The 72,089-nt window shown below is 43.5% G+C and overlaps 1 protein-coding gene across 2 annotated transcripts; it reads left to right on the top strand.

The window, feature by feature from the left end:
• The first annotated feature begins 15,180 nt into the window (after window positions 1-15,180).
• On the top strand, window positions 15,181-64,881 carry DIPK2B (divergent protein kinase domain 2B). 2 transcript variants are annotated; one of them, XM_002831562.3, is made up of 5 exons: window positions 15,231-15,463; window positions 24,084-24,348; window positions 58,754-58,927; window positions 62,337-62,625; window positions 64,541-64,881. In XM_002831562.3, the coding sequence occupies exons 1-5, from the start codon at window positions 15,231-15,233 to the stop codon at window positions 64,879-64,881; spliced, it is 1,302 nt and encodes a 433-aa protein (XP_002831608.1). The 2 variants fall into 2 exon arrangements, with proteins under 2 accessions (XP_009233028.1, XP_002831608.1); XM_009234753.2 differs by lacking the exons at window positions 58,754-58,927; window positions 62,337-62,625; window positions 64,541-64,881 and adding an exon at window positions 52,458-54,384 and having other exon boundaries at window positions 15,181-15,463.
• Window positions 64,882-72,089: the final 7,208 nt, after the last annotated feature.

The raw sequence follows: 72,089 nt of genomic DNA, 5'->3' as shown, positions 1-72,089 counted from the left end.
TTTCTCTCTAGCCACCCTTAAAATTTTTTCTTTCATTTCAACCTTGGTGAAACTGATGATTATGTGTCTTGGGAATGATATTCTCATGGAGTATCTTACTGAGGTTCTCTGCATTTCCTGAATTTGAATGTTGGCCTGTCTAGCTATGTTGGGGAAGTTCTCATGGATGATATCCTGAAATATGTTTTTAAAATTTGTTCCATTCTCCCCATCTCTTTCAGGTACACCAATCAGTCATAGACAGTCTCTTTACATAATCCCACATTTCTCAGAGGTTTTGTTCATTCCTTTTCAATATTACTTCTCTATTCATGTCTGCTTGTCTTCAAGATCTCAGATTCTTTCCTCCACTTGGTCTATTCTGCTATTAATACTTGTGATTGCATTATGCAATACTTGTGGTGTGTTTTTCAGCTCTATCAGGTTGGTTACATTCTTCTCTATACTGGCTATTTTGTCTGTCAGCTCTTTTAATGTTTTATCAAGATTTTTAGCTTACTTGCATTGGGTTATAATGTACTCCTTTAGCTCAGTGAAGTTTGTTTTTATCTATATGCTAAATTTTACTTCTGTCATTTCAGCCATCTCAGCTTCAGCCCAGTTCCAAATCCTTGCTGGAGAGGAGATGTGGTCATTTGGAGGAAAGAGTGCACTCTAGCTTTTTGAGTTTTCAGTGTTCTTATGCTGATTCTTTCTCATCTTTGTGGGCTTATCTACCTTCAATCTTTGAGGTTGCTTTGGATGGATTTTTTTTTTTTAAGTCTAATCACTTTTCCACAGGGCTGCTGTAGTTTGCTGGGGGTCCACTCCAGTCCCTAGTCACCTCAGATTTTCCATGACCTGGAGGTACCACCAGTAAAGACTTCAAAACAGCAAAGATGGTAGCCTGCCCTTTCCTCTGGGAGCTCTGTCCCAGGAAGGTAAGGACCTGTTGCTGGCCTGAATGCACCTGTAGGAGGTGGCTGGAGACCCCAATTGAGAGTTCTCATCCAGCAGGAGGAACAGGATCAGGCATCTGCCTAAAGAACCAACCTGGGCTGGGTGCGGTGGCTCATGCCCACACTTTGGGAGGCCAAGGCAGGTGGATCACCTGAGATCAGGAGTTTGAGACCAGCCTGGCCAACATGGTGCAACCCCATCTCTACTAACACAAAAATTAGCCAAGCATGGTGGGACATGCCTCTAATCCCAGCTACCAGGGAGGCTGAGGCAGGAGAATCACTTGAACCTGGGAGGTGGAGTTTGCAGTAAGCCAAGATCACACCATTGCACTCCAGCCTGGGTGACAAGAGTGAAACTCTGCCTCCAAAATAAATAAATAAATAAGTAATCTGGCCACACTTTTGTTGAGTAGCTGTGCTGTGCTGGGGCACCACTTCCATCCCAAGTTGGCTTGGGCTTTCTAAAGCCTGGAGGTTGAAACAGCTAAGTCACTCAAATAGCAAAGATGGTGGGCTGCCCCTCCCTCTGGGAGCTCTGTCCCAGGAAGTTTTCAAATCTCTGTCAGCCAAAAAACACCTGTGGGGGTGACTGGAGGCCCCAGATGGGAGGAACAGATTGGGCACACACTTACCAAAGCAGTCTGGCCATATTTTGGTGGAGCAACTGTGCTATGCTGGGAGACCCCTTCTGCCTTCAGTCTGTTTGGACTCTCCAAAGCCCACAGGCTGGAATGGCTGAGTCATCCAAGCAGCAAAGATGGTGGCCTGCCCCTCCCCTCTGGAAACTCCATCCCAGGTAGGCACAACACTGTTGCTGGTGGCTGGAATTGCAAGCCAGTGAGTCTTATCCTGTGAGGTGCCATGGAAGTGAGGCCCATAGACCATCGCTGCTCAGCCCTTTGGATTCACCTTATTTCCTAGGGGTATGTGTGGAGGTCTAACCTTCTGCTCCATTGGAGTTGCAGTTACTTTTGCTGGGAAGCCCAGAGCTGGAGTATGAAAAGCTCCTGGGTTTCTGTGTGTGCCTGAGTGGCTGCTCTGCCAAGACTCTATGTAGCTCTGTGTGTCAGACTGACAGCCCTGGTGGAGTGGGTTTACAAGGGGATCTCTTGACCTAAGGATTACAAAGATCCATGGGAAAAGTGTGGTTTCCCAAGGTTACACATTCACTCACTGCTTCCCTGGGTGGGAAAGGTTCCCTTGGCTCCATGTTGCTCCTGAGTGGGTTGTTGTATTGCCTTACTTTTCTCCATTCTCTATGGGTCAAGTTTTCCTTTATTAGTCCCAGTGTGAGTACCTGGATGTTTCAGTCAAAGGTGTTGTATTTACTCACCCCTTTCACTCCTCTCCATGACAGCCAGGCACCCTAGCTATTTCTAGTCAGCCATCTTGGCCAGTCCCACCAAATAATTTTTTTTCAGTACAATTATTTATAGGATTTGGATGCTGAAAGCTACAAATAACTGATGGAAAAAAATAAAAGAAGATATAAGATGAGAGACAAAAGGTGTTCATGGATTTGAAGACTCAACATAATAAAGATGTCAATTCTTCCCAAACTGATACACAGATTTATCTAAATTCCTGTAAAAATTCCAGAAGATTTTCTACAGATATATACAAGATTATTCTAAAATGTATACATGGAAAGTCAAATAAACTAGAAGAGCTAATATAATCTTGAAAAAGAAGAATAAAGTGAAATAAATCACTCTACCCAATTTTAAGATTTCATATAGCTACTGTAATCAAGATTGTGTGGTATTGACAGAGGAGTAGACACATAGATCAATGGAATAGAGTAGAGAACCTAGAGAACCCAGACATAGCAACATACAAGTACAGATAGGTAATTTTTGACAAAGATGCAAAAGCATTTCAATGGATGAATACCCTTTTCAAAAAATGGTGCTGGAGCAATTAGACATCTATCAGCAAACATATAAACCTTGACTTAACCTTATACCTGATACAAAAATTGACTCAAAATGGATCATAGATTTAAATGTGAAACTTTAAACTATAAAAATTTCATGAGAAATCATAGGAGAAAATCTTTGGGACCTAGGGTTAGGTGAAGAGTTCTTACACTTGTTAAATATTTCTAATTGGGAGACCATTAGACTGGGTCTAATTAGGAGACCATTAGACTATGGCTTTGGCACTTTAAATTTTTACATGAACAAACCAAGGTCCAAGGTACAGAGTAAATTAAAACTAGAAATTGTACCAATCAGAAATCACCAACTAACCTCTAACTAGGGATTTTCACTCTAACCAATCAAAATTGTTTATTTGTCTTGCTTCTGCAAATAAGCAGGTGAAAAAGTCAGAGATTCAGAGTATACAGAGGGGAATAGACAGAAAGATCTATCTTTCTGTTCTCAAACTGTACAACCTATGTGCCAATAGAGGCTTCTAAGGTATCTATCTTCCTCTCTATTCTCAAACTTTATAGAAGTTTCCCCTCTTGCCCCTCCTGGCAGAGTGCTAGCTGTTTGCAGTCTGATGCTGCTCCAATTCATGAATCACTGAATGCTCACATAAACTTTTTAAAATGGAAATGTACCAAAGTTTTCCTTTTATTAGATCTGGTGTCAGAAGTTGGATCCCAGGGAGACTGCCTGATGATGATCTCTAGGAGGAACAAGCAAACAGATATAGGTACCCCACTGAACTCCTGGGGCTCATTGCCTCTTGCTTTGTAGTTGGAGGTCATCACCAGTAAGACCTCTCAGATGCACTAGCTCTACAACTTGTGTCAAGTTCACAGAGTTTATTTGAGCATTTTTTTATCCAGATTGGTTTCAGAAGTCATGATAGAAACTAGACTGTGTCCTGTAGAGAGGCTTCAGGTGTCTGATTGGGTCAAACAGAAACTGAGTTGGGTTTAGTAAAGGACGCTGGTAGGAAAGGTTCCAAGAAGACAGAAAATAATGAATTTATTTAAATACAGAGAGTCTGAGACTTCATCTCAGAACTTGTGCCTTTCTAGAGAAATGGGTGAATATTATCAAAAATAATTTAGAATTTTGATGGCTGCAGTGTGGAAGTTTTAACCTAAACAAAATTGCTTATCTACTGGGCACAAAAAAAGGGGGAGAGATCCTGAATACCTCAGAAACAACTGAATGTATTTTGAATTGGCACATAGAGGCTTCTAAGGTGTCTTTCTCTCTGTTCTCCTCTGTGTACTCTGAATCCCCCGACTTTTTTACTTGGTTACCTACACACCCTTCATTAAAAAAAAAAAAAAAAAACCTAGATAAGCACTTACAAAAGTTAGAACAACCAGATACGCTTTTTAACCACTCTTATTCCTTGGACAGAATCTTAAGCTCAGAACAATAATGAAACGTATCCCTGTTCAACATAGAAAATGCTTTGCCTAGAAAAACAACGACGACAAATAATAGAGAAGGAAGCTACAGGTTTAGCTAAATTAGCTGAACATTTCAAAGGAAAAGATATGAAACAAAAGGCTTTCAAATTAATTGCCTTGCAATAACAATAACAACTCCAGGTCAACCAGCAGCCTAGAATGAGCTTTGGACTTCTCCTAATAAGCGACTTTTAAATTGGCTGCTTATCTGCTTCTGTTCATATGTTTATATATGTCTTTGTATGAATGTATGTATGTCTGAACACTACATATATGTGCTATTTTATGTTATTACTAAACTATTTTGTAAAATCTTTTAAGGGAGTTCCATTCAAATTGGCTGGGGCATAAATGAGGGCTCATGTAAGTTAACTGTTTCAAAAATCTCAGAAATATAAAACTAACCCAAATGTATTTTTTTCTAAGTTCACATGATTTAGGTAGATCAATGGTAAATAAAGCTTGTTTTAAAATTGTTGATAAAGTAAAAATAGGAAGGTTTTCAAAATTGTTTGTTTTTCCTGGGTTGCTGGTCAGACAGGTTTGTGTCTGCTAGATGTTTAAGGCCACAAAACCATAAATCCACACTAAGAGCAAAACATGCAGTAAAAATGAATGCACATCAATCACAAACATAAAAAATTTTAAAAAGAGGGAACAGTGATGTTTAACTTTTTAAGTTTCTTCGCTTCTGTGATATTTTTCATACTTGCCTGATTTGTCAACAAAAAATATAATAAATAAGATGATAGTGTAGAGGAGAGAAGACTTTTTCCTCTGAGGCTTTGATAACTGACAGCAGGCAAATTAACAGAAGAAAAGGTATACAGATTTATTGGGATGGGGGTGGCAGTTATCACAGGAAAGAAAACAAATCCACCCACCCCGCACCAAAAAGCAGTGAGATTTAGGAGCTTGTATGTCCTCTTCATAGGGAGGAGAGGAGGGAGAATATAGACAATTTAGGGGAGATTAAATGATTTGAGGGAAAGATAAATAGGCCCAAAGAGGAATAGATGATGGTTTGCGATAGTTTGTCTGGATATAGTAGTGTCAACTTCTAGTTTTCTCTCCTTTGATAGGAGTTGGTCTTCTCTGGTTGGTGGATCTCTATTTAGGCAGATAAGGGGAATCCAGAGAAAGGCTCTCCCTGCATTTGCTATTTTTTAAGTACCTTCAGCCTGAAGTGATTATATACCAAAGTGGCATATTTCGCGGTGGCCTTCGTTGAAGTCCTTCAGTGGCTAGCTTTGTTTAATGTCTCATGAAATCTTTCATGAGCAATTCAAGCATAATTGTTAAGAACAATTGATAAGGAGGAGGTGGAGCAAGGTGACCAAATGGAAGCCTCCATCAATCATCCTCCCCACAGTAACACCAAATCTGACAACTATGTACACAAAAAAGTACCTTCATAAGAGCAAAAAATCAGGTGTATGATCAAAGTACCTGGTTTTAACTTCATATTGCTGAAAGAGGCACTGAAGGGGGTAGGAAAACCTGTCTTGAATTGCTGACACCACCACCCCTATCCCCGTGGCAGCAGCCACATGGTGTGGAGAGAGAATCTGTGTGCTTAGGGGAGGGAAAATCAGTGACTGTGGGACTTTGCATTGGAACTCAGTCCTGCCAACATCAGGCAGAACTCAGCCAATGCCCACAGAGGAAACATTTAGATCAGCTGCATGCAGAGGGGAACCACCCATCCTAGTGTTCAAAATACGAATTTTGGCAAGCCTCACCACCGTGGGCTAAAGTGCTACGGGATCCTAAATAAACTTGAAATGCTATCCAGGCCACAAGAACTGTAACTCTTAGGCAAATCCTAGTGCTGTGCTGGGCTCGAAGCCAGTGAATGTGGGGGGCATGCAACCTGATGAGACACAGGTTGAGGTGGCTAAGGGAGTGCTTTCATCACCCCTCCTCCACCTCAAGGCAGTGCAGCTTGTAGTTCCAAAAGAGACCTCTTCCTTCCACTTGAGGAGAGGATAGGGAAAAGTAAATGAGACTTTGCTTTGCAACTTGGATACCACCTCAGCCACAGTAGAATAGAGCACCAAGCAGAGTTGTGAGACTCATTCCAGACCCTAGCTCCCAGATATTTCTGTACACACCCCGGGCCAGAAAGGAACCCACTGCCTTGAAAGGAAGAACCCAGTCCAGGCAAGATTCATCACCATATGACTAGAGAGCCCTTGGTCTCGGAATAATCAGTAGTGGTAACCAGGTAGTATATGCCGTGGCCCTTGGGTGAGACTCTCAGACGTGCTGGCTTCAGGTGAGACTTAGCACATTCTCAGCTGAGTTGGTTAAGGGGCAAAACTCCTTCTGTTTGAGAAAAGTGGAGAGAAAAGTAAGGAGACTTTGTCTTGCATCTTAGGAACCAGCTCAGCCACAGAGAAGTAGAGCACCAAGCAGGCTTCTTAGGGTCCCTAATCCAGGTCTTGGCTCTTAGATGGTACGTCTGGACTGACCCTGGACAAGAGAGAAGCCCACTGCCATGAAGGGTGAGTCCCAGGCCAGGCAGCATTCAGCACAAGCTGACTGAAGAGCCCTTGGCCTTAACTGAACATCAGTGGTACCCTGGCAGTACTTTCTGTGGGCCTGTGATAGCGGTGGACATAGGGATAGACTCATCTGCCTTAGGAAAGGGGAAGAAAGAGTGGGAAGGACTTCATCTTGTGGTTTTTGGTGCCAGTTTAGCTGCAGTATAGTAGAGCACCAGGTAGATTTTTAAGGTTTCTGACTCTGACTCCAGCATCTCTGTATCTTCCTAGGGCCCTGGGAAACTTGCCACCGTGAAGGAAAGGACACAAGACTGAATGGCTTCATGAACTGCTCATTGTAGAGGCCTAGGACCTTGAGCAAATATAGATGGTAACCAGGTAGTGGTTATAGCAGGCCTTGGGCAAGACCCAGTGCTGAGCTGGCTTCAGGTCTGACCCAGCACAGTCCCAGTTGTATAGTCACAAGAGTGCTTTTGTTACACATCCCTCAGCTCCAGGCAGCTCAGCACGGAGAGAGAAACTCTGTTTGGGAGAAAGTAAGGAAAAAGGACAAGAGTCTCTGGTAATCTAGAGAATTCATCCAGATCTTATCCAAGACCACCAAGGCAGTAACTCTATGAGTCCACAAGAACTACAGCATTACTGGGCTTGGGGTGCCCCCTAATGCAGATATGGCTGCAGTGACCAAAAACTTAGATCACAACACCCAAGTCCCTTCAAAAACCTGGAAAACCTTCCCAAGAACTTCAGGTAAAAATAAGCCCAGACTGTGAAGACTACAATAAATACCTAACTCTTCAATTCCCAGATACCAAAGAACATCTATAAGCACCAGTACCATTCAGGAAAACATTACCTCATCAAGTGAACTAAATTAGGCGCCAGGGGCCAATTTGGGAGAGACAGAGATATGTGACCTTTTAGACAAAGAATTCAAAATAGCTGTGTTGAGGAAACTCAAAGAAATTCAAGATAACATTCTTGAACATTTCTTTTCAAAGTACCTGGTTTTAACTTCATTTGCTGAAAGAGGCACTGAAGGGGGTAGGAAAACCAGCCTTGAATCGCTTACACCACCACCCCTATCCCCATGGCAGCAGCCACATCGTGTGGAGAGAGAATCTGTGTCCTTGGGGGAGGGAACATTTCTTTTTAGGGAAGGAAATCAGAATCCTATCAGATAAACTCAACAAACAAACTGAAATAATTAAAAAAGAATCACGCAGGTATTCTAGAGTTGAAAAGTGAAATTGACATGCTGAAGAATGCATCAGAGTCTCTCAACAGCAGACTTGATCAAGCAGAACAAAGAATTAGTGAGCCTGAAGTCAGGCTATTTGAAGATACACAGTCAGAGGAGACAACAGAAAAAAAGAATTTAAAAAAAGCATGACTACAGATATAGAAATTAGCCTCAAAAGAGCACATCTAAGAGATATTGCCCTTAAAGGGGAAGTAGAAAGAAAGATGGAAATAGAAAGTTTATTCAAACAGATAATAACAGAGAACTTCCCAAACCTAGAGAAATACATCAATATTCAAATACAAGAAGCTTATAGAACACCAAGAAATTTTAATACAAAGAAGACTACCTCAAGGCATTCAATAATTAAACTCTCAAAGGTCAAGGATAAAGAAAGGATCCTAAAAGCAGCAAAGGAAAAGCAACAAATGACATACAATGGAACTCTAATACATCTGGAAGCAGACTTTTCAGTGGAAACCTTGCAGGCCAGAAGGGAGTGGCATGACATATTTAAAGTGCTGAAGGAAAAAACTTTTATCCTAGAATAGTAACATCCGGTGAAAACGTCCTTCAAACATAAAGGAGAAATAAAGATTTTCCCAGACAAACAAAAGCTAAAAGATTTCATCAACACCAAGCCTGTCCTACAAGAAATGCTAAAGGGAGTTCTTCAAGCAAAAGAAAAGAACATTAATGAGCAATAAGAAATCATCTGAAGGTATGAAACTCACTGGTAATAATAAGTACATAGAAAAACACAGAATATTATAACACTGTAATTGTGGTGTGTAAACTACTCATATTTTAAGTAGAAAGGCAAAAACATAAACTGATCAAAAATAATAACTACAACAATTTTTCAAGTTGTAGTACAATAAGATATAAATTGAAACAACAAAAAGTTAAACAGGGAGACAGAGTTATATAGAGTTTATTAGTTTTGTTTTTGTTTGTTTATGCTATCAGTGTTAAGTTGTCATTGGTTTAAAATAATGGGTTATAAGATACTCTTTGCAACCCTCATGGTAACCCCAAACCAAAAAACATACAACAAATACACAAAAAATAAAAAGCAAGAAATTAAAACATACCACCAGAGAAAATCACCTTCACTAAAAGGAAGACAGGGAGGAAAGAAAGAAGGAAGAGAAGACCACAAAACAATCAGAAAAAAATTAATAAAATGACAGGAGTAAGTCCTTACTTATCAATAATAACACTGAATGTAAATAGTGTAAACTCTCCAATCAAAAGTTATAGAGCAGGTGAATGAATAGAAAAACAAGGCCCAATGATCTATTGCCCACAAGAAACACACTTCACCTATAAAGACACACATAGACTGAAAATAAAGGGATGGAAACAGATATTCCATTCAAATGGAAAACAAACAAGAGCAAGAGTACCTATACTTATATCAAAGTAGATTTCAGGACAAACACAATGAGAAAAGACAAAGAAGGTCATTATATAATGATAAAGGGGTCAATTTAGCAATTTTAAATATATGTGCACCCAACACTAGAGCACCTAGATATAGAAAGCAAATAATAGCCAGAGCTATCCTAGGCAAAAAGAATAAAACCGGAGGAATCATATTACCTGACTTCAAATTATACTACAGAGCTATGGTAACCAGAACAGAATGGTACCGGCATAAAAACAGACACATAGAACAATGGAACACAATAGACAATGCAGAAACAAATCCATACATCTACAGTAAGCTCACTTTAGACAAAGGTGCCAAAAACATACATTGGAGAAAGGACAGTCTCTTCAATAAATGGTGCTGTGAAAATTGGATATCCATATGCAGAAGAATGAAACTAGACCCCTATCTCTCACTGTATGTCAAAATCAAATCAAAATGGATTAAAGACTTAAATCTAAGACCTCAAACCATGAAGCTACTACAAGAAAACATTGGGGAAAATCTCCAGGACACTGGACTGGGCAAAGATTTCTTGTATAATACAAGCACAGGCAACCAAAGCAAAAAATGGGCAAATGGGATCACATCAAGTTAAAAAGCTTTTGCACAGCAAAGGAAACTATTAACAAAGTGAAGAGACAACCCACAGAATGGGAGAAAATATTTGCAAACTATCTATCTGACAAAGAATTAATAATCAGAATATATAAGGAGTTCAAACAACTCTATAGGAAAAAATTCTAATAATCTGATTGCTTAAACGGGCAAAAGATTTGAGCAGACATTTCTCCAAAAAAAATGTAGAGATGGAAAACAGGTTTTTGAAAAGGTGCTCAACTACAGTGAGATATTATCTCACCCCAGTAAAATGGCTTTTATCCAAAAGTCAGGCAATAACAAATGCTAGAGAAAATGTGGAGAAAAGGCAACCCACATACACCGTTGGTGTGAAGGTAAATTAGTACAACCACTATGGAGAACAGTTTGGAGGTTCCTCAAAAAACTAAAAATTGAGTTACCATGTGGTTCAGCAATTGCACTATATACCCTAACAGGGTATATACTCAAAAGAAAGGAAATCAGTATATCAGAGAGGTATCTGTACTCTCAAGTCTACTGTAGCACTATTCACAATAGCCAAGATTTGGAAGCAATCTAAGTGTCCATCAACAGACAAATGGATAAAGAAAATGTGGTACATGCACACAGTGGAGTACTATTTAGCCATTAAAAATAATGAGATCCTGTCATTTGCATCAACACAGATGGAACTGGAGATCATTATGTTAAGTGAAATAAGCCAGGCATAGAAAGACAAAATTCATTTGTTCTCACTTATTTGTGGGAATCTAAAAATAAAATCAGTTGAATTCATGGAGATAGAGAGTAGAAGGATGGTTATCAGAGGATGGAAAGGGTAGTGAGGGTGTCGGGGGAGGGGAAGTGGGGATGGTTAATGGGTACAAAAAATAGTTACAAAGAATGAATAAGATCTAGTATTTGGTAGCACAACAGGGTGACTACAGTCAATAATAATGTAATTGTACATTTTTAAATAATTGAAAAAGTATAATTAGATTGTAACACAAAGAATACATGCTTGAAGGGATGGATACCCCATTTACCCTTATATGATTATTACACATTATATGCCTATATCAAAATATCCCATATACCCCATAAATATATATACCTACTATGTGCCCACAAAAATTAAAAATTAAAAAAAGAACAATGAATTGGGTAAATGTAAATGAAATAAAAGTCTATAAACTTCAAAAATAATTATGTTTTGTGAAATATGTCTACTAAAAATTGTTTCAAAAATCTTTTTTTGTAACTTGAAATCTTTTTATTTTATTTTATTTTTTTATTTTGAGATGGAGTCTTGCTCTGCCTCCCAGGCTGGAGTGCAGTGGCGTGACCTCAGCTCACTGCAACCTCCACTGCCTCTGGGGTTCAAGCAATTCTCCCGTCTCAGCCTCCTAAGTAGATGAGACTACAGGCGCATGCCACCATGCCTGGCTAATTTTTGCATTTTTAGTAGAGACAGGGTTTCACCGTAATGGGCTGGTCTCAAACTCCTGACCTCAGGTGATCCACCTGCCTCAGTTTCCCAAAGTGCTGAGATTACAGGCATGAGCCACCACACCCAGCCGGTAACTTGAAATCTTAAAGTTATGTTATGTTCAATTAAGTAATAAATATTCAATAAATATTGAAGCCATTTCTGAGTAAGTTAAAACATTAATTGCTGAACATAAGATTAAAGTATATATACTTTCATGTCTTGTTTTTATATAGAGTATATAGTATACAGTATAGAGAAGCTAAATATATTTGGGTATGCTAATAAACATGAAATATTATATATGACATGATGTTTATTTACAAAATGCTGATATGAAACTGTTTATAACGCTTACTAGTTTTCACTAGAAATTAAGGTTACTAAGAATTTAAAATTCTAATTAATATATGTAATTAAAACTTCTAGAAATAATAAGGGCAACAACTTACATGTGAAGGAAGTAAGGCATGTTTTATCATGGAAGTTTAAGTATAAGGGTGTATTTTTGTTAAGAGAAAAAAAAAGAATAATTTTTGTCCTAAATTAGAGTGATTAATTGTTCCACAGTGGGAGACAGGAAGAGTATAGGACAAACTAAATTGACATAAGAAAGGTATAGACAGTTTAAAATTTGAAAAAGGAATTTCATGTGTTGTCAAGCTCGCTAAAATTGAATAAATTTATTAGAAGGGTTTTTAAAAATTAGCTTTAATATCAAAAGTACATTGATACAAAGCTAGACACTGGCTTGTTTTCTGTTGAAAGAACAAAGTTTCCTTGGTGAAAGGTTTTTCTTATCTTTTAAATGATCTACCTTACAAAGATTTGTGTTTTATCAGGATAATTTCTTGTGCTTCGTGTTGTCTTTTACTAGGTCTTTGTTTATATTATATATATATATATATAAAATGAGTCTTTTCAATATTAAAAGAGCTAAGTTTTTTTTACAGCTATATAACCTTTCTGTATTTGCCTCTCATTGTTTCATAATGACCAATGATCCTATTTAATCAAGTGTTTTAGAACTTTTGATATTTTTTACAAACTTCCCAAAATAAGCTTCTAAATTAAGTCTTTTTGACCTAGAACTAACTTTGGGACATCCCAGAGGACCCCTGTAATGTCTGAAAAGATCTGTGCATAATTTTTGATAGTAGATTGTAGCCATATTTGTTGTTTTTGAGTTTTATTGTCTATTTGTAGACTGGACTGAATTCTGAATTCATCTTTATTCCTCCAATCCAATTTTTTCCCATTTTTCAGACTTGAAATCACTCAGAACAAGACGTGCTCTGTTCCCGAAACCCTCCCAGGCAGTTATAGACAACTTGATGTGACTTCTGAGGACAACCCTTATGCCTGATATGTGGACCACTCAGGGAGATCATTGAAACCCTCAGTACCATAACCAGAGACATTCAAACTGCAAACCAGAAAAATATGTTTCAAGCTCAAATCTAGCAATCTTGTTAACTAAATTTCCTCTGGACTCAGACTGAATTTATAGTTTGCTCTAGTCATTGACCTTTGGTTTTCTTTTGTTTCTCTAGAAATGTTAGTTGGGTTGGTTTGTGAGGACCTTGGCTAAGGAACATACTGCAGTCTTTCAGTATTATCCTCCTGGTAGTCATCATAGTCTCCCGGTGAACTATATTCACTTGAGGGTCTTAAATGTGTGTTCACAGTCATCAACGGTATGCCAGATGGTCTCACTGTAATTAGAGCAGCAAAAATGAGATGAACAACAAAAGGAATCTTTCCTCAATGAGCTTGATGTTGTGACTTATGAGTTTCACACTGAGACAAGGACAACTTAGCCATGATGGTCACAGCGAGTGGAGCTTATGCCCAAGTTTTAGTCACTATCTCTTAAATGAGAGGCTGATCAAAAAGGATGAATTATGTTTTAAAATTCTAATTGGAAGGCCATTAGACTGAGGTGGCTCTGGCACTTTAAATTCCTGTGTGAACAAACCAAAGCCCAATGTAAATAGTAAATTTAAACTAGAAAATGTACCAATCAAAAAAATCACCAATTAGTCTCTAACTAGGGACTTTCCACTTTAACCAATAAAAATTGTTTTCCTTGTCCTGCTTCTGCAAACACTATAAAAGTTTCCTTTCTTGCCCCTCCCAGCAGAATGTTTGCAGTCTGATACTGCCCTGATTCATGAATCACTGAATATTCAAATAAACTCTTTAAAATTTAAATGTGCTTAAGTTTTTCTTTTATCACACCTGACACCGAAAGCATGATTGAAAAAGAAAAAATTAACAAATTGGACTTCAAAATCAAAACTTTCACTCTGCAAAAGACTCTGTTAAAAGAATAAAAGACAAGTTAGCCCCGGGGAGAAAATATTTGCAAGCCACATATCCAACAGAGGACTCGGATCTAGAATATATAAACAAGTGTCAAAACTCACCAATAAAAAGCAAACATGACCAGACATTTTACTGAGGAGGCTATACAACTGCTAATAAGCACGTGCTTCATCATCAGAAAATTGCCTTTACCTGCTCTTCCCACCAATCTTTAGCAAAACTTGTCAATTGTCCAGAGGCAATCCCCACTCCCTCTTACCTCCCTTTTCCTCACCCCCAGCCCCATCTTCCTATGCACTTTCTCATATTTTCAAACTGTGCCCCGCTCCCCACCTCCACCCTCTCACAGAATGTGAGGCAACCTGACTTCCCTGATTTGGTTCTCAGAGGTTTTCTGTATTCCCAAATAAGCACTCCCATCTACTCCATGCTGTGGATACCAAGATAAGGTACCCTGGGGCCGTGAAATCCTACCAAATCCGGCCAAGCCACCGAAAAGTGAAGCAAGTTGGTAAAGGAAGAGAAGCTTTCAGGTCTGTGGGAGAGGGATAGACACAGCTGTGTGCAGTCAGAGGGCTCTTTCTGGTGCTCCCCTCATCATGCCACAAAGGCCACCGGGTTCTTTCCCGTCTCTTGCTCTCAGACCAGCAAGAGAAGATGGACTAACCTGAGGTTTTCTCTTCCCTAAGCAGCAAAAAGCTTTCGAATCAGTGCTAAATGTGCCAGTTAACGGCAAGCAAGCTAACCTCTAGTTATTTCACAGGCAAATATGGTAAAAGTGGGGGAAGGAGGGCTGATTAAGGGGCAGGACAAATGACCTAGCACAGAGGGGTCAAAAATTGGGGTGCACGTGTAATCCATAGGGACAGATAAACCTGGAATTAAAACAGTGGAGGGTGGAGGCTTTCAGGATCCTTTGAAACTCCCAGGTGGAACGCAGGTTGGACACACATCCTGCATGGACCTTTCCTGCCCTGCCGGGATATCCTGTGTTTGTCAAAAGGACCACACAGGGAAGCCCTGACAATTGTCCTTCCCGAAATCTGCCAGTGAGCCCCTCCCCAGCCTGAAGCAGCCGCCCCCGGCAAAGGAAGAGTAACTCTGGAAACAGCGTTATCAGCATCCTCCACTGACTTCCTCACCTCCTCCCCAGCCTCATTAGCCCCAAGCTCCTCAGCATCCTCAAAGAGAAACCTGGGAGGCTGGGATGGGGTCAGCACCCAAAAGCCAGCCCCCTCTGACAGCTTCCTCTTCGGCCAAGCCCTGCCTCTGTACAGCCTCGAGTGGGCAGCCAGAGGCTGCAGCTGGAGCCCAGAGCCCAAGATGGAGCCCCAGCTGGGGCCTGAGGCTGCCGCCCTCCGCCCTGGCTGGCTGGCCCTGCTGCTGTGGGTCTCAGCCCTGAGCTGTTCTTTCTCCTTGCCAGCTTCTTCCCTTTCTTCTCTGGTGCCCCAAGTCAGAACCAGCTACAATTTTGGAAGGACTTTCCTCGGTCTTGATAAATGCAATGCCTGCATCGGGACATCTATTTGCAAGAAGTTCTTTAAAGAAGAAATAAGGTCAGAATACCAATCAGATAACTCTGAATCACAGAATTCTGTTCCCTTCTTGTGAAGATGTCCAGGAATTTGTTGAAAAGGAATCAGGATGTAATATGGGTGGGAGCTGAAACAAATCCATTTAATCAGAGTGGTAATGGTCTGAAGTTGGGGTGGGTAGGAGGGCAAGATGTGAAGCCAAATTCCAGCCCTAAATGCTAAATCCAACATTTCCTTTTGAAGTGAAAGCTTGAAGTTTTCTTTCCTACGAATGGAGTAGCCTGGGACTGTTGAGTTTATCAAGTTCATTTCTCACAGTGGGCGGGAAATAAAATTTATAGAAAGCCTACAATGTGACACCTATTTTAAACCATTGTGAGAGTTAATGGTGTTCCCCCATTATTGAGGTGGTAAGCTGAGATATAGCCAGATAAAGTGACTTCAGTGGGGGGAAACGGGTAACTCTGTGAGATGATGGGACCCATTTCACTATATATATGCATCTTACAACATCGTGTTGTATGCTTTAAATATACACAATAAAATTTATTTTTTAAAAAAGATTAAGTAACTTGCACAAGGTCACCACCTAGTAAGTGGCAGATATGGAATTCAAACCAGGACAGTTTGCTCCAAAGTTTCTGAGCCAGCTTTCTGTTGTGAGAGATTGCCTTGATCAGAGGAAAACTGGAGTTTAGTAAATTGCAATGCACATGGCTCTCAGCAAAGAATGGCATCACACTTGGAATTTAAGCCTATCAACACACAGTCCATGAGCCTTTACCACAGCCAAACTCTAGCAGGTACTGGGGTGACAGCAACTATAACTCTGGTCATTGCCTTCCTGGGGGTCAGGACAAGGGAGTCATGTTATAAATAATAATAATAAGGCTTGGTCTGATGCAGGGCAGTGTAAAGGACCTCCAGGAGCTCCATTAATTCCAAGTGGGAACTGGAGAAGGGCTTCCCCAGGAGAAGGTATTCTGAGCAAAGCCTTTTAAAGGATGAGCTGAAAAGTAATGGGAAGTGAAGGGCTTAAGGTGGAAGTAACATCTTATGCAAAGGTGCGGGAAGAAGTGAGAGGTGCTTAGCTAGAGCATGGGGTGTATGTGGAGGCATGACAGAGGAGGAGATTGAAGGGATATATGGGGCAGGGGGTCTTTAATTGCCATGCCAAGGAATTGGGGCCTTAATCCTGTGGACCAGTGGTTTCCAGTCTTTTTAGTACCAAAGACCCTTTGTCATATATATGCCCTTTCTCCTCCATCTTCCTCAAAGGACCTAACTTATGCTTTTAAGATTTGGTGACCAAACAAAAGGCATTAATTAACAATGATTTTATTTGCAATCTGTATTAATCAAAGACATCTTTGCTTACTCAACCAAATTACTAAATAGAAATAATAGACAGAAAATACCAATCAAAAATGTTAAACTTCTTTTGTGAGGTATTTTATGGAGTTGGTGTGGACTTTTCCTATTAAGCCTTTTTAAAGGCATATTAAGCGTTTTTAAAGGCATTTTTGAAAGACCACTGATTGAGGAATCTCTATTGCAGGCCATGGTGAGAGTGTTAGGCTGGGGAGGGGCAACGTGAGACCTGTGATTTGGGAAGAGCTCATGCAAAGTGGACAGGACAGACTAGTGGTGTTGGCAGGGGCTGTGAGACCAGTTGCCATAGTCCAGGACACAAGTCACTGGGAACAAAGTAGAACAGGAAGGATACAGGTCAGTTCAGCTATAGAGTCATTCTGTTGACCAACACCATGCGAGAGGAAATAAATATGCAGATGTTGGATGTGAACTCAAGGTTTTCCGCCTAGGAAATGAGATAAAGAGGACCAAGAACACAGGTGAAGCGGTGCTGATTCCTTGGAGACAGGCAATAAGAAGACAGACATATTTTTTAAAAGGAGGGAGAGAAATTTAAGGATTCAACTGAGGAAGAGCTCTAGGATGACTGCATATTCACCAAAGGGCAATAAATGAAGTTTTTCTTACTAGCATTTGGCAGATGCTGGCCAAAATCAGAAAGCATTTCCCTAAATAGATTTGCATTCCGTTAGAGTCCAGGATATTACTTCATCTCCCTTAGAATTCATTTTCCATGTGCCCGTGAAAGGGAAGTGTGCAGATACAAGCAGGAAAACACCAGGCAGGGCAGATTGGGGTTTATAGCTCTGCACGTTGAGAATGGTCATCCTCAGCACAAAGAGGCAGAGAGAGGCAGTCAGTGGGTCTGGGGAGGTGGTCCTGTTTAGAGTCCTTTTCTCTACAATATAAATACCTTTTTTCTTATTATCAAAGTTGTGCCTGTTTATTTTAGTATTTTCAGGAAAGGTTGATTAAAGAAAGCACAAAATAAAATCACATCTAATTCTTCCACCAAGAGATCACCCCTTAGTCAACATTTTGTTGCATTTCCTTGCCACCCTTTTTCTAAGTGTGAATTAAGAATTTTTTTGACAAAAATGTGAACATGCTATGTATACTTTTTGGAAACTACTATTTAACAATATATCAGGAACATCTTTCCACATTATTAAATGATCTTCCACACACTTTGATTTTTAACAGCTTCATGGTATTCAATTGCATCAATCAACCATAATTTATTTAACTATTTAAGCATAACTTATTTAATTATTTAACTATAATTTATTAAAACTACCATTGTGAAACTAGAGTTTATTATTTCATTTTTTGGTATTATAAACAGTTCTATGTCAAACATCCCTGTAGCTATATTTTGTGCACATGAGTGATGAATTCCTTATGACAAACTCCTAAAAGTGAAATTTCTGGGTCAAAAAGACAAAATGGAAGGAGATATATATATATATATCTAAATGGAGGCTTCTACTTATAAAGCTCACTTCTTGCACACTTACAAATATTTAATACTTTTTTTTAGTTTGAATTTCTTCTGAGTTGAACCCTTTTTCACATTTATTGACCATTTGTATTTCTTCTTTGCTAAATTGTCTACAGGTTCACATCCTTTGCCTCTCTTTCTAATGGTGTATTTGTTCATTGTCTTCTTTTTGATCTCCAAACATTTTCCCACTTTAAAAAAGTGATTACCGGCCGGGCAAGGTAGCTCACACCTGTAATCTCAGCACTTTGGGAGGCCGAGGCGGGCAAATCACGAGGTCGGGAGATTAAGACCATCCTGGCCAACAATGTGAAACCCCGTCTCTACTAAAAATACAAAAATTAGCCGGGCATGGCAGCACACGCCTATAGTCCCAGCTACTCGGGAAGCTGAGGCAGGAGAATTGCTTGAACCCGGGAGGCAGAGGCTGCAGTGAGTCGAGATCACGCCACTGTACTCCAGCCTGGGTGAAAGAGCAAGATTCTGTCTCAAAAAAAAAAAAAAAGTGATTACCATGACATCTTAGGGGAAAGCCCATCCAAAACTCTCAGCTGTTTGGTTGAAATGCTACAGCTAGGTCCTAGTCCTCACTAAGGATTGGACAATGCTTGCATCTGTTCAGCAACAAATCGTAGATGGGTTTCCCAGGCTGGCTGGATATGCTGAACACACATGATTAGCAGATGGACATCACCTGTCCTCTTTTCCTTTATCTTTCCTTTGGCAAGAATGCTAAGGATGAATCACATACTTCCCATACTCAACCACTGACCTTTAAAATTATGAATGTTTTCAGTACTAATTTTCCCATGTATTCCATGTTGACTTTTAAATCCTGAATGAAAAAGTTAAGGGAAGCTAAGAAAATGAGTAAGTCTGATTGCCATACTCTTCCTACTGACAATATACATATATACGAAACCCTGAGAAGTCACATCAATTGGTAAGATTCTCCCATGATCTGATTGGTCAGTATTGTGCGTGCAGGGTGTGGGGGTGGGGAGTAAATAGTGGCAATACCTCTAATCACAATAATTCCTAGGAGTTCCTAGGCTCTTACCAGGGCTAATGCTTTAATCTCACCTTCCTTACTATACACACTTGGTCTTATGTACCACCTCCACTATCAAAGTCTAAAAAAAAATGTTTAAACACTTCCAACTGAGCAGTGGAGGGCTCTCAATAGAATAACTAAATTGTCAGGCCTGATTTTGCCTTCCCTTCTCCCTTGTCTCTTGTCCGTCTCCTTGCCCTCAGAAGTTGACAATAATTACTGTCTTAACTCACTTCTTCACATCAGCTCAGGGGCCTTGGGAAATACAGGGCTCAAGAGCTTATGGCAAAAGCATCCATCTACACGTTCAGTCAGCCTTATGTGAATCCATGCACCCATCCATCCACCATCCATCCACCCATTCATCCAGGTGGCCCTCCATGCATTCTTCCACCCAACCATCACACTGTGCATCCCACCATCCGGCCCTCCATGCATCTCTCTACTCACTTAACTATCTATACATCTAAATACCCATCCATCCATCCACCTGTAAAGTATCGAGCACTAACTTGGTACTCTGCTGAACACTGAGTTACAAAGTTAAAAGAGGTCAAATCTTTGCTCTGAAGGAGTTTGCTTTCTATTAGGAAGACAAAGAAGTAAATCAGTGGTTAAAACAGAGTATAGGAAATATTTTTAAATGTCTTACACAGGGTATCATGGGAGTGTGTGGGAAGGTCCCAACTGGGGGATGAGGCAGTGAGTTCCAAAGAGGTGATATTCATCTGGATTTTAAAGGGCTACATTGGGATTTTCCAGACAAGAAAGAGGAAGAAACTGTCTCAGACAAAGGTGTCAGCATATGACAGGTGATTGGAACCTCAGAGGCCTGAAAGAATGTGGCTTATCCAAGGATAGTCAGTGGTTTGGTGAGACCAAAGCAAACTTGTAAGAAGAGCAGCAGGCACTGCAGCAGGCAGAGCATTGTGAACCAAGCTCTAAGCTTAACTAAGGAGCTCTAAGCTTAACTAAGGAGCTCTAAGCTTAACAACTAAGGAGCTCTAAGCTTAGCTAAGTTTAAGGTCTAAGTTAAACTAAGGAGCTCTAAGCTTAACTAAGTTTAAGCTCTAAGTTAAACTAAGGAGCATGAACTGTAGCCTGAGAGCTTTGGAAAGGTACTAAATGGGTTAAGGGTTCAGTGCAGAGCTATGGGACGAAGAAGAGGGAAGGGAGGAAAAACTATTTAGAAAGGCATATCTACAGACTTTATGTTTGACCGGATGCAAGCATGAGAAGAATGCACGAGAAGAGGGCATTTTATTCTAATTCCAAAGCTGTCGCTCTCCCCTACACCCCCACCCCATGTTGAGGGACTTGGGGGGACTGGACCACATGGCCTTGTTGCTTTTTTCCAGCTCTGAGAAACTGTAATTCTGCTTGTCCATCTTTCAACACAATCAGGAACTTGGCCAGCCTCACTTCAGTCAGGCCCATGATCTCAATTTAGAAGGAAGATGAGAATGCTGTCTCTGCTTTGTGGTTGTCCAAATTCCAGGATAGTAACATTTTAGTGAATAAAAAGCACTGACATTTTCTCACTGACATTCTTCTATTCAATAAAGTAGGTAGTCAACGCTGTAAGAATATACATTTTTCCCATTCAATGCAATAAATTGGTTACCGTTTTGAATAACGGGAGAAGTGCAGCCTGCAATCTTGTTTGTCTCAATTAGTCCTTATGGAATGCCTCAAGCCATCAGTGAACCTGCCCAGGCACTCATTACAAGTCATCTGCCAAGGCAGTGCTGTCATCTCAGCGGAGCCTCCTTAGGAGGTGGGGACAGAAAGAAAGGACAATGAACTTGTCTCACAGGGCAAGAAATCTCTTCCCACACCACCCCCACCAACTGGGAGAACAGGAGCCCTGAGACCTGCCCTCCTCTACCACTAATTGTCTGTGAGTCTTCAGAAAGGTCACATATATATATTCTGCTTTCAATTTTCTCTTTTCAATTTTCTCATCCTTTTCAATTCTCTTTTCAATTTTCTCATCCTCAAAACAAGATGGGGAAGGGACAAGATGGGGGAGGGACAAAATAATCTTCAAGGATCCTGCCACCTATAACCCCTAATAATGTTACCAATCTGTTTCTATGAGCTAATTCATAAAATGGGTGATAAAGGAATAAGCAACCACAAAGTGGTGAGGGAAACAAAATTAAAATTAGTGGGGCCAAGTGCGGTGGCTCACGCCTGTAATCCCAGCACTTTGGGAGGCTGAGGTGGGTGGATCACTTGAAGACAGCAGTTTGAGTTCAGCCTGGCCAACATGGTGAAACCCCGTCTCTACTAAAAATACAAAAATTAGCCATCCATGGTGGCATGTGCCTGTAATCCCAGCTACTCAGGAGGCTGAGGCAGAAGAATCGCTTAAACCCAGGAGGTGGAGGTTGCAGTGAACCAAGATTGCGCCACTGCACTTTAGTCTGAGTGACAGAGCAAGACTCTGTCTCAAAAAAAAAAAAAAATTAATGGGGTTCCTTGGGGTTGGGTATTGAGGTCCAGTGGTGTCCCCACTGCAAGCCCTGGAGCCTTGAATGCCACTTCCTCCAATTATTGGTCATGTGACCTTGGGCAAATGACATAATCACTCTGTGCCTCAGTTTCCTCATCTGTATGTTAACAATAGTATCAGCCTCATAGCTTTATTGAAACGATTAAATGAATGTGTACATATAAAGTGTTTAGTAAAGTGACTGGCACACTTAAGTGTTTCACAAATGCGTGTTACTCTTATCATTATCTAAAAGAGCCACCTAGTGATAACTTTCCAGCTCCGGTCCCTTTAGTGGCCGGGAGGTGGGGGTGGGGAGTAGGGGTGGGTTTGAAACTCCATGAGCAGGAGCAGCTGCAGGATACAGGCAGACAGGCCTGTCTCTGGGTCCTGGGCCCTTCCTTATCCACCTAGAGGGGAGGATCTTTTCCCATAGTTGTCCTGAAACTTCCAGTAAAATGGACTCATTACAAGGTTACACTGTTTCATCTTTTTAAATACATTGATGCCAGTGTTCTTGTACAGAATCCTTTGTGCCTACTTCCATTGCAATTTGCATTGTCCTGGATTGCAGAAGTTGCTCACTGACAGTTTCCACTGGAGCACCTTCCCAGATGTGAGGGGCTGGAGCTCTAGTGCATAACTCAGGGATTCAGAGGCCTGGGCTGTCCAGCTTCCTGGACAGGTCCCTTGACCTCTTTGCCCTTGTAATTTTTTTGTGTGACTTTCTTTGCCATCAAAACAGTAGGAAAAGCTTGCAGTGTCTTAGGGTAAAGTTATGTCAGGTAAGAGAAAAAAACAACACAATCTACGGTTTGGGTCTAATCAAAATGCTAATTCTTCCAAAACGCATTATCCAAAACTCATTATCATGGGGTGGCCCAATAATGCCCAATAATAAGAATTTAAATATTCTTATTTAAATTAAATATATAACATGTCGTATGCTGCCTGATTTTCATTTGCAGTATGACCTTCAATTGTTAATAATAATGAAGGTAAACTTTTTCTGAGTAATTTTTCATACATAAATCAAAAAGAGATTTAGCATTCTTCCCTAACAGAAATATCAGCACACAGCTGGATAAATGACTATGGAGAAAACATAATTGTGGGGCCTAGGAAAGTGGCAGGTGATAATAGGCCAATGCCTGCCAGGCATAGTGGCTCACGCCTGTAATCCCAACACTTTGGGAGGCAGAGGTGGGCAGATCACCTGAGGCCGGGAGTTCAAGACCAGCCTGGCCAACATGGTAAAACGTTGTCTGTACTAAAAATACAAAAATTAGCTGGGCGTGGTGGCACACTCCTCTAATCCCAGCTACTGGGGAGGCTGAGGCAGGAGAATTGCTTGAATCCAGGAGACAGAGGTTCCACTGAGCTGAGATCGAGCCATAGCACTCCAGCCTGGGCAACAGAGTGAGTCTCCATCTCAAAAATAAATAAATAAATAAATAAGCCAATGCCTCTCCCCCAGGAGGATTAAGGACTGGCCAGGCCATCATGTAGAATCACACACCTCCTGGAGCCCAGGTAGCTTCCAAGTTGACGACCATTTAGTAGTCACTCTTGCCTGAGACTTTGTTGGTGCTGAAGACTTAAATTTTTAGACTAACGGGGCTGCTTGGGGTTGGGTATGGAGGTAGAGTGGTCTCCCTAGTGCAGGCCCAAGAGCCTCTTCAAGAACCTCTGTGGTTCCAAGACCCAGCCATTGGTCAGAGGGTAAGCAGTTTGGGGAATCAGTGTAGGGAAAGGGAGAGATACTGGGGTTTGCTGACTGACAGCCCGGGGTCTGCACCTCTGATTGGCAACATATTGTCTGACCTCGGCCAAGGTACTTAAGCTCTATAAGCCTGAGTTTCCATCCTTGTAAAGTGGAAATCGGGGATTAGGGGAATCAAAAATGTCAGTGTGTGTAAAGCTGCTATCTTTACAGGGAGTAAAAGTTCAGAGAGCTATGGCTAGTCTTTCTGTGCCAGTTGTATGAAGAGGATAATGTTTGTGCGTGACGCACACCTCCCTCACCTTTTCTGATATGACATATACACTGCCGTAAGTTTGAAGAAGCAAAAATAGTCCTTTCACAAAAAGAATTTCGAACACCTCAAAGTAGGAGAAATGGATCAGTTGGGCTATTGTCCCCTGTCTCCCTGTCCCTGGGCTCTGTGAGCCTCCAGCTCACAGGCCAATCCTCAAAGGGCTATTCTTCCAACAGGTCTGACAACTGGCTGGCTTCCCACCTTGGACTGCCTCCCGACTTCTTGCTTTCTTATCCTGCAAATTACTCAGATGATTCCAAAATCTGGCGCCCTGTGGAGATCTTTAGACTGGTCAGCAAATATCAAAACGAGATCTCAGACAGGAGAATCTGTGCCTCTGCATCAGCCCCAAAGACCTGCAGCATTGAGCGTGTCCTGCGGAAAACAGAGAGGTTCCAGAAATGGCTGCAGGCCAAGCGCCTCACGCCAGACCTGGTGCAGGTGAGTGTGAAGGCCGTGGGAAGGGGGTGTGAAGGGCATGATGAGAAAGAGAGAGAGAGAGAGATTCATTCCCATCTCATATCTCAGTTTGAGAAAAACGAGAAGCTGTGGTCTGTCTGAAGTGTGACAAAACACTGTCATAAAACAGAGTGGCTTACGGTAAGACAGGAACTAAACAAGGTTTACTTATAAGGTTCCATCCCATTGTCATTTCTCATTCTCTCTGATGTGATCCTCAGTGACGATTCGAGAAAGTTCTAGCTGCGACCTCTGGCCTGAAGATCTGACAGGATGACCCTTGCCAGTCCACCCCCCCTGCCAGGGCTCATCTCACCTGCATCATTCTCTGACAGCTCTTTGCCAGCCCCCAGGCTAGCTGAGTTTTCTCTCTTAGAAGCTCCCATATATATCCTGTTTCAAAATACAGAGAGACAACTGTGAAAGTCAGATTCCTCTTCTATCTCCCACTGTAAAGAATAACCAAACCTCAGCCATTACAGAAGCCAACTTTGATAATACAGCATCCTCTTCCCGCCTGACAGCCTCCCACCCACTCCCATGGGCATGCTGTGCTGGGAACTTCAGCACCTTGCTGGTGCCATCATCATATTCTGCATTGGTTCCCTCCTGTACTATCATCTCAAGTATAATCCTTCTTCATTCGAACCAGCACAGCCATGGCCCTCCACACACATCTAGCTGAGCCCCTTTGTGTAGAAGATGCCACCTCAGAGGACTGAGGGGTGAGCCACCGTGCCCGGCCAGGAAGGAATTTTCTGGTGTGCAAGATACACTTGAGATTCCACCTGAGGTAGCTAGATTGGCACTGGGCTTTGAACTGAGGAAAATGTCCTCTTTCTCTCACCTTCTAGATACTTCCATAATAACAGTACAGTAGAGATTATCCCAGGGGGCCTAACAAGTCCAAAGCAACCTGCCAGGTACATCTTTTGCAGTCTGTACTCTATGAGTACATCTTGTGTCACCTACCTTGATGAATGTAGACACTAGGGTATAGGGAAAAGATTCCCAGAGCCTGGAAATTATGGTTGAGTTTTGTATCTGCCACTAAAAGCTATGGCAAAGTGAGAAGAAGGAGCGGAGACACAGTAATAACACAGAGCTTCCATTCCTGTTCATCCATCCAAGTTTCATCAACTGTGCTACAACATCCTGGGTATTCAAAGATGAATCAGACACAAGCTCCGCCCCCAGAAGCATATGGCTCAGTGGTAGAGACAGGCAAGAGCACAAATCACCACCCAGCATTATAGTTGATATGCTGACACTCTGTACTGGGAGAAAGGACATACTACTGACTTGGGTCCTTCACTCCCTGACCAATTGACCTTGGATTTAAGCCCAAAATTTCCCCAATCTGCTCTGACATTCCTTCTCCAAAACTGAGGTGGGAAGAGGGCTTCTGGATGATCTCAAAGACCCTCCAAGCTCTGATATTCTTTAACTTGATATGACTCTGCTTCATTTATTTAGCAAATACTGACTGAATACCTACTATTCATCAGGAGCTGTGCTGGGTGCCTTGATTTTCTTATTTCTCAAATGACAGAAAATAGTACCTGCTCTGTCTGATTCATTTATCCTAATGAGCTTGTAGACAAGAATATGCTTTAGAAGTCCATCACTATAGAAATGCACAGCAGTATTCTCGTAATAAGTGAATCCCTTTCTTCAATTTGTTATGCTAAAATTTTCTCTACCAATTTTGTCATCTTGCATTACATGCAGCTAAACAGGCTTTTCTTCTTTCTGCCAAAACAGCATCTATTAACAACATGCTGGTAAGACACAGCCAAAACCAGAAAAATTTTTACTTTACTTTGGCCCTCCCCTAACCCACCTTTTCATTTCCACCATAGATTTTCCCCTTCCTTATAAAAAAGGAAATATTAGCAGCCATTTTATAAATTCTGCACCAACCCATTCTTCTCCTATCCATTAAGCTCAAGGTCATTACTATCTTATTTTGGCGCCATCTTCTCTATCTCTCCTCACCTCCTTTCCAGAGACCCTTTGCCCTTAGGATTCCACAGCGGGCCCAGGGTGTTCTGCCACACTCTTTCCCACTTTCATCCCTCATCCAGGCTGCACCCAAACACATGCTTTGTTTGTTTGTTTGTTTGTTTGTTTGTCTGTTTGTCGAGACAGAGTTTCACTCTCGTCACCCAGGCTGGAGTGCAGTGGTGCCATCTCGGCTCAGTGCAACCTCTGCCTCCCAGGTTCAAGTGACTCTTCTGTCTCAGCCTCCTGAGTAGCTGGGATTACAGGTGCCGCCACCACGCCCGGGTAATTTTTGTATTTTTAGTAGAGACAGAGTTTCACCATATTGGCCAGGCTGGTCTCAAACTCCTGACCTCAGGTGATCCGCCCACCTCGGCCTCCCAAGGTGCTGGGATTACATGCGTGAGCCACCGCGCCCGGCCACACCTGCTCTTTTCTTTGTAGCAAAACTCACCTATCAGTTTCAAATGGGTCTGTCTTCACCAAAGGTGGCCAAAAAATACCCTCACCTATTCACCCAAGAGAATTGAAAACAAGTGTTCAAACAAAAACTTCTACGTGGGCTGGACATAGTGGCTCACGCCCATAATCCAAGCATTTTGGGAGGCTGAGGCAGGAGCATTGCTTGAGGCCAGGGGTTCAAGACCAGCCTGGGTACCATGGTGAGACAAAATCTATTTAAAAAAAAAAACTTGTACATGAATGCTCATAGCAGCACTATTCATAATAGCCAAAAGGTAGAAACAACCCAAATGTTGTTATCAACCAGTGAATGGATAAACAAAATATATTCTATCCATACAGTGGAATATTATTCAGCCATAAAAAGGAATTAAGTGCTGATACATGCTACAACATGGGTAAACCTTGAAAACATTGTGCTCAGTGAAAAAAAAAGCCAAACACAAAAAGCCACATATTATATGATTCAATTTATAGGCAATGTCCAGAATAGGCAAATCCATAGAGACAGAGAGGAAATCAGTGGTTGCCAAGGGCTGAGGGGAGGGGAGAACTGGGACTGACTGTTTAATGGGTACAGGATTTCTTTCTGGAGTGATGAAATGATTCTGGAATTAGGTAGTGGTGATGGTTGCACAGTCTTCTGAATGTATGAAAAGCCACTGAATTGTATAATTTAAAATGGTTTAAATGGTTAATTTTATGTTATATGAATTTTACTTCAATTTTAAAAAGGAAGAATAAGCCATAGAAACAACCTCCCCTATTCTGTGACCCATTCACTTAGAGCCTTGTGATGGGCAGCTAATGTCATAATTTAATTTGTGCCGGGAAGTTAACAGCTAATGGCATTTCACTGTTAGCCCTCTAAGAAGCCATTTGCATGTAAAGCCAATATTGCGATGCTTTCACTAGTTCACGCATGCCTATCTCAGGTCTTCCTAATATATTCTTGCATTCTTCCCCTACTAAACCCAGATGTGGCCCCAGAATCTTTCTCAATAGTGTTCTAAGTTAGCAGCCTCTGTCTTTGATCTCAGCTGGAATAAGAGATGAAACCTCTGAGTGATCATTCATCCCAGCTTTGGCCAAACAGCTCCACCCTGTTTTTCTGATAACCCATCAGACATGAGTCCCAATTTCTTGTTTGGAAATCATGATCTTTCTGTATTTATATGGGAGTTTCAAGAGCCAACTGGGGAGCTATTATAGGATGCGTGGTTGGGAGATTTGCCTCATCCTTCAACTCACACCAAATGGGCCAGTGTCGGCTCAGCCTACCTGTCAGGCCAGCCTCCTGGGATTCTCTGTGTGTGTGACTTAAGTGGCTTTTCTCTGATTTATTTCCTCAAGAGCCATTTTCCAACTGGGATCTAAGCCAGAGCCTTCAATTGTGCATATCTGCTTGTGTGTGTGTTGCTGTGTGTTTAGGGGAAGAAAAAGATGCCACAAGGAGCTCACAGGCTCTGCTCAGAGAACTGACAAGGCAGAGATGAGAGGAGAAAAAAAATCAAAGAAATAAAAGTAAACGAAAGGGAGGAGGGATCTGGCCAGTTCAGGGGCCTCAGAACTTTGACTGTCAGCCCTGCTTATGAATAAATAAAGTCAAGTTGGATGAAAAGCTCCAGCAGTCATCATCAGAGGCTGAGCCAGGGAGTCCCGGGCTCCCCTCCTGCAGGGCCAAATGCAGCTTTGTATTTAAGGACACGGCATCTTGAGCCACAGTGCAGTACAGCTACGGCAGGGCTGCTAAGGAAGACGACAGGACCAAGAATTAGGAAGAAAGTGAAACGATGCAGTGTGTGTGTGAGTGTGTGTGTGTGTGTGTGTGTCCGCGCGCGCGTGCGCGCTCGCGCATGTGTAGCACTTATGCTAATAACATCGTGACTTTTCTCCTCTAAAAGCTGCATTGTTCTGATGGGAATATCCCACAGCCTAAATTACTAGCCCACAAACAGAACCACAGCCAAGAACACCGCTCAGAGTTTATCATAAGGTGCTTGTTCACAAAACCACAAAGAAGGCTTCCTCTGCTTTTATGCCAAGGGCAAAGAGGCAACCACCCTAGGCAGCTCGAGGCTAATCAGGGGAAAACACATATCCTCCACTGTGTCCCGCTCCCATCCCCTCAACTACGATCCGATCTGACATTGTTCTAAACAGTGTGTTCCTCCAAACCGGAATACACTACATAGCCGCAGAGCCTTTTTCCCCACTAGATGGCAGTACAGAGCGTTCAGTCAGCTTTGTTTAAATGAGGATGGTTGGCTATTTTACTTCGTATGTCTCCATTATTTTTTAAAATGCATAGAATAAGGGAAATCAGCAAATTAACCAAAATGCATGTTCATTATATAATCTAAATGTGGGTTCCGATGAACTAATAAACAAGTGAAATTCACTTTTGTTTAAATGTAACTCAAAAATATGTAAGGGATGGTTATAGGACCTGTGCTAGGCGCTAGGAGGGCATAAGGGTATCAAGACAAGGTCCTTGCACTCTGGGAGAGGATACCCCAGTGAGGGAGATAGACCATATTCAATTCGTTCTGATACAAGACACCCTGTGATAAAGTGTTTTAATGAAGATGAAAATTTTATATTGGATTCACAGCTGGTTTTCAGACTGTAAATATTTTAATACCTCACGGGCTACTAGGTCAAGGATGCTTCAAAAAAGTTCCATTTGTCTGTTTTTTTGTTTTAAAAAAGAACATGACTATATTGGTGCTGAAAAAGAAAAAATAGGCTGACTGGTGGCTGTATTATTTTCACACACATCTAACATTGGAGTCAAAGATGAAATGCCATTAGTGGAAAAGGAAATTTAAGCAACTGGGAATGCCTCCACAGTATCACACAGGGCAATATTCCCTGGGTATCAGCGCACATCCTCTGGCTGAATGGTCTTGAAGGAACAGAGCCCCTTCAGAGGTACATCAACACTGAAATCATGAGACCCCGTTCCTGTGACCCTTGGGAGGTATTCAGAGTGCTGTGTTTGTTGCCCTTGGGAGTTTGGGGAACCAACTGGAGAGATATTATGGAATAGATAAGTCCCCTCTCAGCCCATTTTCTCCTTCCAGTCATGGAATTGGAAATGTTCAGAGTTGAAACGACTAAGATTTTGAATCATCTAATTTATTTAAGATTACAACCATGAAAACTTTGCTATCTCAACATTTGTGGCAAAGAGGTTATTTGGAATGGGTCAGAGACTAACCTGCTCATTTCCAAATTCCATTGTGTCACAGTCTCATAGAAAAGGGACTAATAATCACCAGTGTGCCCACTCAAATTACCCCTAAATTATTCTTGATGGAGCTCACGAATGAAAATGAGACAGTTGGCCGGGCGCGGTGGCTCACGCCTGTAATCCCAGCACTTTGGGAGGCCGAGGCGGGTGGATCACGAGGTCAGGAGATCGAGACCATCCTGGCTAACATGGTGAAACCCCGTCTCTACTAAAAATACAAAAAATTAGCCAGGGGTGGTGGCAGGCACCTGTAGGCTCAGCTACTCGGGAGGCTGAGGCAGGAGAATGGTGTGAACCCAGGAGGCGGAGGTTGCAGTGAGCTGAGACTGCACCACTGCACTCCAGCCTGGGCAACAGAGTGAGACTCCATCTCAAAAAAAAAAAAAAAGAAAAGAAAAGAAAGAAAATGAGACAGTGGAAGCCTTCCCAAGTCCTGACACAGACAAGTTGAGAAAGAAAAAGGAGGCAAGAGAAGACTAGGGGAAAGATAGACATGAGACAAGTCACCAGTGGCTCATTCCAGATGATGCTCAAATACAGAATACAGGCAGCCCCCAGCCAAAACGTAACCGAAGCCTGAATAATCATCAGAATAGACAATACAAAGCAAGCTTTGCTTTTACAGGGCTTTAAGCTTTCCCTAAACTTAGATGTTACCAATCAAGCCCCTTTTTTAAAAAATCAAGGCACCCTTTGTTCTATACAATTCTTCGTTTGATATCTCATTACCCCTATTCTGATGTACTCAGAAAAAAATGCTTTTGCCGTTAAGTGTGACTTGGCCCAGAGGCCTCTGGATTGGCTGTCCCTCTATGCATGTCCACATGCTATGAAGTAAAAAAGGTTAAACTATATAATATATAGTATATATCTATAAAGAAAGTCACTTGGAAGACATCAATTAATACAGTGATTGTGTTCTAACACAATATTTGTGGCCTAATAAGCAGAACATAATCACTGTATCAATTGATTGTGATATCGTGATTGTGTTCTGTGTATTAAGCCACAAAACCCCTCAATACATTTTTTAAAGTAGAAATATTAAAGATCATTTTATCTAATCAAAAGGGAATCACATCAGACATTAACTATAATAGGAAAAAAAAACCTACCAAACCAGAAATGTAAAAACATTATCTTTTGAGCCACAGAGCAAATAATTGAAATTATAATAATATCAGGATAATAACAATGATGAAAACTCTATATTTCCCCAATCTATGATTTAGCCTTTGCCAAATCACCGCTCAGAGGAAAATTGAAAATCAGTCCAGGGTTCTGTTAGGCTGCTGTCGACACAAGTTCGGTCATTAATGTGGAGAAATAATACAAAAAGATATTAAAAATGCATATTAATTTGTTCCTAACTCAAGGCCACTTATGGCAGTAATAATTTTTACAATTGTGTTAGCGCTTCTCTCTTAGGATTATCAAGAGGTCTGTGGAAGGCATAATTTGTAAACCTTTTGTGTGGGTTAAGCAGGGAATAAATATATTTATTCCTGGTTTATATATGAGAGCAAACCACAGAGCGATATATCAATTTGTTAAAGATCAAAATCTATTTCTACTTACTGAATTACACATATGTCATAGACTCTTGGGGTTGAAATAAATTTGAAAGCTCAGCAATTGGAACTCTAACATATTTGCATCCTTTCTGTAAGGAAAAGGGTCAATCTACCGTATCATACAGTGACAGGAAACTCACTACCTTCAGCTTATGCCTTCTTTGGACAGAACAGATACTTGGAAAGTTCATCTCAAATCTGTCTTCTTGTAGCTCTCACTTGTGTAAATTATTTCTACGCCTTGGAGTCATACAGATTATACATGACATATGCCCTCCCATACACGCAGCTCCTAAATCCTGGCTTCCCCATTATAAACATCCCCAATTCTCTTTTTCATCTCGGCATTCCTCTCACATTGAAGCTTCTTAAATGTTATGTCAACTGAAACCCCTTCTGTAGCTAGATTTTAGTTCACAAGGACAGAACCTTTTGTTTATCCTGTTATATATGATCTTCTTATATTAAATCCATTATTCTAGCCTGTCAACTTGATTCTGATACTTATCATACCCAGTATCACCCCAAGTACGTATTATTCTCAGTTTTGATGAACACAATTTTTATCTATGTCTTAGTCCTCTATAAAAATGTTAAACAGAACAGGGCCAAATAAAAAGCTTTCTTTCTCAATAGGGGTTAATCCGTTAGTTGTTAGGTAAACTCAGTTAACCAATTACTAATCATCTTAATTTTTCTATGCAGCCCAAGTCTTGTTTCCCCTTTTCTTTTACAGGGGTCTCATGAGAATCACTGTTGAATGCTTCACTAAAGCTCATATATTCTGTCTATTGAATTTCTCTGATTAAAAATCAAATTACCAGGTCAAAGAAAAAAAAGTTGTTAGTCTGGAATGATTTGATTAAAAGAATCCTCAGTGACTCCTTAAGATCATCATTTCCCCATCTGGAGGCTCACAAATTATCCTATGAATAACCTGTTTTAGAATATTTCCTGTGATCCAGGATCAGCCCACTAATCACTAATTTGTGAAACCTACCCTCTTGCTCCTTTTAAATATCAGAAATGGATTTTCATGCCTTTTCTGTTCTCTGCATTCACTGCCCATGGTTCAGTAATATCATTTGCCAGGTCTCTGTGAATCTCTCAGGCTGGGAAACTCACTCAGAACAATGAAGGCTTCCTTTATTCATTCTGGCTTTTCATTCCTGTTTACCACATTTTGCTTCACATTTTTCCCATCAAAGTCCCAATACCTGAAAGAGAAAACAAGCAAACACTAGAAATGAAAATCGGGCCTTCATTTTGTTATCCACCAAAATTCTCCTAATGGCCCTATTGTCTTTGCTTTCTTCATACTCTGTGCTTTGTAACACATAGCTATTTTTAAAGATTTTCAATTAAAGTATAAACTGCATACATAAACACATATATCTTAAGTGCATAGCTGGATAAATTTTCACTCGTGTATTTACTCATGGCCACCATCCATATCAAGATACTGAACATTTCTGGCCCCTCAAAAGGCTCCTTCATGTGCCTTCCCAAAAAAGACCACATTCTAGGGTGACTAACCATCCCAGTTTGCTTGGGACTATCCTGGTTTTCACACTGAAACCTCTCAGTTGCAGGACAACCTGAACAGTTGGTTACCCTGCCCCTTCCCAAAGGTAGCCGCTATTCTGACCTAACTCATCATGGATTAGTTTTACCTGTTTTTGAACTTCATTTAAATGGAATCATACAATATGTACACAACACATCATGCTATTTATCCATGTTGTTGCATGAATCCGTGGTTGGTGTTCTTTTTCACTGCAGTGTGTGAAACAACACCGCTCTGTGATGGTTTCACACTGTATGCATTCTGCTGTTGATGAACATTTGGGCTGTATTTAGTTTGCACTATTGTGAATTAAAGTTGCTACAGACGTTATTGTACATATCTATTGGTGAACATAAGCACACAAAAGTGGAATTGTTGAGTCATAGCATGTACATATGGAAAGATTTAGTTGATTCTGCTAAGTAGTTTTCCAAAGTAGTTGTGCTGATTTCCTCGTATTAGCAATGGGAGAAAGAGTTCCATTTTTTCATATCTTCATCAACACTTACTATTGTTAGTTTTTAATTTTAGTTATTTTGGTGGGAGTTTGGCAGTATATCATTGTATGGTTTGAATTTGCATTTTTCTAATACTAATGATATAGAATCCTTCTTCATATATTTACTGGCTTTTTTGATCTCATCTTTGGTAAAGTACTGGGTTTAGTTTGTCCATTTTTACTGGATTATCTTTCTTATTAATTAGTACAAGTTATATAAGTTATATTTATATTCTGGATACAAGCTCTTTGTGAGCTGTGTATTACAAATATCTTCATCCAGGCTAAGGCTTGCCTTTTCACCCTCCTAATGGTATTTTTTTTTTTTTTTTTTTGAGACAGGGTGTCTCTGTCACCAGGCTGGAGTGCAGTGGCATGATCATAGCTCACTATAACCTCAGACTCCTGGGGTCAAGCAATCCTCCTGCCTTCAGCCTCCCAAGTAGCTGGGACTACAGGTGTACACCGTGCTCAGCTACTTTTATTTTTTTGTAGAGACAGGATCTCAGTGTATTGTCCAGGCTGCCATAATTGTTTCTTTTGATGAATTGGAATTCTTAATTTTAATGAAGCCCAGTTTTTAAATATTTTATTTTATGGTTAGCGCTTTTAATGTTCTGTTTATTCTGTGGTCATGAAGATATTCTTTCGTTTACTTCTAGAATCTTTAATATTTTATCTCTCATATAGAGGTCTATAATACGTCCCAAATTACTTTTTATGAGTGATGTACAGTAGGGGTTCAGTGTTTTTTCCCCATATGAATATGGGGAAAATTGACCAAGCACCATATTTTAGAAAAACAATTCTTTCCTCACTGAATTTCAGTAGAGTGTTTGTGAGAAATCAGATGACTATATATGAGTGAATCTGTTTCTGGAATCTCTGTTGCATTCCCTTGGTGTATTATCTAGCTTTGTGCCAATATGAAACTGTATTAATTACTGTAGATGTATAGTGAGCCTTGATATCCTGTAGCGTACGCCTCTCAGATTTATCCTTCTTCAATATTGCATTAGAATTCTAGCATTTCCAAATAAATTTTAGTACCATTTTGTCAGTTTCCACAAAACCTGCTGTAATTTTGATTCATTAAATATAGAGAGCAATTTGAAGAAAAGTGACACCTTAACATTATTGAGACTCCCAATCCATGAACATGGACTAGGTCTTTATTTCCTTAGGTCTTCTTTAATTTATCTCACTGTTTCATGGTTTTCAGCATAGCTATTTTGCACATGTTTTGCTAGCTATCTTGGACATTTGATGTTTTTTGATGTTACTGTAAATGATATTGTTAGGTACACTGGATATTTGATATTTTTGCTGTTACTATAATTTGCATGGCTTCAAATTTTATTCTCCTAGTCTCTGTTGCTAATATGTAGAAATATAGTAGTTCCTCCTTTATCCCTGGTTTTACTTTCCACAGTTTCAGTCACCCATGGTCAACTGTAGTCTGAAAATAGGTGAGTATAATACAATAAGACATTTTGAGAGAAAGAGACCACATTCACATAACTTTTATTACAGTATATTGTTATAATTGCTTTGTTTCATTATTAGTTACTATTGTTAATCTCCTACTGTGCTTAATTTTTAAATTAAACTTTATCATAAGTATGTATGAATAGGAAAAAAACATAGCATATATAGGGTGTGGTACTTACCTGTGGCTTCAGGCATCCACTGGAGGTCTTGCAATGTATGCCCCATGGATAAGAGGGAACTACTGTACAAATGATTTTTGTGTATTTATCCTATATCCAACAATCTTGTTAAATTTACCTATTATTTCTAATAGCTTGCTATAGATTTTTTTTAAATTTTTCCATGTATACCATTATATCATTCCATCTTCAAATAATTGTAGTTTTCTTTTTTTCTCACGTTAAGATATGTTCTATTTCTTGCCTCATTGTACTGGCTAGGGCTTCCAATACATTGATAAATAACAGTGGTGATAGTAGCATAATCATTTTGTTCTAAACTTTAGAGAAAAAGAATTCTGTATTTTAGACTCATCAAGAAAGAATCCACTGGTGACCTATCTCATGTCTAGTATTCCCCAGTCCTCTTTTGCCTTCATCTTTTATTCTCAACTTATCTGCTTCAAGGCTGGGTGAGCCTTTTCTGGAATCCTTTTCATTAATGAGATCTATGAATTATAATTAGATATCTATTTTAGCAGACAAACCAAATGATTTGTTGTTCCCCCCTTTTTAAATAATCCTATAATATGATGAAGACCTGGAAATTGATAGGTTATTCTTTGTCCCATTAAAAACAACCCCCTTAACACAAATGCTGATGAGGTGATGTTCCAGTGGTTCCAACACTGAGTTATTCCATCATTTAAAGGAAAAAGATGAGCTGTGTGGGGACTTGCTCACACACTCTTTCTGGGCAATGAACAAGCACTGTGATTAAATTCACAGGTATCACAGGAATGTTAGCTATAAGTTTTTTAATACACCCTCAGTATGATTAAAGACGTTTCCTTCTACTCTAGTTTATTGAGAATTTTTTTCATAAATTTTATAAAATGCTTTTTCTCCATGTATTAAGATGATCATGTATTTTCTCTCCTTTATTCTATTAATGTGGTAAATTACATTGATTTATTTCCAAATATTAAACCAACCTTGAATTCTAGTATTTTTTCAATCATTTTTTCTCTGTGTTCTTAGTTTGGACATTCTCTGTTGTTGGATTTATTTTGTTTTGCCTTGTTTTAGCTCACTAATATGTTCTGCTGTGCCCAGTTTTCTGTTAAACCCAGTAAAGAAGTTCTTAATTTCAGATATTGCATTTTGCATTTCTAGAATGTCTATTTAATTTTTTATAGATTCCAACTCTCTTGAAATTTTCCCTTTTTCATTCGTTTTGTCTCTTTTCCTCTATTTTCTTAAAATCTTAACCAGACTTACTTTTAATTCCTTGTTTGTACTATAATATCTGGATTATCTCTGTTTGTGTTGATAGTTTTCCTTTTTTTTGCTTCTTCACACTTTAGGGGTAATTTTTAATGGGGTAATTTTTTATTGTATGCCAAATTTTAACTGTAATGCTTTATAAAGTTTCTGAATTATGTCATCTTCCTGTAAAAATTGTTGAGTTTTGTTCTAGTAGCCAACTAAATTGCTCTCAAATCACTTAAAGCCTGGATTTTGCAATCTCAAGACTATTGACATTTTGAGCTGGATCATTCTTTGTTGGGGGAAGGAGGCTGGCTTATACCTTGTAGAATGTTTAGCAGCATCCCTGGCCTCTACCCACAACCCCCCAGTTGTGACAACCAAAAATGTTTCCAGGTGTTGTCAAAAATACCACCTGGGGAGAAAAATTTCTTCCAGTTGAGAGCCACAGCCTTAATTCTGTTGAGAATGGATTTTAGGCTTTGTTTGTGTAGTTTTCTTCATCTTGCCCTTACTCCTAAGACATGGTCCCTGCTGGTAAGGCATGATCCTTACTACTAGAATGTGGACTTTCTGAGGTCCAATTGAAAGCCCAGGATATTCACTAAGATGTCTAGCCAAACTTCAACCTTCATCTCTCCAGCACCATGCAGCCTCTGAAATCTCTGCTTAGCAATACATTCTTTTAATGTGGTTCTCTGATAGGTCTCTAGAGGCCTACCCTACTCACATGCTGCTTAGGAGCTGGTCAAGGACCTGAGGGAAATTTTTACAAAGTTATGGGGGCTCCTTCTCTGTGAATTTCAGGACTATGTCTCCCAAATCCCAGCCATTTTGGCAGCCCTAAATGCTGATCTCTGTTTCCTTTACCTAGCACAAACCTGCACTGCAGCTTGGAAAATGCTCTCCGGGAAAAAGATAGTGTGAATATGGGGCTTACCTCGTGTGTATCCTTTCTCACAAGGATCATTGTGCTATGTTGGTTATGGTTCAATACCTGCAAACAGTTGTTTTATATTTTGCCCAGATTTTAGAGCTATTTACAGCAGAAGGGTAAGTCTGATACCAGGTATATTCTGTCATGGCCAGAACCAAAAATCCCAGAATTATCTACTCTCCAGGAAAGAAAGAAAAAAAAATACTACTGCATGCATATATCAAAATCCTAAATATAGCTATTAAAGCCATCTTTCTTAATTTTGAGAATCCAGCTTTATTCTAAAACGCTTTGGCATTTTGGATACTATTTCAAGGCTGAAGAATGTGTGAGGAACTCCTGGGGTTTTTCAGCCCAGCATATACCAAGGGAACTGAGGCCTTCCTTGCTTTGGCCAGGACCCAGCTGGGCATGGGATCCAGAGGAGAATCTGACTTAAATAACACACTTACAGCAGATGAGAAAAGCACTTTATATAGAGTACATGATGGCTTTCTTTCTGTTTTTGCCTCTCCACAATCATATAGGCAGCTCCTTGAGGACAGGGATTGGATCTTTTATCAGTGTCTTTTCTCACACATGTCTGACATAAAGTAAACACTTCATAAATATTTGGGAAATAAAGACAAGAATAAATGAATGGATATGACATCATTCACTATTCACTATTCATAACTTAAAGGTGACCCTTGATCCATACCTGTTCTAACTCCCGATAGAGCCAACTCTATACAGTTTCACTGGAGACCTTCTGATTTTAGAGTCCCTGAAATTTTTGTCTTTCCCCAAGTGAGAATTTTTACTGGCTTATCTTAGGCATTAACAAGCGGAAAACCCCTGTATTAGTCCATCTTTCATTGCTACGAAGGAATACCTGAGGCTGGGTACTTTATAAAGAAAAGAGGTTTATTTTGGTTCACAGTTCTGCGAGCTATAGAAGCATGGTGCCAGCATCTGCTTCTGGTGGGGCCTCAGGAAGCTTCCACTCATGGTGGAAGGGGAAGCAGTAGCAGGGATCACATGGTGAGAGAGGGAGCAAGAGAGAGGGAGGGAGGAGGTGGCAGGCTCTTTTGAATAACCAGCTCTCGTGGAAACTAATAGAGTGAGAATTCACTCACTGCTGAGGGAGAGCATTAATCTATTCATGAGGGATCCACCTCCATGACCCAAACACCTCCCACGAGGCCCCACCTCCAACAGAGGAAACCACATTTCTTTTCCTTTTTACTTTTTTTTTTTTTTTTTTGAGACAGAGTCTTGCTCTGTCATCCAGGATGAAGTGCAGTGGCACAATCACAGCTCACTGCAGCTTCGACCTCCTAGACTCAAGAGATACTCCCACCTCAGCACCTCAGCCTCCCAAGTAGCTGGGACTACAGGTGTGCACCACCATGCCTGGCTAATTTTTGTACTTTTTTGTAGAGACAGGGTCTCACCATGTTGCCCAGGCTCATCTCGAATTCCTGATGAGATCAAGCAATCCTCCCACCTCGGCCTCCCAAAATGCTGGGATTACTGCACTTGGCAGGGATCACATTTTAACATGAGATTTGGAGGGACAGATATCCAAACCATATCAGTCCCACAGTTCACACTCCGTGGAATATGACTCTTGATACCAGAAATGTCTACCCAATTTGGGCAAGAAGGGATGGTGGCACAATGATCCATTAGCATTCTTCAAAGATTGATCTCTCCATAGTTATCTTGGAGAATAGACAACTGAGGTATTTTGACCAAGGGCAGGAGATGAAGTTGATGGGGAGCCTCTTGCTCAGGAGGACAAAGGGTGATTTCTGCAGGGGGTTGCCTAGTAAGCTGGCCCAAGTGCTTCTGAGGATTGTGCTCCAAAGGCAAGGTAAGACACCAAAAGGAAAGGCAAGGGGCAAATACTGATTTCCCTTCCAACATTGTTTCTCTAGGATCAAAACTGTCTCCCCACCAACAACTTTCTCAGAAGGCTTACCCTGCATCTAGAGCCCCAACATGTGCTAACTATGGTGGAGACTTTCTTCATACCATCATGTTTTTAGATTCAGCAGGTAGTCATTTACCTGTGGCACTTGCCAATTCTAGGGACAAGACAGTGGACACTATGTATGCCAGGGTTGGGGAAGGGACTCTAGAATATAAATGACTCTCTAATTAACCAACAAATATAACTACCTTATAGCATATTGAGATTGATGCTTTCTTTTCATCCTAAAACTATAGTCCTTTCCTCAGGGTTCTGGATCTAAAGAATTCTCTATATGGCCAGGAGGGCTGCAGTAATATGTGGAAACTCTTGAGGCTCACTTCATTCTTGACGTTCATCGTTCTTGGATCCATCTGATCTCTCTGGCCTCCCTGAGGTCCTGTGCATAGCCCAGTGGTGAAAAATTTATGTCCCCTACCTTTTTGTTGTCTGTTTTACCTTAATACTTCAATCTCTCTCACAGCTCAGGGGGCCATCAGATTGTCTAAGCATATTTTCCTGCAAGAGGTCCCCATTACAGTCCCCCTTCCTTCTGCATAGACCTCCTGGCTATGTACAGAGAATTCTTCCAACAAAGTGCTCCTCCCCTACAGCACCCTCAGAATCACCCCATTCATTGTGAGGTGGAAAAGCACCACTTCAGGCCTGCTTCAAAGAGCAATGTGACCCATCTCCTTGCTTCTCACCTTTCCTTTCTCAAATACATGCTTAACCTGGCCACCTGCTACTCTCCCAAAAACTGGATCGTTTCCCCTTCCAGTTCAAAAACTTTCTTTTCTTCAATTTTTTACTTTTATTTGTTATTATTAAAGTGATATAGACTCATTGTAAAAATGTATAAAGTATACATACATATATGTGTGTGTATATATATATTTAAACATATATGTATATATTTAAACACATATATACATATATATTTAAACATATATGTATATATTTAAACACATATATACATATATATATTTAAACACAAAAAATAGGGGGGAAAAATCACATATAACTCACCACTGGGTTGCCACAGAGGCAACCACTGTTAACACGTTGGTGTTTTTTCTTCTAGTCTTTTTTCTAGCCATATTTAACATGGTTAAAAGTAAATTGTATATGTAATATTGCATATTCTTCTATGGCTTAATATTGTATCTCATAATAGCCTCCATATCGTTAAAACTCTTCACATACGTCATTTCCTCACTTGTATGGATCATAGTTTTATTCACTATTGTTGACTGTTTACATTTTTTATTTTTATTACCATAAATAATGCTATGATGAACATCTTTTTGCAGAGTCTTTGTCTGAATTTCATTGTTAGGTCTTTGAGACAGATTTCCTTTTAAAAACTACCACATACCTGCTACCTTCTATGGACCAGGCATGCTTCACATACATTTGTCACAGTTAATATTCAAACCCTCTAAGATATTCTTCTTCCCATTTTACAGATGGGGAATCTGAGGCTTAGAGAGATTTATATATGTTGCCCAAGGTTACCAAGCTAGTAAATTTTGGAATTGAGATTTGAACACAGGCCTGTCTCCTGACTGCAGAAGTCACACCCTTAAATACTATGCTTTGTGGCTTCCCTACTTCCCTGTAGTGGAACCACTGGGTCAAGGGGTATTAATGTTTTTACACCTTTGAATACATATTGCCATACTGAATTTAACTCCCTCCAAAGAGTTTTTTGGGGGGATACCCATGGCATCTTCATGAACAATCATCTTTGCCTACAACATTATGTGTATTATCTACAGAATAAAATCTAAATTCCTACATGTGGTGTTCAAGAGCCCCACAGTTTTCTCCCAACCTACTTTTCCAATCTTCTCCCCTGATGAACCCATGTCTGTATCCCATAGACCAGACATGGCCTTTAACTCTGCTCCTTGCCTTTGCTGAATTCTGATCCTTCAGTTAAAATGCATTGATATTAGATCTCCACCTGCCAAAATCCTACTCATTCTTCAAGGCCATGCTCATACCACCTCTTCTGTGAAGCCTACCTGGATTTCTCTACTGCTTTCTCTTCTGTATTCCCATAGCACCTTGTTTATATCTCTTATAGCATTTGTCATATTCTGCCCCGTATTGAACTTTGTGGTATATATGTCACTCTGCCCCACGAGGGTACCAGTTTCTTTGGTGTAGGGGCCTTCTCTTATTTATCTTTGTGACCTCAGTAGGTCCTACTTTATATAAGGCCCAACACCTTATACAAAGTAGAGCACTGATAAACTTTTGTTGAATAAATCACTTACAACAACCTCAGACAGGAGCTGTTACAAGTTTCCTAACACACATGCATGGTTATAGCAGTATATTTGGTTAGAGGGAAGAGTCCCCAAATTCTTTTTGTGTCTCCCTGCAATGCAGTCCCGAAGGACCATTGAGCCTAGTGACAGACCTGGGTTGGAGCTGCCAGCACCTCCTTCTCAGCTCAGGCCCTTTCGGGCTTTGCGGCCTCTCTCTCTAGGGCCTCTGTGGCTACTTTCTCACACCCAGCCTCTAGGAAGTTTCCTGCTTTTCTTTCTCCCCAGACCCTTCCTTCTACCACAGAAAGGACCTGGTAGACAGTACCTTGTGAAGGCACCCAGGGTGCAGCGGAATGAGGGCAGTGAAGAGGGGGAAATAGGGGTTGGGATGGGAGATAGAAAGGAGGTTCAGGCCCAGCACAGTGGCTCACACCTGTTATCCCAGCACTTTGGGAGGCCGAGGCGGGAGGATCGCTTGAGCTCAGGAGTTCGAGACCAGCCTGGGCAACATAGCAAGACCCTGTCTCTACAAAAATTCAAAAATTTAGCTGGGTGTGGTAGTGTATGCCTGTAGTGCCAGCTACTTAGAGAAGGCTGAGGGAGAGGATCATTTGAGCCCACACCACTGCACTCCAGCCCACGTGACAAGATGATGAGACCCTGTCTCCCCTCCACCAAAAAAAACAAAGAAAGAGAGAGAAAAAGAAAGAAAGAAAGAAAGAATGAAAGAAGAAAGAAAAAAGAAAGAAAGAGGAAAGAAAGAAAGAAAGAAAGAAAGAAAGAAAGAAAGAAAGAAAGAAAGAAAGAAAGAAAGAAAAAGAAAAAGAAAGAAAGAAAGAAAGAAAAAGAAAGAAAGAAAGAAGAAAGAAAGAAAGAAAGAAAGAAGGAAAGAAAGAAAGAAAGAAGGAAAGAAAGAAAAAGGATGTGCAGTGTACCAGGAGCTTCTCTCAGGTACCCAGAGAATGCATCACCGGCTCCTCCATGAGCTCTGTCTGTACTATGTCCATCTGCTGGAGAGCTCCTCACCCAATACCTGGCCCAGAAGCTGCCTACCCAGGCCTGCTCCTCTATCCAGCCTTTTCTCAGGAGAGTAAACCTCCATATCCCAAATATAGACTCAGGGCAGTTAGGCTCCAGTGAGCTAGCTCAGTCTAGTTGAAGAAAAAGTCACCATGGGATATGCAAAGAAAGCCAAAGGTGACGTGACAGCTTTGTAATGTGTCAACTTGGCCAGGTTGAACTACGTTTCCCAGAATTCCCTTCCCTATATACTTCTAATTAGGGTGGGCCACAGATAGATTCTGTCGGGAGTCTTGGAGGGTGGAAGTGAAACGGCGGTTCTTTGGTAATTCACACACATTGTCCCTTACCTGCCAGCTCACCTTGCTGGTGTAAAGCATGGCCAGGCCTGCAGCTGCTCTACCTTTCCCCATCCACTTCTTTAGTTTCAACGTCTCCTGAGCCAGGTTTAGCTCCATACTACAGGACTCCAGCCTCTGCAGGCCACCACACCACCAAGGTCAAGGCAACAAGAACTGACATGGTTTCAGTCAGTCCTCGTGGGCTCCAGCTTGCACTTATGGGTTCATTCTTGTCCTTGGCCTTCCCCCACTTTGCATCTATCTTCCCTTCCCAACTGTCTGCCCGGTGGACTTCAAGCCCCAGCATCAGATGGGAGGACAGCAGCCCTACAGAGACTGCTTAGCCAGCTCCCACGACTGTATAAAGTCAAAACCCTATAAAACGGAAACAATCTCCTGGTGCTTCTGCCTCTGATTGAACCCTGACTCATACAGGTGATGCAATCTCAACAGAAGGGCTGGGGGGAACTAGAAGCCTGGCAGCGCCTGCTCTCAGGCAAGTGTGAGGGTTTTCCTGACAATCAGAACTCTGCCTGAGCCTCCTGGGCCAACAGGAGCTTTGCACAGCAGAAGCCACTGAGCTCCTATGGATATTTCTGCAAGCTTGGATGCACGAATGAGTTGTCAGAAGCACTTGGTTTCCTGTCTTTTGATTTAAGAAAGAAGAAGAAAAAAGAAAACCAACAGCCCATATAAAAAGAAATGGCCCAGTGGAGAATTATGACGAGCTTTAGCACACCTGAATCGAAATGACAGACCATGAAATAATGTGTTTTACTCTGCGTCAGCTGCCCTGCTCGCCCCAACTATTAGCTGAATTGCCTGCCAGAATGATTATTTCATCTGCCACAGTGAAAATCTTTGAGCAACCCACAAATGCTTCAGTGACAAGGTTCCAGGGGCCCTGGAATGGAGGAAGATTGTGGACAAAGTGGGAGGCGACAGGAAAGAAAGAGTCTTTAATAGGAAGGGAAAGTTAGCTACACCTCCACCAGAGGGGTCATCCAAGGTGTGGGCTACCCAGTGGAAGAGGAGGCCATAATCACTACTAAGTGAGCCTCCGGCTGCCACAGGTTTGACAGCAAGGGGCACAGGTAGGCAAGGGAAGTAGACTTGACCACGGCTACTGCTACGTAGATACCATGCATGATACTGTGTGGTATTCAGCTAAGATGGTCACTTACTTAACCAAGACAACACAAGTCCCCCAGAGCAACCATTTGCTTGTATCTTAATGAGGGAGCAGTAGTTGCAAGGATCAGAAACCTCCTCAGAAATTAAAGTGAAAAAGGGGTTTACTGTGCCAGAAGTACATCCATCCAGACCTCCTGGTAAGAAAGAAATTGTAAGCTCCTCTCTGGCTCCGTCCGGCCTTGCTTCTCATCTCTGCTGCCTTTTGGGTGTTGGCTCCATTATCTCGCAGCAGACTGGATCTCTCTGTTAGTCATGCTCCCTGCTCCTCCAACATTACCTCATGTACTGTTCCTGGACTGACCACCAGCTGCCTAAGTCAGCCTCTCAGGAATTGTGGGTTGGGGTGCACACTCCAAGTAAGTCCCCTGCAGCACACCAATCAGTGTGTGGACAAGATTTGCTTATTAAGGATCTCTTTGGTACCCACCCACTACTATTTGCTGAGGCAGAGGTATGATTACCAAGGCATGATTATTCAAAGTTGCTGTGCACCGAACAGCTAAGGAGAGACCCGATGTGCATAGCATGAGGCCTATGTAGCACAGGATGCAAAAGAAGGAAGAAAATGAGAGCTAGAAGGGCCAGGAAAGTGGCCTGGAGGGAGGGTGGCCTAAACTGGGAGAGGAAGGATGGGACAGGGAAATGTCAATGACGGATCTTCCACAGGCAGGGCAAAGACGTGGAAGTGAGAATAAGGAGTGACTGTGGGAAGCAGAGCAAGTGTCATGGCCCTCCATTAGAGTGTCAGAGAGCAGTGGGTAGGGCGAGGGCTGGGGGTGGGGAGCTAAACTTCATTCTGTAGGACAGTGGTTCTCAAACTTGAGCAGGAACCAGAATCCCCAGTAAGGCTTATTGGCACACTCGCCCTAGAGGTTCTAATTCAGCAGGTCTGGGGCAGGGTCCGAGAATCTGCATTTCTAAAGAAAAATGACTCGAAGACAGTGGATCTCTTCAGAAATGGGTCTAAACATGGTATACAGGGACCGGCAAGGGTTCAGAGTGGGGTCAGGGAAATGGTGTTGAATCTTCATGGCAAAAGTAGGGCAGGGTCACGCTCACACAGGCTACCGGAGAAAGAGGGAAAGGGAGGGCACGTCCAAGACTCGTGACACCTGCCATAAGCCAGATGATGTCCAGGGTTCCTGGAAAGAGGACAGCACATGAGATCTGCTTCCTGCGCTTGAGGCACAGACCACCTGACAGTGCCAGGGAGAGAAGACCCAACAAGGAGGCTGCAGGTTCAACGCCCCAGAAGACAGTATGGCCTGGGCTGGGACTCAGGCAGACCTGGGTTCAAATCCTGGCTCCACCCCTATGTACAAAGACATGGATGTATTGCTCAACTTCCAGGCACACAGAATTCTCATTGCAGGCGAGCACAGCGCCTGCTCTCATGGAAGTGTGAGAACTAAGCAAGGCACCACATGCAAGGCACAGAGCACTGGGCCTGAAACAGAGCAGGCAAGCATGCAATAATGTTAGCAACTGGTTTTCAACTGTCATCATTTCAAAGGTTGTACTATGCAATAACACATGGGTGCGTCACTAGAAAAGCCACCCTTTCTGTTGGCTCCCAAAGGGTGTCTCAGGCTGGCATTTACCCTGGTAAATTCACCACAGTCCAGAGTTGGGGTTTCAATATTCCTCCTCTGATTTAACAACACTGTATTGAGTATGAACTTTCTACAAGGTTCATAGTAGAGGTGAGCAAGACAGACAAAGTTCCTGCTCTCTTGGAGTTCACATTTGGTGGTCTTACCAGCACACCCTAAAAGAAGCCAATTCACACTGGCCAAGTCACAGAACCAGCAACTGAAATGGTATTTACAAAGCATCACCCTCCCATAGAGTGGAATGCACCTCTCTCTGCACGAAGGCAAGCTTCTGAGTAGTCAGAAGGCTGGTGAGTGGGTGCTGATCTAAGACAGGAGTCGGTGGGTGAGTGCCAGTGGCCTGGCCACCTGTCCCTGGGCCACAGTGCTGGAGGCCATGGGCTGGGGCATCCTCTTTCTGGATCCCAAGGCCAACTCCTTTTTTTTTTTTTTTTTTTTTTTTTGAGACGGAGTCTTGCTCTGTTGCCCAGGCTGGAGTGCAGTGGTGCAATCTTGGCTCACTGCAACCTCTGCCTCCCAGGTTCAAGTGATTCTCCTGCCTCAGCCTCCTGAGTAGCTAGGATTACAGGCGCCTGCCACCATGTCCGGCTGATTTTTGTATTTTTAGTAGAGACAGGGTTTTGCCATGTTGACCAGGCTGGTTTCAAACTCCTGACCTCAAGTGATCTGCCCGCCTCAGCTTCCCAAAGTTCTGGGATTACAGACGTGAGCCACTGCGCCCGGCCTCCCAAGGCCAACTTCTGACCCTTGGGTTTTCCTGTCTGAATGTCCAGTCTGATTAATGCTTTGTGTCCATTTGGCCTCTTCAAATGGCTGAGAAGTTGATAACACTCACTCCCCAGCCCTTCTGCCTGAAATGATTTCCTGACTAGGGTTTCCCAAATATTTTTCCCACATTTCAAGACTGTCCTGTGTCAGTTATAGTCATGGTGTGGATGTTGTTTGTTTGGCCCTCCACAGTACCTTTTGTGTTCACAAAGCACTCCACAGCCTGTGAAGCACAGTGACATGTTTATCATGCATTCAGGAAGGAAGTAACAGTGTCTATGATGTCCAGAGACCATGCCAGAGCCTGGCAATTGGGGTGTCCTTGGTGGCAAATACCATCGTCCCCACCTGAGAGATGAGGGAACAGGGGCTCAGGAAGGGAAAGAACCAGCCTGGGCCAGCTGGAGGAGAGGTGACTAAGGTCACAAGTGAACATGACACAATGCATATGTTACAGGTCACAATGATGATGCTGCAAACTGATATGGGGGGGGGCCAAAGATCCAAGAGATCAGCCAATAAGATAAGGAAGTCAAAAATAGCTTCAGATATTCTAACCTGGAAGACTGGGAGAATGGTGGGGTCACTTACAGAAATGGAAAAATTAGAAAAGAGTGTTGCGTTTGGGACAAATGATAATAGAAAATGCTTCCAGAGCCCTTCCCATGTACCAGACACTGTTCTCACAACCTTGACCCTCTCAACACCCTCATGAGGTGGGTACCGTAATTATGAGGATAACCATCTTTTTAGGTTTGCCTGAGACAGTCCCACAAAATGCCTGTTGTCCTGATTTAATTCTTAAAACCAGCCGCATTCACTCTCAAAAATATCCTGGCTCAGAACATGAGTCCTATGGGTCCCCTTAATTATTATCCATCAGTTATAGGTGAGGAAACTGAGGCATAGCTAAATTAAAGAACTTGCCTCAGGTCGTGCAATTGTTAAGTGACAGAACTGGGATTTGAACCCGGGCAGCTTGACTTTCAGTGACATGGTTGTAACTACTTGATTGGACTGCCTCCCAAAGGGGATGTTGAATCTAATTTTTCACCTTTGAAGTTTGGGGTGAAGGCTGTCCGTCCATCCAGCAGAGACCCCTCCGCAGGCCGATGGGAATACAACACAGAACGAAGGGACGCAGGCAGTTGGCCTGAAGAGGGGAGACACGGAGAAGACATGCCAGGAGGCGCTGGGAAACAGAAGAGTGGATAAAGCCACATATGGGACTCCTCTCCTGGAAACCCTCCCCAGGGAATGAAACAGAACTTCTCTCAAGCCTTCTGCTCCTGAGAGAACATTCCATCAGGGCTCAACCTAGAACCTCTGCAGAATACCAAGAATCTAAGCAAAAAGAAGCTCCGCCCAAGGAAAGGATGTCACCTGGAGTTAGGAGACCTGTCTTCCATAGAAACTGTAGGCCTACGAGACAGGCTTTCTGTTGCAAGGGAAACATTTCATATCCCTGGCCCCACCCCACCAACTCTGTTTTATGTGGTTTTAACATCTATTCAACCCTCCTGGATATGTTATTCACTCTTCGATGATCCAAGGAAAACTCCAAAACACCTGACTTTCTTCCTTTAGTGACTGAGTTTCAGAGAACCTGAACTGATCAGCCTAGGCCAACGATAACAGAGAGAAACTTCCTAAAGGGAGGAAGCGACCTATCATAAACCTGCCATATTTTAGGGATTTCAAAGCAACATTGAAAAGATTTGGGAGCTATCTACTTAACAGATTTTCCTCCCTCTTTCAGTACCTGGGACAGTGAGCTAAGAGGGTAAGCTTTGCCTATAAACATGACTGAGAGTTATGAGGTGTCAACTTTTTAAATCATCCAAGTGGCTTCTCAAAAATAATCACTCGGGGCCGGGCACAGTGGCTCACACCTATAATCCCAGCAGTTTGGGAGGCCAAGGCAGGCGGATCACCTGAGGTCAGGAGTTCAAGACCAGCCTGGCCAAAGTGGCAAAACCCCGACTCTACTAAAAATACAAAACTTAGCCAGGCGTGGTGGCACACACCTGTAATCCTAGCTAGTCGGGAGGCTGAGGCAGGAGAATCACTTGAACCCAGGAGGCGGAGTTTGCAGTGAACCAAGATCACCCCACTGCACTCCAGCCTGGGTGACTAAGTGAGACTCCATCTCAAAAAAAAGAAAAAAAAAAAAAGAAAGAATCACTCTGGTGGCCAGACACTTGTAGAATCCAAAGTTAACACACCAAAAAGCTTTGTGCTGTGTCTGGGTTTCAGTGGAAAAAATAATCAGAAAGACCTTTAGTAAAAGAAAAAAAAAACTCATCTACTGTAGTAGGAAAAATTGTGAGATGTTTCCCTTTTTTTTTTTTTTTTTTGAGACAGTCTTGTTTTGTTGCCCAGGCTGGAGTGCCATGCATGGCATAATCACAGCTCAGCGCAGCCTCAACCTCCCAGGCTCAAGCGATCCTCTCACCTCAGCCTCTCAAGTAGCTGGGACTACAGGTGTGGCACCACCATGCCCAGCTAATTTTTCATTTTTTTGTAGAGACATGGTCTCCCTATGTTGCTCAGACTGGTCTGGAACTCCTGGGCTCATGCAATCCTCCCATCTCGACCTCCCAAAGTGCTGGGAATATAGGCATGAGCCACTGCACCCAGCCAAGATGTTTCTCTTAATGACACAAACCAAAAAAGAGTTTTCATTATTTTGAATACAATACAGCTTGGAGAAATGTTCAGTAACTTTTGGTTTAGTTATCCACAGCTGAGACAGTTATTGAATCAACATTGTTTTAATTATAAAGCATTGATTAACTTATGATGCATGATTAACCTAAGTCCCATTTCACATGCATATTTAACAACTAAATCATGTGAAAGGTGTTCAGGTGTGTAACCAGAAAGGAAACTCATAGGTTTATTAGCATTAGCACGTTCTCTTCTTCTCCCTGGGTGAGCTTGAGAACAATAAGTCTACTCAAAGTAAAAATTCATTTGTTCAAGATTTCCCTCAGCCTTCCAAATGTAGCTGGCAAGGAAAACCTTCTTACTGAGACAGGCTGAACTTTTAATCTTGGAAAAGCCACATTTCTGGTCTTAGATTTTCTTTCTAAGAGGAGTTCATGTTCTTTTTTTCACACACTTGTTTCTATCTGAGCAAATATTCGAATATGTTCAGTAGTGGCAAATCTTTGTCTTTTGAGAAACATTTGCTTTTGGAAACTGCCAGAAGTCAGGCAGAAGCAAGTTGGACAGTTAAGATGGAAGATGGGCTTGAGGATAATATGGTTATACCGGGGCACAGGATGGTGAATGCTATAACAAGGTTCGCCCACATTATCTTCCATGCCATTCCCATGAGGTTTCAGAAAAGACACTGTCATCCCCCCTCTTACAGAGACGGAAATTGAGTCTCAGTAGGCCCAGGACTTCCAATCCTAACCCGCTGCCCTTCCCTCATGCCTCAATAAACCCCATTTCTCTGAGTTGGTGGGCTGCCTGGCTCTACTGGAGACAAAGAGCAAAGATTCCATGAGCCCACTCTCTGGAAAAGGTGTTTGTGGTAAGGCCATCCCTGGCCCAGAACTTGGCACGGAAGCTTTTAAGACCCGAAGCAGCCCTGGCATCCAGCGACCATGCATCTGGTGCTTTGTTCACTGTTTCATGGGCTCCCAATCACCCTCACTCATGGCATCTCTGCTTCTTTCCATAGCATTTCCCCATCCTCTCTTTCTCAGATAGATCCCAAATCAAAATCCCAAAAGGGAATCAGAATAATTGGCTTAACTCTTTACCAACAGCTCATTAGGTAGAGCCTTTCACACCAGGTACCCCCTATCCATCAAAGATGGCCTTGCCCTGCTGCCCTAAGCAAGTGGCCATGGAAGGGGAAGCTTCAGCTATAAGGGGTCGTAGGGCATGGAGAGTACCATGGCTCTTTACGGAAGGCACGTCTAGCACATGGCAGTGACAATGATATGTACTAATGTACTGAATGCAGAGGATGTGCCTGTCACCAGGCCAAGGCTTTTGCATGCGTGTTCTGTGAGGCTTGGAAACCGAGTTTGTGCCGAAATTCCAAAGAGAGAGTTGGAGAAGCAGCAGTAGAGAACTCCAACAGTGTCTCTGGTTCTTTTTACCATGCTAAAACGAACTGTTTTAGCGTGGTAAATAGCTATGTATTGTCACACAATGGATAGCTTGACAGTATCTTCACTGACCCAATATAGGACGTCTAAAAATGGAGGTGTCTAGGATGCCAGCTCTCCTTTGGTTCTTGTCACCCCAAGTTGCAGCATGGGGCTAGTGGCCAGTTGGAGTCAGTACATAGCCCTTAGACAGTCAATTACTTTCCAACTGCCACCTGGCACTCCTGATTCTTCTTTCTGCTCAATCCCTCCTTGGAGTAGGCTCCGAGATGTGATGTGATGTGATGTGAGGAGTCAGCAACCCCCATCTCTCCTTCAAGCAGCTATGATTTCCTCCTGAGAGATTCATTCGAGTGGTTTTGAAGATTGTCTGGTTTTCTGGAGCACCCCTATTACAGTGTGCACATCCCTTTTTAAAGGTTAACTGTGGGCTTTTACCAGCCAAACCCTTCTGGGGAAAGATGATAGCCATCTGAGGAGTGATGGGGAAGCCATTACCAACTGTCTTTACCATCAAGAATGCACAGTCATTTTTATTTGTGTCTAAACTGAAGAAACAAGTCTGCCCAGGGACTTCTTCCAAAGCTCCTGAGATGGAAATGCTGAATTGCATCTCAGTTTCTTATGTCCCTTGCTCCCCTTCTGTTCCCTAGGCTTGGCTGATAACAAGAACAGCCCATGATATCTGTCTAAATCCAGAGTTCTAAGCCTCCATCAGACCTACCTTTCCAGAATTTCTAGGTGGGGACCTAGGAATCTGTATGTTTATAGCATTCTGAAGGCCAGGATTGTCAGCCAAGTTTGGGACACACTGCGCTATTCTGAAATCACGGGCTTTTCCCCCCATCTTTCTCCCCATTAAATCAATGTAATACCCTACTGGAATCTGGGTATGAAAGCAAGCTTGGACACCAATAAGGAGCATTGGAATGACCATGGCTCACTGCAGTCTTGAACTCCTGGGCTCAAGTGACCGTTCTGTCCCAGTCTCCCAAGTAGCTGGGACTACAGGCATGTGCCACTACACCCAGCTAACTTTTAATTTTTTTTCTGTTATTGTTATACTTTGAGTTCTGGGGTACATGTGCAGAAAGTGCAGTTTTGTTACATAGGTATACGCGTGCCATGTTGGTTTGCTGCACCCATCAACCCATCACCTACATTAGGTATTTCTCCTAATGCTATTCCTCCCCGAGCCCCCCAACACCCGACAGGCCCCTGGCCCCTGTGCGTGATGTTCCCCTCCCTGTGTCCATGTATTCTCATTGTTCAACTCCCACTTATGAGTGAGAACATGTGGTGTTTGGTTTTTTGTTCTTGTGTTAGTTTGCTGAGAATTATGGTTTCCAGCTTCATCCATGTGAGCTTACCACACCTGGCCAGGAGCATGATCTTTAACAAGCCACTTCCTTCTTGGTCCTTATTCCCATCTGGAACATGGGAGTATTTTACTAGATCACTGGATAATGCTATCTGCCATTTGCATTTACCAGCCAGAGCTGCGAAAATTAATGTCACATTTTCCACAAATCTTTTGAAGCCTTTTTGTAATCAATCATTTTAAATTTTCAGGACTGTCACCAGGGCCAGAGAGAACTAAAGTTCCTGTGTATGCTGAGATAACACCAGTGAAAAAGCCTGGCATAGGGCCCAGCACTGAGAACTTCCAGAAAGTGTTAGCCTTCTCCCAACTGTGTTATACCAACCACATTTTCAAATAGTAATCACTAAAGAGGCTTCTGCATCAAACCTTCACACGCAGCTCCCATGCCACCCTCCAGAATTCACCAACACACAGGCCCACCAGCAACAGGCTACCTTTGCACAATATTCTCTGATGACAACTCCAAAGCCCCCGCTCTTTCCACCACACTGTGGTCCCCTAGATGGGGCTGTCGCTGAGCCCACCCCAATCCAGATGTGATCCCCCTGTGATCTACTTCTGGCGAGATTCTCAGTCTGGACAGGTCTTCCCCATGAGATAGAACCTGATAAGGAGCTAGGGCAATTCTGACAACATTACCAAAGGTCCACATAACTTCTAAATTTTGGTCTGGTCTGAAGGAAAATCTGTTCTTGCCCTAGTGATGGATGAACTCTCTTATCTCTAGCTTCTAGAGGGAAAAGAAAAGCATACCTCTTTTACTTTTTAAGTACCTCCATCAGAGTCATGAAATCACCGGTCAAGACTATTTATCTTTTATGTTTCCATTCTGGTAAGAACCCTTTAAATGAGGACACTGCTGATTGCTGGTGATGTTTTTTGAGCAAACACTCGGGGGTATGGATGAAAGCCAATCGCAGGTCAAATGACTCCTTGGGGAAGTTACTTCTCCTCTATTCAGATTTCACTAAAAGCTTCCAAGATGAAAGCAAACCTAGATTTCGGTCTTCGTTGCTGTCCATTTTTGTAATGAACGAGTGTTTTTCCTTTAGCTAGTGTATCAGGCAGAGTTCTACCGGAGAAACAGAACCAGTAGGAGATACATATACATGTCCAGATTTATTTCAAAGGATTGATTTACATGATTGCAGGGATTGGCAAGTCCAAAATCCATATGGTAGGCCTGCAATCTGTAAACCTTTGGGCAGGATCTGATGCTGTAGTTTGCAGATAGAATTCCTTGTTCCTTAAAAAAATCTCTTTTGTTCTTAAGGGCTTTGAATGATTGCATCAGGCCCACCCAGATTACCTAGATAATCTCTTTTACTTAAAGTAAACTGATTGTAGGTGCTAATCACATCTATGAAATGCCTTCACAGCAACACCTAGATTAGCATTCAATTGAATAACTGGGGAATACAGCCTAGCCAAGTTGACACATAAAATTAACCATCACAGCAACATGTCTGCTAAATTTTATCGACCGTCTTCAGACTGTTAAAGATTGTGGTAGAGAATTGTGACAGCCACTCTCAGTATCACCCTGAACCAAAGGCCCCTATCAAGTAACAATATAGCCAAGCAAAATTCCAGTCAATGGAGACATTGACTGGTTGGCTGGCTTCCCAAAGGATAGCACCAGACAAGAAATGCAAGGATGAGGAAACCAGGCACGGGAGGGAGAGGGGCAACAGAGGTCCAGGGTTTGGTTATCTTTTTATTTTTCACTGGGAGGTGGTAAGTTAGCCCTGTTGCCCATGTATGCAGATGGGAGAAGTGATTTAGAAACTCCAAAGCAATTGGTAATCCCCAAAATGGGTGTATCTGGTTTGAAATGAAACCTTATTTTATCGGAAATGGTTGGTTTCCCAATTCTGTTTGCCATTGGCCAATATAATTGTGGGTTTGCACATGGCCAGCACATGCCAAACAGAAGTAGACAAAGGTCTCACTCTGTAAGTGGGACCTTGGGGAGGAGCTGCCTCCATCATAAAGGGAGGGGTTAATACAAATTGTCTCTTAAGCCTGTTCCTGCTGTAGTTATAGAGGTGGCTCAGAACCTTCTCAGCAAATATAGCAGTTATCTGTTGTTGTGTATTAAACCATTTCAACACATAGTGGCTTAAAACAGCAATCATTTATTTTGCTCATGAATATGCAACTTGAGCAGGGCTTGGTGGGAAAGGCTCACCTAGCTCCACGTGGCATCAGCTGGGGTGGTTCTATAGGGCATAGAGGTTCCACTTCCGAGATGGCTCAATCACATGGCTGGCAAATTGGGGCTGGCTGTCAGGAACCCAGCTGTGGTGAGTGGGGGATCTTGGTTTTTCTCTCCACGTATGGCTCTCCATGTGGCCTGGGCTTCCTTACAGCATGGTGGCTAGGTACAAAAGCAAGCATCCAAAGACAGAATTAAGTAGAAGCTGTATCACCTTTTAAGACCTAGGCTTAATGTTTTTGCATCTTCACTCTTGCACCGTCCTATCCACCAAAAGTGAGTCACCAAAGCCAGTCCATATTCCAGGGGAGGGAAATGAGACTCTATCCCTTGGTGGGAGAAGTGACAAAGAGTTTGCAAACATGTTTTAAAATCACCTCAGCAAACAATATTCCTGTTGTCCACTCTCACGTTGAGTACTATCTCTGACACCTCCTTTCTTCTCACCAACAGCCCCCAACCATTCAGCTTATCACCAAGACTTGTATATTCCGCTACCAACAAATATCTTCAAATCTTTGCATTCTCTCATCTCACACTCAATCACTGCGTCTTCCTAACTGGCCTTCCTGCCTCCACTCTTTCTTCCTGTGATATTTAGAATTAAGTTCAGTTGCATGTGACAACAAATCCAAGTAACAGTGGCTTAAGCAAGATCAAAGTACACTTTTATTCTTTGCAACAGGGTCTCACTCTGTTGCCCAGGCTGCAGTACAGTGACACGATCATGGCTCACTGCAACCTCCACCTTCTGTTCTCAAGTGATCCTCCTACCTCAGCCTCCTAAGTAGCTGGGACTACATGCATGCACCACCACGTCTGGCTAGTTTTTGTATTTTCTGTAGAGGCAGGCTTTTGCCATGTCACACAGGCTGGTCTCGAACTCCTGTACTCAAGGGATCTGCCTACCTCAACCTCCTAAAGTGCTGACATAACAGGCATGGGCAACCGTGCCTGGCCAAAATACGCTTTTTAAAAAACATAAAAGAAACTGATACATAGCTGTTGAAGGTCAATATAGTGGCTCCATGATTGTCAGGGATCCAGGCTACTTTTATTCTGCTGCTTCACAGCCGTTAGTGTGCCCTGGTCCAAGATGGCTGCCTGAGCACCACCCATCACATCCATATTCCAGTCAGGAAGAAAAGAGTGAAGAAAGCTACATCCTCTCCCTTTAAGGACTCTTCCCAGAAATTTTTACTTATATCTCATTGACTGGTACCTAGTCACATTATCACACCTAGCTGCAAAGGAAGCTGGGAATGAAATCTTTATTTGAGGTGGTCATATGCCTACCTAAAATGCAGGGGCTGATAACTAGCAGTATTGGCCACACTCCTCTGAATCTATTGTCCACATAACAACCCAGAATCACTTTCCTAAAATGTATAGCTGAGCATAAAATGTGTATCTGCTTAAAGCCTTCAGTTGTCCCCTATCCCTTCTAGATAAAATCAAAATTCCTTAAAATGACTTCATCTGTCTTCCATTCTTGGATTCCTCTCTGTTCACTCTCACTTCTAGCTTCAAAAAGCCCTAACCCCCTGTAGTTTCTAGCACATTCTCTCTCCTCTCAAGATTTTTGCATGTACTGTTCCCTCTGCATAAAATACTCTTCCACCCTCTTTGCAGGTTCAGGCTTCAGCTTAAACCTCACTATCTTTCAAGAAATCTTTTAGGGTCTGTATTAGTCTATTCTCACACTGCTGTAAAGAACTACCTGAGGCTCATGCCTGTAATCCCAGCACTTTGGGAGGCTGAGGTGGGTGGTTCACCTGAGGTCAGGAGTTCAAAACCAGTCTGGCCAAGATGGTGAAATCCAGTCTCTACTAAAAATACAAAAAAATTAGCTGGGCATGGTGGTGCATGCCTGTAATCCCAGCTACTTGGGAGGCTGAGGCAAGAGAATGGCTTGAACCTGGGAGCCGGAGGTTGCAGTGAGCTGATATTGCACCATTACATTCCAGCCTGGGGGACAAGAGTGAAACTTTGTCTCAAAAAAAAAAAAAAGAACTACCTGAGACTGGGTAATTTATAAAGAAAAGAGGTTTAATTGGCTCACAGTTCTTCAGGTTGTACAGGAAGCATGGCTGGGGAGGCCTCAGGAAACTTACAATCATGGCAGAAGGTGAAGAGGGAGGATGAAAACTCACTCCTTATCACAAGAACAATAAGCGGGAAATCTGCTCCCATGATCCAATCACCTCACACCAGGCCCCGCCTCCAACACTGGGGATTATAATTCCACATGAGATTTGGGCAGGGACAGAGATCCAAACCATATCAGGGTCCCACAAAAATGTTTTGATTTCTTTCAAAATCAGAAGAAAAAAGCAAACTTTTAATTCCAAGAAAATGTTTGAATGTATAACTTTAATATATTTGTCTTCATATCAATGCAGCTGTAAAATATAATTTGTAATATTTTTCATGGAGGAAGGGGCCTGTGAAAGCAAGGGTACTAAGGTCCCATGAAAGTTGTAATGTGGCCCTCCTCCTGTTGGCTCCAATAGCTCATTGCAGTCATATAGCCCTTCCTGCACCACATCTTAACTGCTGGGCACCTGATGGTCTCTCCCAGCTGAGAGGCACCCCGGAGGGCAGGGCCTGTTTTGTTCCCTTTGTGTCCACAAATACAGTCTGAATACAGCCTGGTGCTAACTGCGGGGTTATATGATGTGATCTTCTCATTCCCAGTAAAGATAAGGGTGCAGGTCCTGCCTGGTTCCCTTATCTTTATTTACCTTTATCTATCCTTACCTACCTCTCACCCAGTGTACCATCTTGGTTCCAGTGCTAGGTATATGTGACTTGGAGCAACTGACTTAATCTCTCTAAATCTCAGTATTACCATCTGAAAAGTGGAGCAATAATAAGTTCTTGTGAAGTAAACGAAAGAATACACCACCTATGAAGGGCTTAGAGCAGCTCCTGTTGTGTACTAAGCACTCAATAATTATTACGTATTATTGTTGTTGCTCTGGTCACTTAGCGTCCTATCTCTCCCAGAGATACCTTCATTTAAGAACTGGCTCTTGGAGAAGAGAAAAAATTACTTATCCCCACCCCCGCCCCCTGCTCCCCAATGATCATCTCTAATGGTGGAATTTCAGGCTGTGTAGCAGAAGATGATCAGAAGCAAAGAGGGCAGGGCCTATTACGGGGAAAAGACACAGATATTAGAGTCTAACCCATTGGGTTCAAATCCTGAATCCAACTTTTCCAACCATTGCCTACACTCTGCATTCCAATTCCTTGGCTGCACAATGAGGTTCATAATAGCACCTACTTTGTGGAGGGTCTGAGAGGATTCAATGAGGTACCAAATGTGAATTAACATCTATTAATTTACTTGATCCTCATGACCGCTTAGTGTCCTCCTCACTTTAAACTGGAACCGGAGGTACAGAGAGACTAAGTAACTTGTCCAAGGTCACACAGTTGGTAGTTGTGGAAGCGGGTAAAATTCTGGCAGGCTGGCCCCGGGGCCTTGTTCTTAACTCTATTTCTTTTTATCAGGAGGTTCATTCTCTTCTTTGTTCAGCATGGGGAAAAAGGTGTAGGGGCTGGCTAGAAAGTCATGAGAAAAAAAAAAAAAAAGCCTAGGTTCGTATCTCCAAGTCTTATCCCAAGAACACAGTGGTGCATATAAAGACGCTCAAGTGTAGCCTCATAGTTGTGATATCGAAGTCAGATGGCAGAAGGAATCAAAAGAGCCCATGGCAGGGAATGAATTCAGCCTGGGATCAGCCTTCTTTGCAAGGGCAGGGTGGGGGTGCAATGGTGGGTAGAGACACAGGCAATGCAAAACTCAGATGGACAGCTGAGGGATGGGGAAAGGTGGAGTCCGCCTTCTCTCCCCCTTCCTCTCCCCTGCCCTGCCCTCAGCCTGCCCAGTGCCCTCCTGCCGTGCTGCCCAAGAGAGCTCATTCCCTTCTCTGTTCCCTGGATCTCTGTGGCCCCGCCCCCAGTACAGCCTGTGGTGGGGTAGGGGGCCTCCCACCCCGCCCCCTAAAAGCGCTCTGGCCCCTCTCCCCAGCCACAGGGGTCTGCCCCCTCCTCCGCCTGGGTAGAGCTACCCAACACCTCCCACCCCCCAATCCCCACTCCTGTAGGTCTTTTCCCCACGCCCCACCTGGCACCCCAACCTCAAGGTCTCCCTCACCCCCAACAGCAGGATCTGCCCATTCCCCCTCCTGCTAACCCCCCACAAGAGCTTAGCGCCACGCCCCCGTCTTCTCCCGCCTCTCTCCCACCTGCGCGTAGGGCCTGGCCAGCCCGCTCCTGCGCTGCCCTTCGCAGCGACTCCTGGATCGCGTGGTCAGGCGCTATGCAGAGGTGGCCGACGCCGGCAGCATCTTCATGGACCACTTCACCGACCGTGACAAGCTGCGCCTGCTCTACACGCTGGCTGTCAACTCGCACCCCATCCTTCTACAGGTACGCAGCGACCTGGCAAGCCCTCTAGGTTGGGGGTCAATCTTGGACTCCCAGAAGCCGCCCTGGATTGAGCCCTCTCCCTCCTTTTACTGCTTGTCTTGGGCCACTAGCCCGTGTTAGGACCTTTCTGGCATGTGTTGGCTTCTGCAGTGTGAAAGTGCTGTGGCTGCTGTAGAGGAAACAGGTGTGGGAGCCCAGAGCTGGGAGGGGGATGGGGATAGGAGGGAACAGTAGCCACCTTCACTGCCTGAGCAGCCCTGAAGGGCTTTGTGAAGGAGGCCAGCTTTGACCTGTGCCTCAAAGATTAGTCAGATGGGACCGAGCTCAGGAAGTGGAGAAATAGCCAAAGAATGACCCACCCAGAGATGTACCTTGCATCTATGCTTGGAAAGGAGGGGAAAACAAAGGAAGTAACTCCTAAATGTCCATACACAGGGGAATGGTTAAATAAATGAAGATGCATTAAGGGCCCGGAGATACACTGGTCAACAAGACAAGTATGGTGTCTCCTGCCTTCATGCAGCTTCCAGTCCAGTGGTAGAGACAGACACTTAACGTGGAAACAAACACCCATAAAATATGTGGAGCCCAATCACTCCGACTGATCCCTGACTTCAAGGGTAAGGACACAGGGGTCACATAAAGGACACAAAGGGAACTAGAAAGTAGGAGAGAGGAGCTGGAAAAGGAGGGAGAGTAGAGTGAGAAAGAGGGAAGAAGAGGAAGGCGAGGAGGAGAAGGAGGAAGAAGAGGACTAAGAAAAGGAAGAGGAAGGAAGGCGGGAGAGGAGGAGAGGGAAAGGAAGGAGGAGAAGCGAAAGAATAGGAGGGAGAAAAGGTGCAGGTAGAGGAGGAAGAAGCCACAGCAAAGACAGTTAATAAACACCGGCCAAAGGCATGATGATTGAATACATAATAACAGCTGTCATTCACTGAGCACCTGCTATGTGCCTGGCATTTGGCTGAAGGTTTGATATTATGTCATTTAATGCTCACAGCCACCCCCTGAGAATATTATTATTGTCCCGTTTTCCAGATGAGATTCAGTGGGGTTCTGAGATGTGAAGGGACTTGGCCCAAGTCACTTTTAGCCAACATCAGCAATAGAACCCAAATGCAGAGCCATCTGCCTGCCCTCAAAGGCCACACTCTTCCTGCTAAAACCTGCCTGGCGACATTGGCCTTTGAAATACTACAGGAGGAAAAGGAATTGCGGGTTGTCCTGCACTCTCACAGATCTTTTCTCCCAGAAAAGATCTTGGCTACTTCTAGGCCTGGCTCCTGAGAGGCGTGGGATGAGAGCATGGGGCTGGGACTCAGCCCTGGGCTCTGCCCAGGAGGGGCAAGGCATGGAACCCGGGAATGGCTGTGTGGCCGCACCTGTAGACAACGACAGTAGGCCCAGGACTACCCTCTGCGGTACACAGTAAGAAAGGTCCCCTCTGGGCCAGGTGCTGTGGCTCACACCTGTAATCCCAACACTTTGGGAGGCTGAGGTGGGCGGGTCACCTGAGGTCAGGAGTTCGAGACCAGCCTGGCCAACATGATGAAGCCCAGTCTCTACTAAAAAATACAAAAAAAAATTAGCCAGGCACAGTGGGACGCACCTGTAATCTCAGCTACTCAGGAGGCTGAGGCAGGAGAATCACTTGAACCCGGGAGGTGGACATTGCAGTGAGCCAAGATCACACCACTGCACTCCAGCCTGGGCAAGAGAGCAAGACTCTGTTTAAAAAAAAAAAAGACGTCCCCTCTAGGCAGGGGAAACTCAAATGGGCACGGGTTCTTCATAATGCAGTATGTGGGTTAAAATGGACAGAGGACTGCAGAAAACCATCAGAGATGGGGATGACTTTATTTTTTAAAGAAGGAAAACGAGGAATAAAGTGCTGATATAGCCATTCTAGATATAGCTGCTTTAAGAAATAGTCAAGAAAAGGTTAGCCAGGATTCCTCCCCACTTTTCATCTACAAATCCACAGGTTTGGACCTCTTACAAGCAGGCAGAGGAGACAGGTCCGAGCTTCATGCTTCCCTAGGCCAGTTTTAGGCTGTCTGGAAGGTTCCAGTTAGTTGGGGAACATCTGTACGATGTATGTAGCTACCCCAGCCAGACAGATTCACCCACGGCTGGCAGGAGAGAGGCTTAAGGCCAGTACAGTAGTTCCCAAAACTTCAGTCACCCACAGACCACCTTTATGATTTTTGCCCTGTCCCAGAACAAGGTACCCGTACTGTTTTATATATATATATATATATATATTTTTTTTTTTTTTTTGAGACAGAGTCACGCTCTGTCACCCAGGCTGGAATGCAGTGGCACGATCTCGGCTCACTGCAGCCTCCACCTCCTGGGTTCAAGCGATTCTCCTGCCTCAGCCTCCAGAGTAGCTGGGATTACAGGCATGCGCCATCACTCCTGGCTGATCTTTATACTTTTAGTAGAGACAAGGTTATGCCATGTTGGCCAGGCTGGCTTCAAACTGCTGTCCTCAAGTGATCCACCTGCGTCGGCCTCCCAAAGTGCTGGGATTACAGGCGTGAGCCACTGTACCCAGCCACTGTTATTTTTAAAAATATTTTTCTTTAGTAGTCAGGAATGGTGGCACGTGCCTGAAGTCCTAGCTACTCAGGAGACTGAGGTGAGAGAATTGCTTGAGCCTAGGAGTTTGAGGCTGCAGTGAACTATGATCATGCCACTGCACTCCAGGTTGGGCGGCAGAGCAAAACCTTGTCTCTTAAAAAAAAAAAAGTTTTGCTTTAAATCAGACTTAAGTTGATCCTCTATTATTTTTCCCATAGCCTCTTCCTAAGCAGTGATATCTGTGAAATCTCAAATAATCCTATTTCTTTCAACTATGCAACTCTTAAACATATTTCCCTGAATCCCCGATACTATCTAAAATTGTGGCAAGTCCATTAACATTCTCATACCCTGCTTGGAGGAACTCTGTTGAAATGCACTCTACTACAAAGAAATGACAACAGCCTCCTTTTCTGAATCTTCCCATCAGTAATATAATCAAAAAATGGGGAAGGGGAGGGACGGGGCATTGCCATGTTCCAAGAGGTATAAAAAAGATTGAGAGACACTTTGCTGACGTGTTTTGAGATGCTGATCTTTCTGTACTTGCAGTGAGGGACAGAGACAGATAGATGATAGATGATAGATAGATAGATAGATAGATAGATAGATAGATAGATAGATAGATAGATAGAGGTAGATAGAGACAGATAGAGATGGTTAGAGATAGATAGATGATAGAGATAGATAGATGATAGATAGATAGATTGATTGATAGATAGATAGATAGATAGATAGATAGATAGATAGATAGATAGATATAATAGACAGATAGAGAGCTGTCACCAGATTTTTCTCTCTAATCCTCCTCCTTCTGGCTTGGCAGATCTTCCCTGGGGCTGAGGGATGGCCGCTGCCCAAGTACCTGGGCTCCTGTGGCAGATTCCTCGTCAGCACCAGCACCAGACCGCTACAGGAATTCTATGATGCACCCCCAGATCAGGCAGCCGACCTTGCCTACCAGCTCCTGGGTGTCCTGGAGTCTTTGAGGAGCAACGATTTGAACTATTTCTTCTACTTCACCCACATTGATGCAGGCATGTTCGGCGTCTTTAACAACGGGCATCTGTTCATCCGGGATGCCAGTGCAGTGGGCGTCATCGACAAGCAGGAAGGTACTCAGCATGGGCCTGGCTGAGCAGCTGTCAGAGGGAAAGTCAGGGTGACAGGAGCTAGGGAGGGGTGGCCAGGGGTCACGGTATTGGGCCTTTCCCATCTCTGCATGTCATAGTGAGAGCCACTCAAGTTCAAAGAATGTTAGATTTCATGTAAAATGTCCCTCACTCCTATTTGAATTTCTACTCTAACTCCATCTCCAAAGGGGAAGTGGATTTGACCTTGTCCATGAGAAGCATTGTGCATAGTGGCACAGCCCCAGCCGCACCGTCCCAGGGCAGTGCTGTTGTGCAATTGGGTCTGTGTGGCCCAGGGACCTGCCTTGCCCCTCCTTTCTCTCTCTCTCTCTCTCTTTCTAACTCTCTCTCTCTTTCTTTCTCTCTCTCCTCTCTCTCTCTCTCTCTCTCTCTCTCTCTCTCACACACACACACACACACACACACAACTTTGGGTCCATCTCCCACTCAGAGTCTTTCTCATCAGATGCTTTTACCCTTTTTCTAAAACTTAAATATCAGGCTGATTCACTGGTATATTTTGCAATCCATTTTGGCACAATTGCTCTTTATAAAGTTTTCAAAGTAAAAAAGCATGGAACCGAATGAGGTGGATGACTGAATCGTGTTTCTCACTATGTGTAAAGTTTCATTCAGGGTTCTAGAACCCTTCGAACACCCTAATCTCTAATGCTGACCAAATTTTCTGAGCCCAATAAGAGGACAAAGGATTTTATTTTCCAATTTCTGATTTTGTTTGCATGCAAAAGCCTACAAAAATAGACAAATTAAACCACACTCATTTATTTCCTGATTTGCCTTTATTAAGAAGAATCAAATTAGAAGAAATGAGGCTGATTCCAGAGTATTCTGGATATGTAAATCATGAAACGTCAGTCACACTACAACTCATTGAATACATATTCGGGATTACTTGTTTTTTCTCCTAACTTTGCATTTTATTTTGTTTTTCATTTTTGTTTTTGTTTTTGAGACAGAGTCTCACTCTGTCACCCAGGCTGGAGTGCAGTGGTGCAATCTTGGCTCACTGCAACCTGCGCCTCCTGGGTTCAAGCGATTCTCCTGCCTCAGCCCCATGAGTAGCTGGAATTACAGGCGCCTGTCACCACACCCAGCTAATTTTTGTATTTTTAGTACAGACGGGGTTTCGCCATGTTGGCCAGGCTGGTCTCGAACTCCTGACCTCAGGAGATCCGCCCATCTCAGCCTCCCAAAGGGCTGGGATTACAGGTGTGAGTCGCCGCGTCCGGCCCTCACTTTGCATTTTAAAGGCGCAAATGAAACCAGTCCTAATAATTTCCTGAGTTCCCTAATTTAGTAATAATGAGAGTCTAACAATATGGATGTGATCTCTACAATTATCAGCCTAACTTCTGGTAGGGGTAAGTGGGTTTTCCATGCCCAGGCCTCACTCTATTGTAGCAGAGTGGATTCTTTCCACGTGGTCCCTGAGTCCTAAATCTCCTGGTGACAGGGAAATGCTAGGAGACTATACTAGTTCACCCAGTAATTTTTTTTTTTTTTTTTTTTTTTAGACAGCGTTTCGCTCTGTTGCCCAGGCTGGAGTGCAGTGGTGCAATCTTGGCTCCCTGCAACCTCTGCCTCCCAGGTTCAAGCGATTCTCCAGCCTCAGCCTCCTGAGTAGCTGGGATTACAGATGCACACCACCACACCCGGCTAATTTTTGTATTTTTAGTAGAGATGAAGTTTCACCGTATTGGCCAGGCTGGTCTGGAACTCCTGACCTCAAGTGATCTGCCCGCCTCAGCCTCCCAAAGTGCTGGGATTACAGGCGTGAGCCACCGCGCCCGGCTCCACCCAGCAATTCTAATTAGTGGTGCCCTCCCTCAAGGAGCACAGGTGGCAGGGTGTGTAATATTTCCCATTTCTTTTCTAGGCAGCCAAGAAGCCACCAGGGCAGGAGAGAATAAAGACATTTTTAGCTGCCTGGTTTCCGGCTGCCAGGCCCAGCTGCCCTCCTGCGAAAGCATCTCTGAGAAGCAGAGCCTGGTGCTGGTGTGTCAGAAGTTGCTGCCTCGACTTCTCCAGGGGAGGTTCCCCTCCCCACTGCAAGATGACATAGACTCCGTCCTTGCTCAGTGTGGGGACAGCATCCGCCCAGACCCAGAAGTCCTTGGGGCTGCCAGCCAGCTGAAAGACATCTTGAGGCCCCTGAGAACGTGTGACTCCAGATTTGCCTATCGTTACCCAGATTGCAAATATAACGATAAGTTCTGAAGGGCTGGTGTCTAGCTGGCCTTGGGGACAACACGCTTGGCTCTCCATTCTCCCAGTCGGGTTGCTGCAAGGTAGAAAGAAGCAGCTCTTTTTTAAAGATGAGAAGAAAGGCACACTCATTTCTTAGGGACTGAGAGGGGAGTTGTGAGATACCATGTGGCTGTCTCTGCTGGCTGGGACGTCCTGGCAAAGCCCGGGGTGGGTATCAGGAGACCTGGGTATGGATGCTCACTCAATGTCTTTGAGCCTCAGTTTCCTCTATTCTCTACCAGACTCTCCTGAGGTCTTGGGACACATGCTCACCACCTCCATCCCAGGTGGTTACAAAGTGTGTTCTGGAAAAGCACAGAGGCGGGGAGCATGAGAAAGAGCCACTCAGGTCAGGAGGATGGAGTGGAGGGAAGGCAGGGAAAGGACAGGCTCCCTGTCACTACCACTTTAGACTCGGACAAGAGGGGCCCCCTTCCTGTTCCCTGTGGCCCTGCATCACTCCCTACACCATCGCGGGATGAGGAGACTGCAGGCCAAGGGGACATGCCTGCCACCACCTAGAGCCTGGTACCTGAGGCTCCATACACCTGCGCATGGGGCTTCTCGTGGTGTGGGAAGAAGCCAGGGGTAAGAAGATAAGGGGGGCCGGCGGGGGACCAATGTGTTAGCCCAAGTGCTCCAAGAATATGTGTCAAGATAGAGTGAATGGAACAAAGATTTGTTAGGGGAAATGCTTGTGTGTAAGGAAAGAAGGAGGGAGCCGGAGAAGATTGGGAGGACCAGTAAGTCGAGCTGCAAGCTGAGCCCCGGTGAAGGAGAGAATGTCCGGCAGGAGCTTGCTAAGCTCAAAATCAAAGAAAGGTTCAGTAAGGCTGTCAGGGTGTCCTCAAGGCAAAGGCAGCCATCAGAAGAGCCCCGTGTCTCCCACAAATAGACCCCGTTAGCATCCCTGCTGCACTCAGTGGTTGGCAGAAACAGCAAAGATAGATTTCAGCGCACAGCAGCAGGGGTCCCTGGACAGCCCCGCTCCCTAGAGCAGGAGATCTTGAGTGGGAGAACATTCTTGTTGTGGCCACAGCTGAGGCCCTGGACCAGCTCTCTCTACACCGCATGCTCTGAGTTGGGACTCTAAGGAGTCTAGGAAATTTCATTCAAACTTGGCCTTACAGGTCAACTCATCAGAAAAATATTTTTTTCAAGGTCAACCAATAGAACATACTTTATTCAACAGTTTGTTAATTTGCTTTTTAAATATTTAGCCACATGGTATGTGGGCTTCCATGTACACTCTTGCCCTGGCCCCTGAAACATAAGCAGGGGGCTCTTCTGTACATTTGCCCAGCTTCCCTGCCAGCCTTTAACCCCAGGAACCTCTCAGTCTACCTCCTCTTTTCTACCTCTGAATCCCTACCTTTAAAGTCAGAACAGGCCAGGCACGGTGGCTCACACCTGTAATCCCAGCACTTTGGGAGGCTGAGGTGGGTGGATCACTTGACATCAGTAGTTCAAGATGAGCCTGGCCAACATGGTGAAACCCCATCTCTACTAAAAATACAAAAATTAGCCAGGCGTGGTGGTGGGCGCCTGTAATCCCAGCTACTCGGGAGGCTGAGGCAGGAGAATCGCTTGAACCCAGGAGGCAGAGTTTGCAGTCAGCCAAGATCATGCCACTGTACTCCAGCCTGGATGACAGAGTGAGACTCCGTCTCAAAATAAATAAATGAAAATAAAGTCAGAACACCTGGCTTAACAGGCCTCACTGTGCAGATGAGGAAACTGAGGCCCAGGGAGGAAGAGCGATCTGCGGAGATATTTCCAGAACCCCTGCAAGCTGAGCCCCAGTGAAGGAGAGAAGGTCCAGTAGGAGCTTGCTAAGCTCAAAATCGAAGAAAGGTTCAGCAAGGCTGTCAGGGTGTCCTCAAAGCAAAGGCAGCCATCAGAGGAGCCCCGTTGCTATTAGGAGGCTCCTATTGCCCTCCCCTTCAGCCTCTGACTTTCACCTGTGCTACCCAATTCTGGTACCCTTCACTCCCATTCAAAAATGGACCCCAGAAAAGCCTTATTTTGTGGAGTACCTGGTTCCCTTTTGGGTTTGTCTCTTGACTGCTACAGGCACTGCCCCAGGGCAACCATGACAGTGAAGACGACTGGCCAAGCTTGTGGACTGGCCAGCAAGCTTGGGCTGCCTGAGACGCTTTGAAATGGCTGCCTTCTGGCTTGGTCTGGAGGGTGAAGACTGACCACCCTTCCCACCTGCACAGTCACAGTCCCTCTCCTGCTGCCCTGACTGCAGCTGTCCTCCCAGCTGGCCACCTGACCAGAGACCAGGAGAGAGGCCACAGCCTCCAGACCCTCCAGAGTCCCACGGAGGAAGAAGACTTACCAGAGAGACCCTCTGATGTATGAGCCAGGCCCCAGCCCTTCTCCCTGCGTCCAGGTGTGTTTCCCCCGCAAAATGCCTCCACACAATGAGTGACTTTGGCCCTGCGTGGGCCATCATGTGATCTGAGGTAACCCTCGAATCCCTCCACCACACATCTGTCCACCTGCACGGGTTCAAGGTGAGCACTTGCCCCCTTCTCTCCTCCAGACCAGTCGCCTGAAACTCTGAGCAACATTCCTTCAAAACCATCATGTAACCCTTGGTGATGCTGAGTCCAGACAGGAAATGCAGACTTGGGACCCACCTGTATCAGCAGAAAGAGACCTTGTGCCCCATTTGTCCGAGTCCCAGAACGGAGCAAATGAGAAAACCGGCAAGCTGTCGCCCGAGGAGCTGTAGGGAGATTGGTTTTTAGTATAAATTACAACAAAATTTTGTGTATGTGTACAGCTGTGTTCACATCCACAGTGTAAGCTGTGATATGGTTTGGATGTTTGTCCCCTCCAAATCTCATGTTGAAATGTGATCCCCAGCATTGGAGGTAGGGCCTGGTGGGAGGTGACTGGGTGATGGGGGAAGTTGCCTCATGAATGACTTTGTGCCCTCCTGGAAGTGATGAGTGAGTTCTCCCTGAGCTCACTCAAGATCTGGTTGTTTAAAAGAGTGTGGCACGTCCCTCCCCCAACTCTCCCTCTGACTCCTGCTCTCACCATGTGACACACCTGCTCCCCCTTCGCCTTCCACCATGATTGGAAGCTTCCTGAGGCCCTTACCAGAAGCAGATTCCAGCCCCACACTTCCTGTACCACCTGCAGAACCATAAACCAAAATAAAGCTCTTTTCTTTATCCATTACCCAGCCTCAAGTATTTCTTTATAGTAATACAAAATGGCTTAATGCAAGCTGAGTGCTAAGGAGAGCAGGGCAGATGTCAGGCAGGCCCTACATACGCTTAGGAGTGGTCTAGAAATAATCCCCCAGCTAGTGGCTTTTCCTAGGTTCAGGAGATCACAGAGTCCTTTTCTCATACACCTTCACGACAGAGCAGATGTTCTTGTCAACATGCCTGAAGACCACAGGCCCCACTCAGCTGCCTTCAGGGAACATTTCCCCCCTCCCCCCAGCCACCTGCTAACCCTCCCCCACCCACCATGTGGTGGACACAGAGCTGAGCCACCCAGCTCTCTCTTCAAGAAACAATGCTCTTCCCAGCGTGGCGTGGTTGGCACACAGCATTAAGCCATCAGGTCCCTCGGGCTCTGCCTCAGCCACACAGAGTGGCTTCACTCGAGGTCACACCCTTCCTAGGGCATATCTAGACCCAGTGACTAGGCATGGAGAGGTGTGAAGGCCCAGCAATTTTGGCCCATTGAGCAACAACTCTAACAGGCAATTCTCCTTCCAGAACTCCCCACCAAGCTGATCAAGACTCATGAGCCTACCTCACAGTTTAACGTCCCTCTGCCCATCCTGCTTCCTCTGCATTCTTCCTTTCTTTCTTTCTTTTCTTTTTTCTTTTTCTTTTTCTTTTCTTTTTTTTTTTTGTGAGACAGGATCTCACTCTGTTGCTAAGGCTGGAGTGCAGTGGCGCGATCTCGGCTCATAGTAGCCTCTGCCTCCTAGGTTCAAAAGATTCTCATGCCTCAGCCTCCTGAGTAGCTGGGGTTACAGGTATGTGCCACCACTCCCAGCTGATTTTTGTTTTTGTGTTTTTTGTTTTTTGTTTTAGGTAGAGATGGGGTTTCAACATGTTGGCCAGGCTGGTCTCAAACTCCTGGCCTCAAGAGTTCCCCATAGCAACCAGAGCAGATGCTGGGAAATTTCTTGCTGAGGATAATGACTGAGTTCTTTAGCCGTTTTCACTTGGAGTACTTCATACACCATACTGGCCTTACATGGGATAGAACCACTTCCTCAGGAACTGTGCCTTCCCTTCAATAGCCAGGAGACAGGAGAATCAACACTCCAGTGACTTCAGGTAGAACGAAATTATGTGTTGTGTATTCTCAGTCCCCTGGAATTTGATTCGAGGCGTTAGGGTATTTTTCTGAATTATGTCAGCCATTGTCTTTAAGCCCGCAGGAAAGGCTACATTGGCACCTGGTGCAAAATGAAAGCGTGAGGTCCCTTGTCCAACAATTATTAAGAATCGCAAGACAAGATAGCAGAACATTAAACCAAGCTCAAGCCGCCTGTGAATGCATTGGTTGCAGGTCCGCGAAGCTGACCCTGGGTGCCTGTAAATACTAATTCTCCCTACTCTTGGCGTAGAGTGTTCTCAGCATTTGCTGGGGTCTCATTTGACCTCCACATCCCAGGGGAGTAGGTGTGGGACTAGCAGCAATATATAAAATATTTAGGCAGGGCATGGTGGCTCACGCCTGTAATCCCAGCATTTTGGGAGGCTGAGGCAGGAGGATCACCTGAGGTCCGGAGTTCATGACCAGGCTGGCCAACATGGTGAAGCCCTGCCTCTACTAAAAATACAAAAATTAGCCAGGCTTGGTGGCACCTGCCTGTAATCCCAGCTACTCAGGAGGCTGAGACATGAGCATCGCTTGAACCCGGGAGGCGGAGGCTGTGGTGAGATCGCGCCACTGCACTCCAGCCTGGGCGACAGAGTGAGACTTCATCTCAAAAAAAAAAAATTAAAATAAAATAAAAATAACCACCATGGGGCAAAGGAACTGACCTTTGAAAACAGACTCCACCAGCCGCAGCCATCAGGAGAGCCAAACCACAGCCCTGCAGGCAAGATCTCCTTTTCAAACAAGGAAAGTGATTTCAGTGATTTGCACGAAATGACAATTTTTAGGTCTCCTGCTTTCCCAGTCCTCCCCTGTAGCATCTGACTTCTGCCTATAAGTGATTCCATGAGCCTGAACATTTCTTCTGGAGTTAAAATAAATACTTTGTTAGATGTGTGTTCTTTTTTGGAAAGATCTAGAGCTCTGGAATCAGACAGACCTAGTATCAAATCATGACTTTGCTGGTTACTGTGTAATTTTGGGCAGGTTACTTAGTCTTTCTGAGCCTCCATTTACCCATCCGTAAAACGTGGAGAAAAAGATTTATCCTTTCTGAGTCATTATCCTGTGTAAATAATATAATGTCCCTCAAGAGCCCGGCACACATGGGAGGTCGATATTTGAAGGCAAATGTAGGGAAAGAGCAGAGGGTCTCCCCCGGCAGAAAGGGTTCCTGGCCCAGCCAAGGCAAGCGCAGCAGCATCTTGGGAGGGACTCTGGTCCCCACCCCAAGCCTCTGCTTCTGCTCAGAGGAGCCACCAGGAAGCCTCAGGCTGCTAGACAGTCTGACTGGGGCCATTTTTCTTCCTCCCTCAGCCAGATTCTGGGTGGATCATGAATGGCAGCAGAGCAGCCACTAACCTTAGCTCCCCAGCCCAGCCCTCAGCCAGGCTCAGAAGGGGATCCTCTTTAAGCAGGTAATGTTGGGGGCCTGAAGAAGTCCATCCATGCTCAGTACATGAAGAGAAACGAGGAATGCAGTTTGGCCCGCTGAAAACCACAGCCTCACTGCCAGTTCATGATGATGTGACTTTTCTGCCCACCTTGGGGCCTGTTGCTCACATATATTGGCACAGATGAGCTCACATGCTCACAGGCACACAAGTATACTCTCTGCTCTGTCCACACTCTTTTTTTTTTTTTGGCGACAGGGCTTTGTCCAAGCTGGAGTGCAGTGGTGGCACCATGCCTGGCTAATTTTTAAAAATTTTTTTGTAGAGGCAACAGGGTCTCACTCTATTGCCCAGGCTGGTCTCAAATTCTTTGGCTGAAGCAATCTTCTTGCCTTGGCCTCCCTAAGTATTGGAATTACAGACGTGAGCCATAGCACCCGGCCATGTCTGCCTCTCTTTATGACATTGTTGAAAGACGGTCGTGGGCTGTGTGGGAGGGTCAACACACAGGAAGGGGCCATGGCATTTGCAGATATAATGACCCTTCAAAAAGGCAACTTAGGTGCAGCAAACCACCATGGCACATGTATACCTATGTAACAAACCTGCACATTCTGCACATGTATCCCAGAACTTAAAGTATAATTTAAAAAAAAAAAGGCAACTTAGGCCAGGCATGGTGGCTCACACCCATAATCCTAGCACTTTGGGAGGCCACGGCGGGAGAATCACTTGAGCCCAGAGTTCGAGACTAGCCTGGGTACTATAGTGAGACCCTATCTCTACCAAAAAAAAAAAAAAAAAAATTAGCAAGGCGTGGTGGTGCATGTGCCTGAAATCCCAGCTCCTCAGGAGGCTGAAGCAGGAGGATCCCTTGAGCCTGGGAGGTTGACACTGCAATGAGCTGTGATTGCACCACTGCACTCCAGCCTGGAGCCTGGGTGACAGAACAAGACCTTGTCTCTAAAAATAAAAAATGAAAAAAAGGTAACAAAGTAATCGACTGGCAAAGGTAGGCTAGGCAGCCTGTGCAAGTGGCCCACCCATTACAGCTCTTTTAGAATCAAATAAGGAGACAGGAACACTCCTGTCCCAGTCAAGTGACCAGGGAATAGTGTCAGTCCTGGACAATGACTCTAGAGGGAGTGTGCCATTGCAGAGGGAGCATTGGCTCTGGAAGCAGACACGTGTGCCTTCAGATCCCGCACCGGTCCCTCTTCAAAAGTCAGTGCTTCAAAGTTGTTTATTGCTATGGTGTTCATTGCAATTGAGTAATGAATAAGCAAATATTTGCAATGAATAAGCAAAGTTATTCCTTGTAACTGCAAAATATTGGGACCAACCTATATGCCTGTACATAGGAGAGTGGTTGAAAAAACTACAGTTCATCTACACAATGGAGGGCTGTGCAGC

This window comes from Pongo abelii, chromosome X (genome assembly GCF_028885655.2).
Source record: "Pongo abelii isolate AG06213 chromosome X, NHGRI_mPonAbe1-v2.0_pri, whole genome shotgun sequence".
In the NCBI taxonomy this organism is placed as follows: domain Eukaryota; kingdom Metazoa; phylum Chordata; class Mammalia; order Primates; family Hominidae; genus Pongo; species Pongo abelii.
This window is presented reverse-complemented; position numbering and strand designations above follow the sequence as displayed.

Bases quoted from the DNA above. Each gene is read 5' to 3' on its own strand.
- DIPK2B (XM_002831562.3), top strand. From the start codon at position 15,231: ATGGAGCCCCAGCTGGGGCCTGAGGCTGCCGCCCTCCGCCCTGGCTGG. The intron at 58,928-62,336 runs GTACGCAGCGAC...CTGGCTTGGCAG, and splicing joins CGCACCCCATCCTTCTACAG to ATCTTCCCTGGGGCTGAGGG. The intron at 62,626-64,540 runs GTACTCAGCATG...TTTCTTTTCTAG, and splicing joins CGTCATCGACAAGCAGGAAG to GCAGCCAAGAAGCCACCAGG.